The sequence below is a fragment of the Gossypium arboreum genome, chromosome 6, assembly GCF_025698485.1.
Source record: "Gossypium arboreum isolate Shixiya-1 chromosome 6, ASM2569848v2, whole genome shotgun sequence".
NCBI lineage: Eukaryota > Viridiplantae > Streptophyta > Magnoliopsida > Malvales > Malvaceae > Gossypium > Gossypium arboreum.
In genome coordinates, this window is record NC_069075.1 from 1,755,209 (window position 1) to 1,827,297 (window position 72,089).

General features: G+C 33.8%; 3 protein-coding genes, 1 non-coding gene and 1 pseudogene across 5 annotated transcripts; 3 read left to right on the top strand and 2 right to left on the bottom strand.

Moving 5' to 3' along the window:
- Positions 1 to 218: 218 nt before the first annotated feature.
- On the bottom strand, positions 219 to 6,224 carry LOC108458732 (probable disease resistance protein At1g52660; annotated as a pseudogene).
- A 16,292-nt stretch (positions 6,225 to 22,516) lies between these two features.
- LOC108458202 (disease resistance protein SUMM2-like) lies at positions 22,517 to 27,994 on the bottom strand. 2 transcript variants are annotated; one of them, XR_008284328.1, is made up of 3 exons: positions 27,579 to 27,980; positions 24,203 to 26,954; positions 22,517 to 22,856 (listed from the first exon to the last, which is right to left on the bottom strand). XR_008284328.1 is itself a non-coding variant. In XM_017757504.2 (2 exons), the coding sequence occupies exon 2, from the start codon at positions 26,948 to 26,950 to the stop codon at positions 24,797 to 24,799; it is 2,154 nt and encodes a 717-aa protein (XP_017612993.1). In that variant the 5' UTR covers positions 26,951 to 26,954; positions 27,579 to 27,994; the 3' UTR covers positions 22,517 to 24,796. The 2 variants fall into 2 exon arrangements, 1 of the variants encoding a protein (XP_017612993.1); XM_017757504.2 differs by having other exon boundaries at positions 22,517 to 26,954; positions 27,579 to 27,994.
- Positions 27,995 to 29,913: 1,919 nt separating this feature from the next.
- Positions 29,914 to 32,077, top strand: LOC108459935 (uncharacterized). The gene is made up of 3 exons (XM_017759331.2): positions 29,914 to 30,675; positions 30,991 to 31,063; positions 31,504 to 32,077. Exons 1-3 carry the CDS (start codon positions 30,070 to 30,072, stop codon positions 31,539 to 31,541), a joined length of 717 nt encoding a protein of 238 aa, XP_017614820.1. The 5' UTR covers positions 29,914 to 30,069; the 3' UTR covers positions 31,542 to 32,077.
- Positions 31,921 to 32,071, top strand: LOC128294503 (U4 spliceosomal RNA). The gene has a single exon (XR_008284812.1). It is a non-coding gene; the product is annotated as a U4 spliceosomal RNA (small nuclear RNA).
- A 27,666-nt stretch (positions 32,078 to 59,743) lies between the features above and the next one.
- Positions 59,744 to 61,678, top strand: LOC108458730 (receptor-like protein 1). Its single transcript, XM_017758130.1, has one exon. It carries the CDS (start codon positions 59,744 to 59,746, stop codon positions 61,676 to 61,678), a length of 1,935 nt encoding a protein of 644 aa, XP_017613619.1.
- Positions 61,679 to 72,089: the final 10,411 nt, after the last annotated feature.

The following is a 72,089-nucleotide window of genomic DNA, read 5'->3' on the forward strand; positions in this document are numbered from 1 at the left end:
CTAATTCTATCAAATTCATTCAATAGCCCTTCATAAAGCCAATACTCCATTAATCTCTTTATGGGAATACAATAATCTTTGGGATATAGACAACAATATAGGAAGCAACATTTCATTGTGGCATTAGGCAAATTATCCTAATTGAATTTTAAAAGCAGAAATACCTCATTTTCCATTTTTGACAATGCACATCACTTTAACATCTCAATTGTATATTTTCATTCCTCAACTATTGTCTTGCAAGCCATGGCACGACTGATTGTAATTAGTGCAAGAGGCAGTCTACCGCACCTTTCCGCTACTTGTTTAGCTAGGTTTTGAATATTTGGATGGCTGTTGAGAGTTTCATTCCCAACATTATCTTAGAACAATTCCCAAGCCTTCTCCATATTTAGACACTCCATTTTAATTTTCTTTCGAGCTCCGATTTCGCTGCATAACTCTAAAGATCGAGCAGTAAAAATAACTTTAGAACCATTATCTTGACTTGGTTTTGGTATCCCAACTTGTTGAAAATGGCCAACCATGTTGCTGTTATGTTTTTGTTGAGTGCATACAGCTTGTATGGATGTTGCAGCAATTGTGCATGTTACAGCAACATATTTTCTGTTTTAGTTGCAATGTAGCTTAGTTTGGTTGAAAATGAACTTAGTTGTTGATGTTTTGATGGGTTTAGGTGATGATTGAGCTGATAATTCAGCTTATTCATGTGTACAAGCAATGTTTATCAAGTTAGTAGGCTACTTAGTGGTAGTAGGCAGTATTTAGTGATGTATTTGTTGAAGTTTGGTCAGCACGGAGCATCAGGAGTAGTTAAGAAGCAGGCCATGCAGCCCGAGCCATGCAGAAGCTGCTGAAGCAAGTGCAACTGTTCATTTTTAGTTCATTTTGTTACCTTACATTGATGTAATGTAATTTAGTTCATTTTGAACCATGTTAGTTTGATGTAATTTGATAGTGAGAATTGTTAACTCAGCTTTGTTCATGTGTACAAGCTTGGTTTACCAAGTTTCAATGTATTAGTGGTAGTAGGTATTAATTAGTTGACCTTATTCTGATTTTGACAAGCTGAATGCTTGGTTATGTATTGGCATTATGAAATTGTTCAATGTTAATTAAATTTATCAGATTTTCATCCATATTCTCTCTATTTTCTTTGCTTTGCTATTTCATTTTCTATTATTGGATTATTTTTGTTTCTTCAGCAAGTCTCAAGCCTTGTAGCTCAAATTTCAACTGATCTTGCTTGTTTGTGTTCCAAAACTCTAACAATTGGTATCTAGAGCTATAATCTCAGTGGACCTGTTATATTTCAACATTTAAATGATGGCTTCATCAGGCTTCTCACTAGCTGCACCACCAATCTTCAATGGAGAAGGCTACCACATTTGGATGGTCAAAATGAAAACCTACCTACAGGCATTTGATTTGTGGGAAGTGGTCAATTCAAATGTTGAACCAGCACCCTTTAAAGTCAATCCAACAGTGGCTCAGATCAGGTAACATGCTGATGAAAGAACAAAGAGGCATAAGGCAATGTCTTACATCCAAAATTGTGTATCTGATGTGATCTTCACAAGAATCATGGCCTGTGAGACACCAAAACAGGCCTGAGACATATTGAATGAAGAGTTCCAAGGGATAGAGAGAACAAGGCAACAACAGCTACTGGATTTGAGAAGGGATTTCGAGAATTTGAAGATGAAAGAAGAAGAAACTGTAAAGCAGTATTCATACAGAATTATGGCTGTGGTAAACAGCATAAGGCTGCTTGGAGAACAGTTTAATAAAATAAGAATAGTGGAGAATGTGATATCAACCTTACCTGAGAAGTATGAGGCTAAAATATCTTCCCTCGAAGATTCAAGGGACTTGACCAACATCTCATTGATAGAGTTGATTAATGCTCTTTATACTCACGAGCAAAGGAGAGCCAGTAGACAAGAAGAGCACTAAGAAGGTGCCTTCCAAGCCAAAACCAAGCCAACCTAGAGTTCTTCTACTTACAAAGGTCAAAAGACTTGGAGAGACAAGTCTAAGACAGATCCTGCAAGAAGAAGGGACCAACTCTGCAGGCATTGCAAAAGGCCTAGTCATCTAGAGACTAATTGTTGGTTCATACCAGATGTGCAGTACCAATATTGCAAAAAGATGGGCCATGTTGAAAAGGTTTGCAAAAGCAAGGGTAGACCAAGGCAGAATCAACCGCAATAGCCAAAGGCTGAAGCTCGAGTAGTAGAAGAGACTAGTAACCATGAGGAGTAAGTCTTTGTAGTTTCATGCTCAGCTGCTAAAAAAAAGGTTACAAAGGGATGGCTCATAAATAGTGGTTGCACCAACCATATGACACCTAATGCTGTCATCTTTAAGTCAATAGACAGAACCTTCAAAACAATGGTGAAGATAGGAAATGGCCACTTCATTAAGGCAGAAGGCAAGGGAGATGTGCTGATAGTCCTACAAGTAACAAGCTGGTTTCAAATGTTCTATTGGTGCTTGACATTAATAGAAACTTGCTCAGCATAGCTCAGTTGCTTGAAAAGGGCTATTTAGTTGTGTTTAAAGGCAATGAGGGTCAAATTAGTGATCTAAGTGGATCCAAGCTCATGACAGTAGCTATCACAGACAAAAGCTTTGTTATGGACTGGAACAAAGGCCTAGACCGTGCCTATACTATATCATCAGATGGATCCAAACTATGGTACCAAAGGCTTGGCCATGCCAACTACAGATCGATGACTCAATTAGCTAAGGAGGATTTGGTTGAAAGCTTCATTAACTCAGTTGAGAAAGAAGAAGTTTATGAAGTGTGTCAGCTAAGAAAGTAATCCATGCTACCATTTCCTTCAAACAAGGTCTGGAGAGCTTTAGAAAGGCTACAACTAATCTACACTGATGTGTGTGGCCCCATGAAGACTCAATCTTTGAACGGCAACAGGTGCTTCATTCTTTTTATTGATGATTATTCAAGATATTGTTGGATTTACTTCTTGATGCACAAGTCAGAGGTAGCTTCAGTGTTTTAGAAGTTTAAGGCTACTGTAGAGATAGAAACAGGCTACAAGCTTAAGACCCTAAGGTTAAATAATGGAACTGAGTACACCTCAGCTCAGCTTCAAGCCTTTTATGATGAAACAAGTATTAAACACCAGCTCACTAACACCTACACGCCTCAACAAAATGGTGTTAGTGAATGAAAGAACAGAAGCTTGATGGATATGGCTAGATGCCTACTGTTTGAGAAAAATTTACATAAAAACTTGTGATCTGAGGAAGTTAACACAACAGTGTACATCTAAAATAGGCTTCCAACCAAGGCTCTAGCTCAGAAGACTCCATTCGAGGCCTGGTTCGAGTTCAAGTCATCACTAGCTCACCTAAGGGTCTTTGGTTACATATGCTATGCTCATGTTCTAGTGGTGAAGAGAGACAAGTTGGCCAAAAATGCTCAACTTGGTATTCTGGTAAGCTACAGCACAGTCAAAAAAGGTTATAGGATCTTGGATCTTTCAGAAAAAAAGGTGCTTGTGAGTAGAGATATGTTGTTCAATGAAAGATCATGTTGGAATTAGGACAAGAATAAGCCAAAGGCTGTTTCTGAAGACCTTATGGCAGATTAGACTAATCCTTAGCAAAATAGCCCTAAAATGGACATTGATGATGAACCAGTCAAGGGCACTAGACCTTTGGCTGAGATTTATGAAAGAGCTCAAGTAGCAACAGTTGAACCAAGCTACTTTGAAGAGGCTAAAGCTCAGCAGGCTAGAAACAGGCCATGGCTAATGAAACCAACATGATTAAGAAGAACCAGACATGGGAATTAGTTTAAAAGCCAGCTAATAGGAAGATCATCAAGGTAAAATGGGTGTTTAAGGTCAAACAAAATGCTGATGGAAGTTTGAACAAGTTGAAAGCAAGGTTGGTTGTGAAGGGGTTCAGCCAAAAGTATGGCATAAACTATCTAGAGACCTTTGCACCAGTGGCCAGGCTTGACACCATTAGGCTGCTAGGTGCCTTAGCAGCACAGATGCAGTGAAAAATCCACCAACTCTATGTGAAGTCAACCTTTCTCAATGGTTTGCTTGAAGAAGAGATCTATGTTGAGAAACCTTAAAGTTTCAAAGTGGCTGGTAAGGAAGATATGGTTTACAGGCTGAAGAAAGCCTTGTATGGCTTGAAACAAGCACCAAGGATCTGGTATAGCAGGATTGATAGCTACTTAATCAGTTTGGGATTTGAAAGGAGCATTAGTGAGCCAACATTGTATGCTAATAAGGAAGGAGTGCAAACACAGCTCATTGTGTCCTTATATGTTGATGACCTACTAGTGATAGGAGGAGACCAAGCAATGCTGGTTGATTTTAAAGCTAAAATGCAACAGATGTTTGAGATTCTAATCTAGGAAGGATGACTTATTTCCTTGGCATGGAGGTGTCACAAACTCAGCATGGAGTCTTCCTAAGTCAGAAGGCTTTTGCCTCCAAAATTCTGACCAAATTCTGCATGCAAAATTGTAAGGCAACAAGCACTCCAATTGTCATTAGAGAGAAACTATTGAGCAAAGGAGACTTTAAGCAAGTTAGTGAGTTTGCCTATAGGAACTTGGTAGGTTGTTTGCTATATTTAACTGCCATTAGGCCAGACATTATGTTTCCTGTGAGTTTGCTTTCAAGATTCATGCATTATTGCAATGAGAAGCACTTTCAAGCTGCCAAAAGAGTGCTCAGGTACATCAAAGGTACCCTAAGTTATGGAATGTTGTTTAGCAAGGCTGAAAGCTTGAAATTGGTTGGTTATGCTGATAGTGACTAGGCTGGCTCAATGGATGACATGAAGAGCACCTCAGGATATGTTTTCACCCTTGGTTCAGCTATCTTTTGCTAGAGTTTGAAGAAGCAAAATGTTGTTGCTCAGTCAACTGCTGAGGATGAATATGTGGCAGCTGCTAAAGCTGTCAACCAAGCTATTTGGCTAAAAAAGATCTTGGCTGATCTGAATCTTCACCAGAGAGAAGCAACAGAGATAATATGTGATAATCAATCTGCTGTTGCAATTGCAAAGAGTCCAGCTTTCCATGGGAGGACAAATCACTTCAACAATAAGCTTCATGTTGTTAGGGAAAAGGAGCAAGCACATGAAGTAAAACTAGTTCATTGCAGTTCTGAAGAGGAGCTAGCTGATATTTTAACAAAAGCCCTTAGTGTGTCAAGATTCTTACACTTGACAGCTGAAATGGGAGTTTGCAACATGCTAACCAAGGAGGACGATTGAAGTTTGGTCAGCATGTAGTATCAGGAGCAGTCAAGAAGCAGGCCATGCAGCCCGAGTCAAGCAAAAGTTGTTGAAGCAAGTGCAACTATTCATTTTTAGTTCATTTTGTTACCTTACATTGATGTAATGTAATTTAGTTCATTTTGAACTATGTTAGTTTGATGTAATTTGATAGTGAGAACTGTTAACTCAGCTTTGTTCATGTGTACAAGCTTGGTTTACCAAGTTTCAATGTATTAGTGGTAGTAGGTATTAATTAGGTGACCTTATTCTGATTTTGACAAGCTGAATGCTTGGTTATGTATTGGCTTTATGCCATTGTTCAATGTTAATGAAATTCATCAGTTTTTCATCCATATTCTCTCTATTTTCTTTGCTTTGCTCTTTCATTTTCTGTTTTCGAATTCTTCTTCAGCAAGTCTTGAGCCTTGTAGGTCAAGTTTCAGCTGATCTTGCTTATTTGTATTCCAAAACTCCAACAGCATTTGACTATAAATGTATTGTTTTCTTATTGAATGAGTGAGCAAAATGAGCTATCAGCCATAAGCTCCCTTGCTGCACATTTGTGAGTAAGGAAAAATATTTCTTGCATCTTGCTTTATTGTTTTGTGTTCTCTGATTTCTTCTTTTGCTGCTGTCAAAATTCCAACACAACCTGATACAAATCCACCCTCTCCCATAAATCATCCAACAGTACAACAAATTTCTTGTTGCACAACACTCTATAGATATTTGTAGCTTTTTGGTCAACACTTTTATTCTTTGCAGGAGTTATTAGAAAATCCAATGTTTTCACCAATGCTATCTTGAATCTTTCCAACATCGTAATCCTTAGACACCAACGCCCAAATTACAACATCAAAACTATTCGGTGTGGTACTGAATTTGTTGATTTAGGTCAAGAGTGTTGTCTTGCCAACACCCCCAAAGCCATAGATGCCAATGATCCCCATAACATCTTTGTCCACGATGCAGCTCCATACTTGTTCAATTGAGGATTCTAAAACAATTGGCAGGTCTTAACACAACCGAAGCTGTGGGTTGATTCTCCGCTACTTTCTCAAAAGCTCCTTTACTCATGTGGTCATTTATTTCTTGAAGCATTTTGGCCACCTTTTTACAAATTTGTAGCTAGACAAGCATTTCTTGGAAGCACAGCCGCATAGACATAAGTTCTGTAATTCTTGAGGGCCATCTTCAATAAGCTTTTCTGTCTCGGTTACCATAGTTTCAGCTTTTGAAGGCCATAGCTGAACTTGCTCAAATGACTTAAATAGTTGTTGTTCAGCCACATCAACCTGTCTTCTCACGTCGTTCCTTTGTGCCCTCAAATCTTGAAGAGCAGCAGATAAAGTTGGAAGAGTTTGGTTAAGCTTGCACACGTAATTGGCATGGCCAACAATGGAATCCCATCTACGAATGAGGAAATTCACTAAACCAATTTATTGAGCAGCAATTGCTCATGATTCTTCTTCTGTTAATAAAACGGAGGGCAAATATTGTGAATAGACGAAAAGTGAAAATTTTTAACATGTTTAGGAACAACTACAAATTATTAAAAACATATGGTATTTATCATTGTTGCCAATAGACAACAAACAAAGTTACATAATACGGAAAAACCCAAAGATGATGAACAAAGCGGAGTGTGAGACCAGCACACCATTTTGTTGTTTATTTAATATTTTAAATGAATATATTACATTTTACTTCTCAAAATATACGTTGTTTATAGGCTAGTCTCGAACAGAATAAAAGACAGTACCGGGCTACATATCATGGAGAATTTACTAAACACATTCATCAGCTATTAAAATTTAGTGTGTGGCATTTGTTCACTTCGGAAAATATCTTTTTACGATCCTAATCAACGATTATTAAGTTAAACCTATTTGGTTAGGGATATGTAGCAAGCATCTAATTTTACTCCTGCAGTTTTAAATGTAAAGATAATAAGATAGCATAATTCCCGTATTGCTACTACTGCCTATGAACACGATGTGTGGCGGCTCCATCATTCTGGTGTTCCTGGTGTAGTGAGCCCGTTGTGGCAATGAAATGGCCACCAGCATTGTTGAGCATATATAAAACTCGTAGTCAGTAACTTAGGTTGATAAGAGTATTGTACACTTTGAATATTAACAAAAATGGCAGCTGTGGGGGTTACAATATAGTTTCAGAAAACAAACGCCTTTTGTTTTTAAGCATCAATTTGAACCCCCACTTGATTGGGGGAAATTAATCATTCTTTTGTCAAACTGTCACATTTATATTGGGGTTGTTTTATTTTTAGCTTAGCAATACATACATATATACACACACATTTGAATACAAATATATTTACTTTTTAAAAAAGTTTTAAGTTTGCTACAACACAGAGTTAGAGTAGTTGGATGTTTGGTTCACACCAAATGGAAATTGGGGCAGAATAAGGTCCAAGTATTTCTGTCTGCCTTTCCCTTTCTTTCAAGGTATTTATGGGGGAAGATGAGCCTCTACCCCCCGAGTCTAGCCTCACCATAAGGTGATAAATGTTAGTTTAAGTTGTTGTTGGGTTTGATTTGGAAGGACCAACTATAAGTTTATTGGATGGGATGCTCGATGTGATAGATTGACAAGTGCTTTTGAGGGATTTTCTCAATATATTTCGCTTGAATTGTGTGTGGGTTTTGAGAGGATGGTATCTAGGCGAGAGTGTAAAAGAATTTTCTTTTGGTATAAAGGTATAGCAGAAGTTTGTTTATTCTGTATTTGAACACTGCAAAGAATTTCTTAATTTGTATGCCTAGAAAAATAACTCCATTAACAGTTTTCTTTTGAGATTTGACGGCTTCATGATTTAGAAGAAAGTTCCTTATGGTCCGGCTGTTGATTCATTAAATTGAGCCAATTGTAGTAGTTCATTTTAACCATGTTGGAGTCAACATGTGACACCCAACCCGAATATTGAATTCGAATACTTCATTTCACATTACGTTGCTAGAGTAACTCAAATTAATTTCATACATTCATCAAGTTTTAACTAGTATACGTTACATGAACATAAAAATTTCATGTTGTGAATCTATATTACTAAGTATAATAAGTCAGGTGGACTCACTTATATTGTCCCGAGGTTATATGAGGTAAAACATGGAGTTAGGATACGAATCTTAACTCAAAACATCAAAATGAACTGTTAAGTCTTGGAAGCATGTCTTCTTATTTTTGCTTCGATGTGTAGATATCTTGAGATAATGAGATTAATGTCTCGAGACATGGACAGAAGCTTCGGAGCATTGCTGCAGGGGGCTTTATTTACTCAAAATTTAGAAGCACAAAAGCACCAAAAACTTATGCTTCCGAAATGTAAGAGAATTATATGGGTATGTTATGATATTCTTTCCCCCTTCTGAGTAATATAAGTAAATCGTAGCTTAGCAAAGATTGTAATTATGCTGTGTTCCATAGGATAGCCATGGCTATACTTAGCTCGAGGTACAAATCTATTACTTCGAAGCCTAATAGATTTGATATAATTTAGGACAAATGCAATGATAGATAAACATAAATAGATGCAACTAATTGAAAAAAAATGATACACAAGGATAGCAACTCATAATGTCAAAGGACGCAAGCATCAAACACTTTGCAGCCTTTAGGATTTTGTGCATTTCAGTAAGGAGGAAATCTTAAAGAGGGTAAAAAAATGTCTCGAGTAGCTTCATTCTCTCATTCTACCTCTTCCCACCAATCTTTTCTTCCTTCGATGGTGATATGATTCCCTTTTGCACTGACAGAATTGAGAGGAAGTTTCTTTAGTTTTGAGCAATCACCCCATACGCAAAAATGTTTCAGAAATGGGAAGGGTAGGTGTTGAGGGAGAAAGTATAAAACTCTGTTTTAAGCTAGAGCAACAAGGCAATAATTTCGAATAAAGAATGAAAAAAATTGATATTCAAAGAAATGAGAGTTGCAAGAGAAGCAATCAGAAACAGAAAAAATAGAGAAAATTGAGAGAACAACTTCTATATTCTTATTACTTAATTCACCAATATATGATGTACATATATAGAACTGTTACATTTGTGAAACAATAAAAATAATTTGTAAAAGTGAACAAACATTAAATACAATCTAATAATAACCTAGGACCTATCTAAACGGGTAAGTAGTTGACCACCAGTCAAAAAGTTTATGTCAAATCATATACTGGTCGCATGTTATACAAAACGTATTTTATCCGGACAACATACAGTACATTTGTATGCTACTGTATTTTATTCGGGTAACATACAGCAGGTTGACTTTTTATGACTTGCATGCACTTCATCCGCATGACTTGCGCTGTATGGTCTGCTCATTAGGTGCTTCATGTGCTGCATGCAAACCAACTTCAATAGTACGGCATCTCAGTATATGCTCTTCAATTCTGGTAGAACACATAACTTAAGCATTTCAAGCTTCAGAAACGGTTTAGGATATGGAATTCCAACCTTATCTGCAACTTCACCAAGTTTTCCCTCACTCAATATTTCTTCCATTTTAAAACACCAACTTATAGAAAGAAACCTTAGATTTGGAACGAAAATCAGCCAAGTGGTGTCTGTCAATTTGCCACAACCATCAATTATAACATGGCTCAATTTGTGAAACTGTGAAGTATAATTAATACTCGAAGAAACTGAGCTCAGTAGCTTTTCAATTTTTATCTCCTCCATACTTGCACAATCCTTGAAACATGATTTCTCTAGACGCTCCATATTTTCTAAGCATAAACTATTAAACACATTTGAGTCTCTAAACCCCTCCAACTCTAGTGTTTCGATGCAGCATCGAAACAAGTTGAAGTTTAGAAATCTTTCTAGAGCAAACACGTTTTTAATTGGTGGTATACTTAGTATGTTTAAATGTTGCAAACACTTCAATTCCTTTATAAGATTTTCATTAACCCCATTTAGAACATTGTCTTCCTCTTCATCTGGATAATCTCTATTTATCAGCGGCCGCAATTTGAATATTTGCAACTTGGAAAAACTAGATATCAGTTGTCGTGGGATTTTTATCTTCCTGACAAATAGCATGTTACTCAAGTCCAACATTTTCAGTTTTGTCAAGGATTTCAACTCTATTAGCAACTCTCTTATGCCAGTTGAGGATAGATCAAGACATTCTAGTGAAATCAATTGTGAAATTCCCTTAGGCAATTCTTCTAAACCATAGTTTCTTGACAAGTTTAGAACAGTTAGACGAGGTATAAAGTGGAAGAAGCCACCGCTGATCACTTGTAGATTATTTTCTCCAAGAAACAAAGTTCGAAGGTTAGGGCATTTAGGTGTTTCTCTGAGAACTTTAATATGATTGCTCATTATTGACATTCTTTTTGCACCTTCCCATGTCTTAGTATTTGGTTCTTCAAGTAATTGAGCCCCTGCTTTTACAGAAAAAATATTCTCTTTTACTTCAAGCTCACATACTATCCATAAAGCCATGTCATGGATCACATCATGCATCTTCACATAATCTTCTCCAACTCTTTCCAATAGGCATGCATTAAGAAGAGAGTTGATAATGTGGTCACATTGTATTTGAGCTTCACTAAATCTATCAAAGTCATTCAACAACCCTTCACAAAACCAATGCTCCACTAATCCTTTTGTTGGAAATTGGCCTGCATACAGCATGTGAAGAAGCCAAAGTTTCAAGAAGCAGCCCGAGCCATGCATGTAGCTGTAAAGAAAAGAAAAGAGATCAAATTGTTATATTATTACTGGGTGAAGTATGCATCTTGAACCAGAAAAGATGGCCATGCAGCTCATGCAAATTCATGCACGCAAGAATTCATGCACATAAGTTGTCTGGGTAAAGTACGTGCAACTAAAGATGTTAATGCTACTGTTTCATCTCAGTTTCGTTTTGTTACTTTTTAACAATGTTTTTTGTAACTTAGTTCATTTTGAATTATGTTTGGATGACAACTTGATGTAACTTGATGGTCAAAGAGCTAGTTACTAGCTTTGTTCAAGTGTACAAGTTATTTTATCAAGTTTCCATGTAATTAGTGGTATTAGGTAAGCATTAGGTGATGTTGTTTTTTTACTTTTTGATCAGTCAATGACTGATATATGTAATGGCTTTGAGCCAAAGTTTATTTTGAATGAAATCATCAGATTTTCTTTCCATATGCTCCATCTTTGCCTTCAAAATTCTGTTCTCTATTCCTGGCAGTAGCTCAAAGCTTGAATTCCAAGCATTTTTTTTCTTCATTCTTTATCCGGGTACAATACACTGCTGTTAAAGTTCAGATTGAAGTTCTTACTTTATTTGGTTAAAGTGTGCCAAATCCCCAACACCCTTTCTGGGAATACGATAATCATCACGATAGAGACAACAATATAGGAGGCAATATTTCATTGTGGCATTAGGCAAATCATCATAGCTGAATTTCAAAAGTGGAAATACCTCATTTTTCATTTTTGGTAATGTTGATCGTTTCAACATCTCAATTGCATATTTCCATTCCATAGGTGTTGTCTTACATGCCATGGCACGACCAATTGTAATTAATGCAAGAGGCAGCCCACCACACCTTTCTGCTACTTGTTCAGTGAGTTTCCAAATATTTGGATGGCTGTTAAGTGTTTCATCTCCGACCTTGACTTGGAATAATTCCTAAGCCTGTTCAGGTTCTAGGCACTCTACTTTGATTCTTTTTCTAGCTTCTATTTCACCACATACCTCCAAAGATCGAGCAATGAAAATAAGTTTGGAACCATTTTCTTGGCTTGGCTTTGGTATCCCAACTTTCTTCAAATCCACCATCTCCTATAAATTATCCAATAATACAACTTTGTTCAATGGTAGATTTCAAGTTGTTTTCTTGAGTATTCTATGACGGCTCCCTCCTATCTTCTTATTTTTGTCATATATATATATATATATATATATCTTAGAATGCTCAAAAAACCTAAAAATTGTGATTTTTCGCAATTCATAGTGCAAATTCGCGAAATCGAAACGGTTTACCACATGGATGTGTGGTAAGCCGTGTGGCTCCTACAGATTGCTCCGATTTTTCAGTTTTTGCTCGTTTTTATTTTACTCTTTTTGCTCACAAATGCTCTCTTAAGCATGAGAACATGAATTTAAAGAATTATGAGGATAAAATTCACAATTAACACTGAATAATCATCCAAAATGATAACATGTTAAATTTGCATGATTTTTTGTATTTAAATCAATTAATTCTTAAATTGATCCCTACTAAATTAATAATTTTATATTTTAATCCTATCAGGAATGCAATTAGGATGCTATGAGTAAAAAACAAGCAGAAAATGACTAATTTGCAACAGTCAATAAAGTGGGGCCGAATCAGAAACTTAGAAATAGTCAAGAACTTATTAGATTTCTTTTGACTTTGTAAAAGCTAAAATTAGAAGAAAATTTGATTTTATTTTTATTTAATTCTAATTTTATGTAGTGGATAGTTATACCAAATTTAGTAAATCATTAGTATATAAATAGGGCATTTGTAGTAGCTTAAAGACACATTTGAATTTGGTTAAACAATTAAATTAAACCATTTTTCATTTCCAAGTTCATGCGTGTAGATAGCATTCCATTTCCAATTGCTTGTTCTTTTTGCTTTCTTTTTTTTTTTTTTTTGCAAATTAGTTTATTTGCTTTCCAAATCCTTTCCATTTCCAACTTTCACCATTTTTCATTCAAATCCATTCCATAACCAACCAAAGCATGATTAATTTCATACTTCACTAAATTCTAACTTAGTTTTAGGCCGGAATTCTTTCCGGTCAAGAATCGTGAGATATGTATCCGTATTAAAAATCCTTCCAATTGGTATTCACTATTTTCCCTAAATCTCAAGATTGAAAAATTCATCACTTAAAGTTAACTCGATTTCAAATAAAAAAGCACATTGGGTTGGAGTCGTGTTTGTGGATAGTTGGGGAAACGAGTCAGTCGTGCTGTATTCAGATCTCCGAGAACAAATTAAAGGAGATAGTGATAGGGTTAAACGTCTCGCGCGGTTGAGACCGTTAATTCTAGTTGGGTTCTTTAGAGCTCAAGGCTACCGGAATCTTGAATCAAGAACGCGTGTATCTCAGTTAGATAATCGGTGATAGTTGATTTGCAGGTTGTATCGGGACCAATTACGAGAGAAAGAATTGACAGTTAGGATATTTTTAGCCGCTATAATCAGTTTATTGTTTGGGAGAGAAGACTAATTTTCGAGGAGAGATTTAGAAATCGAAATTCACTAAGTCTAGGGCTAAGGCTTACTTTTTCTTTTATCAAAACTCAAATTCATTTTCTAATTTAATTTTACTTGTGGTCTCTTTAATTGCTTATTTCTGCTACCTTAATTATTTAATTTCTAGACATTGCCAATTCTCCTAATTTATTTAATTTATTTTTCAGTAGGTCTGTTTGGAGTCATGAGCATGGCTTTTTCCATGATTATTGGCTCAACTGAAATTCTGTTCATAAGAAAAATACGAAAGTTGATCATAATATTTGATCCTTGTAGACTCGACCCTACTACTGTTTACTACTGTTTAGAGTTATTCTATTGTATGAATTATTTTTGGTAGTTTCAACGCCCATCACAAAAATACTTATCAAATAATCTTAGTGGTTTTTGAAAATTGAATCAAATTGCACATCTTTAAAGCCCATATATCATTACACATTAGAACAAATTGAGTTCAATTTTTTATTAATCGAATTCAAATAACTTAAGAACAAGCAATTTACTATAAGCAACATCCATATACATGTCAAGATTGCGGGTTCCCACACTTATCTTAGAGCTATTAGCAAAGGGCATTGTCTATTGATTAACTCCAAGTGATGGGGCCTCTTGCAATCGTCTAAAATTGTTGCAGATTTCAAATTTTTTATAAGTCTAAGATGGAATTTGCTAATTTTCAAAAAAAAAGGAATGAAAAATACTTGGTTCTTAAATTTAAAGTTTAGGTTCAAAGCTTTAAAACTATGTGAATTGATTCAATGAGCCTTTCATCTTAAGTTGAAGATTTAATGGGTGTGTGTGGAGCCATTTGAAACCTTGTTAGACTCAAATGAAATATTTGATCATGATCAACTCAAGTGCTAATAAATTTCATTATCCTTTAAGACAAATGGAATATTGATAGCAAAACACAAACAGAAGCATCTAATTAAAATAAATGATTACAAGACTTGAAAGAAGGGAGAAAAGCATCTCGAGTGGCTTCATTTTCCCATTCTAATCTTGCCCACCAATATTCCCTTCCTTCAATGGTGAGCAGATTCCCTTTTGCACTATCTGAATTGAGAGGAAGCTTCTTCAGTTCTCCGCAGTAACTTATAGAAAAATGTTTCAGACATGGGAAGGGTAGGGCATCTCAATATATGCTCTTCAATTTCGGTAGACAAATTATGCGAAGTGATTCAAGCTTCAGAAATGGTTTAGGGTATGGAATTCCAAGCACACCTACAACTTCACCAAGTTTTCCCTCACTCAATATTTCTTCCATTTTTGCACACTCAAATATAGAAAGAGTTCTTAAATTTGGAGCAAGAATCAGCCAGGTCACGTCTCTCAGTTTGTTACCTCCTGTAATTGTAACTTTGATCAATGTGTGAAAGCATGAAGTATAATTAATACTTGAAGAAACCCAGGTATGCAACTTTTCCATTTTTATCTCCTCCATACTTCCACCAAAGTCGAAGCGTAGAGTCTCTAGACGCTCCAACTTTTCTAAGCATAAAACATTAAACACTTTAGATTCTTTAAAATTACGAAGTAGTAGTTCTCGTGTCCCACATTGAAACAAGTTAAAGCTCAGGAATCTTTCTAGAGAAAACATGTTGTGTATCGTTATCGTTAGTATATTCAAACGCTGCAAACCTTTCAACTCTTCTATAAGCTTTTCATTACCTCTATTCAAAACATTGTCTTCATTAGGATAAAGTTGAATTTCTGGCAACCACATTTTGAATATTTGCAACTTGGAAAAACTAGATATCAAATGTTGTGGGATTTTTCTCAGATTGCGCATATAACTCAAGTCCAACATTTTTAGTTTTGTCAATGCTTTCAACTCTATTGGCAACTCTTCTATACCAGTCCAAGATAGATCAAAACATTCTAGTGAAACCAATTGTGAAATTCCCTCAGGCAGCGCTCGTAATCCAATGTTTCTTGATAAATCCAATACAGTTAGCTGAGGTGTAAATTGGAAGAAACCATCGCTGATCATTTGCAACTCATTTTGGCTAAGGAATAAGGTTCGAAGGTTAGGGCATTTGGGTGTTTCTTTGAGAACTGCAATCTTATTTTTTATCACTGACATTCTTTTCCCACTTTCCCATGCCTTAACATCTGGTTCTTCAAATAATTGAGCCCCTGCTTTTACGAAAAAATTATTCTCTGTTGCTTCGAACTCGCGTGTAATCCATAAAGCCATGTCACGGATCACATCATGCATCTTCACACAATCTTCTCCAACTATTACACCACCATTTTCCAATAAACAAGCAATCAGAAGAGAGCTAATAATGTTGTTACCTTGCATTTGAGCTTCACTAATTCTATCAAATTCATTCAATAGCCCTTCACAAAACCAATACTCCATTAATCTCTTTATGGGAATACAAAAATCTTCGGGATATAGACAACAATATAGGAAGCAACATTTCATTGTGGCATTAGGCAAATTATCATAACTGAATTTTAAGAGCTGAAATACCTCATTTTCCATTTTTGGCAATGAACATCGCTTCAACATCTCGATTGCATATTTCCATTCCCCAACTGTTGTCTTGCAAGCCATGGCACGACCGATTGTAATTAGTGCAAGAGGCAGCCCACTGCACCTTTCCGCTACTTGTTTAGCTAGGTTATGAATATTTGGATGGCTGTTGAGAGTTTCATTTCCAACATTGTCTTGGAACAATTCCCAAGCCTTCTCCGTATCTAGACACTCCATTTTGATTTTCTTTCGAGCTCCCATTTCGCCGCATAACTCCAAAGATCGAGTAGTAAAAATAAGTTTAGAACCATTATCTTGACTTGGATTTGGTATCCCAACTTGATTCAAATCCACCCTCTCCCATAAATCATCCAATAATACAACAAATTTCTTGTTGCACAACACCCTATAGATATCTGTAGCTTTTTGGTCAACACTTTTATTCTTCCAGGAGTTATTAGAAAATCCAATGTTTTCACCAAAGCTATCTTGAATCTTTCCAACATCGTAATCCTTAGACACGAACGCCCAAATTATGACATCAAAACTATTGGGTGCGGTGCTGAACTTGTTGTTGATTTGGGTTAAGAGTGTTGTCTTGCCAACGCCTCCCAAGCCATAGATGCCAATGATCCCCATCACATCTTTGTCCACGATGCAGCTCCATCACATCTTTGTCCACGATGCAGCTCCATACTTGTTCAATTGAGGATTCTAAAGCAATTGGCCGCTCTTCAGGTCTTACTACAACTAAAGCTGTGGGTTGATTCCCCGCTACTTTCTCAAAAGCTCCTTTACTGATGTGTTCATTTATTTCTTGAAGCATTTTGGCCACCTTTTTACCAAATTTGTAGCTAGACAAGCATTTCTTGGAAGCACAGCCGCATAGACACAAGTTCTGTAATTCTTGAGGGCCATCTTCAATAAACTTTTCTGCCTCTGTTATCATAGTTTCAGCTTTTGAAAGCCATAGCTGAATTTGCTCAAATGGCTTCAATAGTTGCTGTTCAGCCACATCAACCTGTCTTCGCACGTCGTTCCTTTGTGCCCTCAGTTCTTGAAGAGCAGTAGATAAAGTTGGAAGAGTTTGTTTAAGCTTGCACACGTAATTAGCATGGCCGACAATGAAATCCCAGCCACGAAGGAGGAAATTATCGCAACTAAATTGTATTGAGCAGCAATTGCCCATGATTCTTCTTCCGGTAACAACAGAGGGAACAATATTGTGAATAGATGAAAAGTGAATAATTTGAAGATGTTTAGGAACAGCTACAAATTATTAAAAACATACGTATATGTCATTGCTGCCAATAGACTACAAATAAAGCTACATACTACGGAAAACCCAAAGACGATGAACAAAGAGGAGTGCGAGGCCTGCACACCATTTGTCTTTTATTTAATATTTTTAATGAGTATATTACATTGTACTTCTCGAAATGTACGTTGTATGTAGGCTAGTCTCGAACAGAATAAAAGACTGCCGGAGGCACATATCATGGAGAATTTACTAAACATATTCATCAGCTATTAAAATTTAGTGTGTGGCATTTGTTCATCACTTAGGAAAATATCTTTTATTATCCTAATAAACTATTATTAAGTTAAACCTATTTGGTTAGGGATATGTAGCAAGCATCTAATTTTACTCCTGCACTTCTAAATGTAAAGATAATAAGATAGCATAATTCCGGTATTGCTACTACTGCCTACGAGCATGATGTGTGGCGGCCCCATCATTCCGGTGTTCCTGGTGTAGTGAGCCCGTCGTGGCAATGAAACGGCCAGCAGCATCGTTGAGCATATATAAAACTCATAGTCAGTAACTTAGTTGGATAAGAACATTGTACACTTTGAATATCAACAAAAATGGCAGCTGCGGGGGGTTACAATATAGTTTGAGAAAACAAAGCCTTTTGTTTTTAAGCATCAATTTGAACCCCCACTTGATTGGGGGAAATTGTTGGAACATTGGCAGCAGCAACACACAAACAACTATGAATTTGCTTAAGAACTAAATGAAACTGGGAGCAAAAATGAAAAAGAACTTGAGCAAAACTTGGATAAAATCAGCAACACACTTCATTCATTGATAATGAGGACTAAATACAAAGTTTACAAGTCAAAATGACTATTACCTAATGAGCTAACTACTCCCACTAATCTACTAATACAAATTTGAATTACAAACACAAGTAAGTGACATATCGCCTACTACATCAACTTCAAATCAAAACAAATCCTACTAACTTTGACAACAAGTTATAAACAAACCTGAAGTTGGTTACATTGAAACAAAAAGAACAAAATGGTCCTAAGCTAGTTCTTTGTCTTCGGTTCTGCTGCATTTGCTTTGATGCCGCTTGGCGACTTGCTAGCCATATGTTGCATTGCGTGCCAATGCTTAACACTCCTCCTTGGATCTGTATGCAACACATACCAATCTTACTTCTTAAGTTCTCAAACCTTGTTGTACCAAGTGGCTTAGTCAAGATATCGCCAATTGATTTTATGAGTCGCAATGAACAAGACTAACTTCTCCGTCTGCTTCAAATCTCTAACAAAATGAAATTTGATTTTAAAATGCTTAGTCTTACCATGGAAGACCGGATTTTTAGTAATAGCCATCTTGATTGATTGTCAACTTTAATTTCATGAGGTTCAAGTTGCTCTTCATTAAGATCATATAGCAACTTCCTAAGCCAAATGGCTTGATTTATCTTCTTCTTCTGCTATATACTCGCTACAGTAGTTGATTGAGCAACGATCATTGCTTCTTTGAGCACCAAAGAAAACACACTCGAGCTAAGAATGAAAAAATACCTCAAGTGCTCTTCATATCATCAATACAACCAGCCCAATCACTGCATCGAGTAACCAACCACTTGACTTCTCATCATTCTTAAATAACATGCCAAGCCTCGAGTTCCTTTAATGTATCTCAAGACCCTCTTGGCGACCTTTGAAATGCATTACATTACAAAGAATGCATAAACCTTGCCAACAAACTTACAAGATGCATCAAATCGGTATGGTTGTTTAATTAAGTAGAGCAAGCGACCTACTAAACTCCTGCTCCTTCTCATCGACCTTGCATGATCACCAATGCTTGATGCTTCTCTCCTTGAGCCATTGGTGTGCTTACAGAGCTTGCAATTTTGCATGCTAAACTTATTCAAGATCTTCAAGGAAAATGCATGTTGGCTAATGAATATCCCTCCATCACCGGTTCACTTCCATGCCAAGGAAGTAGGTCATGACCCCAAATCACCATATCAAATACTTCTTGCATCGTGCTTTAAACTCATTGACCGAACATCCTTGCTTCCAAATCACTAGCAAGTCATCGACATAGATTGAAACAATCAGCAATGTTTCATCCTTGGATTTCTTCACATAGAGGTTGGTTCACTCGGGCTTTTCTCAAACCCGAGCTTAGACAGTAAGCATCTACCCTGTCATACCATGCTCTAGGCGCTTGTTTCACCCATCAGAGCCTTCTTGACCTATAGACCTTGTCTTCTTGACCTTTGACTTGGAAGCCATCAGGTTGCTCTATGTAAATCTCCTCCTTGAGAAAGCCATTTAAGAAGGCTGACTTAACATCAAGTTGATGTATCTGCCATTTCTTCTGTGCAGCCAAAGCAAGCAATGACTTGATGGTGTCCAATCTTGCAACTGGGCAAAAGTCTCCTCAAAATCAACTCCATATCTTGATTATACCCTTAACCACCGGTCTTGCCTTGTGTTTATTCAATGAGCCATCTGCATTGAATTTTGCTCTAAAGACCCATCTAACTCTAATAACCTTCTTCTCTAGTCTCTCAACCAAGTCCCAAGTTTGATTCTTTTGAATCATGTCCATTTCTGTTTCCATAGCTTTCTTCCAATTCACATCCTTAGCTGCTTCTTCATAGCTCGAAGGCTCCACAATAGCAACATTGCATCTCTGATAAACATCAGCAATGGATCTGGTACCTCTCACAGGAAGGTCATCAACATTGCTATTACTAGGCTCACTTTCAACTAGCTCCAAGTTGTCCTCAACTGAGTCCTCTTCAAATTGACTAGCATTTGAACCATTCCAATTCCAAATATTCTTTTCATCAAATTTGATGTCTCTACTCAGTAAAATCTTCCTTGTTGAAGGATCATAGACTCTGTAGCCTTTCTTATCATTGCTGTAGCCTACAAAAATACATGGAATAGACCTCTCCTCGAGCTTGGTCCTTCTTTCTGCAGTACAAGGACATAGCATACACATCCAAAGACTTTCAAATGAGAGATCGATGGTTTGAGTCCATACCATGCTTCAAAAGGTGTCTTATCCTTGACAAAGATGTGTTGGAAGCTTTGTTGAGCAGTACACTGAGCTATTGATGACCTCCCTAAAATGAGTTTGGAAGCTTGCTTTGGAACAACAAGCATCCGCCATATCCATTACAGATCCTATTCTTCCTTTCACATACTCCATTTTGTTGAGGAGTGTACATCGTAGTTAGTGATGATGGATCCCAGCCTGCTCACATAGTCTCTTGAATCTATCAGATAGATACTCAGCCTCATTATCTGTTCTCAATGTCTTGATCCTACAACCGATTTGATTTTCAACCATGGCTTTGAACTTTCCAAAAACTTCAAACACATCAGACTTCTGTTTTAAGAAGAAAATCCAACAAAATCTAGTCAGATCATCAATAAAAAGTACAAAGTACTTACTCCCATTTAGTGAAGGGGTCTTCATTGGGCCACAAATGTCGAATGCACCAGTTCAAGCTTCTCGAGCTCTCCATGCTTGACCAAGCGGGAAAGGAAGCTCGGCTTGCTTGCCAAGTTGACAAACATCACAAACACCTTCAAGTGGCTCAACCTTGGTCATATTCTCCGCCAAACCAAGCTTATACAAAGAAATCAAGTGACTGAAATTTGCATGACCTAGCCTCTTGTGCCATAGGCTAGCGCTATCACTTTGGCTCAAATATGCCCTCCTTTCAAGTCGACTAATATCCAACATGAAACACTTGTCCGCCATAGGTACTGTGACAATTTCCTGACCAAGAGAATCTTCAATAACACAGGAACCACTTCTAAAGGACAAAGAATAGCCTTTTTCAACCAAATGACCAACACTTAGCGAGGTTTTGGTCTATATCGCACATACAACACATCAAGAATCGACTTGTTACGAACTTGAGCCGATCAACACATCACCCCGCCTTTGGCTTCAATGCGCTCCATTGCCAATTCGATCCTTGAGCTAAAACTTCATCAAGCTCCTTAAACAAGTTTGCATCGCAGACCATGTGATGTGAGCATCCATCGCCTACAAGCCAACTACATTCGGTTACTTTGTAGTTGCAAGGGAAGATGACCGAAAACATGCTCCTCCCGAGCTTGTTGATCCTCGGCAGGATGTGCCCGATCTTGTTGTTTGTAGTGGAGCTTTGCCTTTGCTTCTCTGATTTTCTCAACATGACCATATTGCTTACATTTCCAAAGATTGAACATCCGGTCTTCTCCAACAGCTTTCTTTACGAGTGTGTGGTTCTTTTGCAATGAGTGCATGGTGGGTAGGTCTTCTTGCTTGAATCCTTTCTGCTTTTATCCTTCTTGTCAAGCTAAGGCTTCTTGCCTCTTTGGTTTGCACTGGAGCTCTCTTTGGCCCTTGCTTGAAAGGCTCCTTCGAATTTTCTTCCCGCTTATTAGCCCTTCTCTCGCTTCTAAAGCATAGAGTGAGTTCACCAATTCGATAAAGAGATGGTTGTGAGATCTCTCGAGTCCTCCAATGAAGATATCTTAGACTCGAATCTCTCGGAAGTGTGGTGATCACCTTCTCAACCACCCTACTTTCAAAGAAAGTCTACACCAAGCACCTTATATTGTTCATCGTGGCCATTATTCATCGCATCTTGCTTAATGGTCTCAACTTCTTTCATCTTGAGATTTTCAAATCTCTCCTTAGATTAATCAATCTTGTCGCTAGTCTTCTCGGACCCATAAATTCCTCCTTCAACCTATCCCAAGCTTGCTTAGGTGAGTCACATGCCATAATGCGAGTGAAAATAACATCGATACTCCATTCGCAAGGTGCCATGGCTTTAGGCTTCTTGGCGCTCTCTCTACATGTCTTGTCTCATCCGAGCAATGGGGGATTGGCTCTCAATGGAGGTGGCTCGGCATTATTCTCCACTGCACTCCATAGATCGTGTGCCTGAAGGTACGTTTTCATTTTTACCACCCAAATGTGGTAGTTCTCACCAGTGAACACAGGAGGTGGAGGTGGTGTGAAGCTCATCCTGCTATAACAAGTTCAGCAGCTTCGGTTTCCTACTTTCTTAAGCTCGATTTCACAAACAAACAGCAACCACCAAGAGAAGGTCCTCAAAGACTCAGGCTCTTGATACCATTTGTTGGAACATTGGCAGCAGCAACACACAAACAACTATGAATTTGCTTAAGAACTAAATGAAACCGAGAGCAAAAATGAAAAAGAACTTGAGCAAAACTTGGATAAAATCAGCAACACACTTCATTCATTGATAATGAGGACTAAATACAAAGTTTACAAGTCAAAATGACTATTACCTAATGAGCTAAATACTCCCACTAATCTACTAATACAAATTTGAATTTCAAACACAAGTAAGCTGACATATCAGCTACTACATCAACTTCAAATCAAAAACAAATCCTACTAACTTTGACAACAAGTTATAAACAAACTGAAGTTGGTTACATTGAAACAAAAAGAACAAAATGGTCCTAAGCTAGTTGCTGCATTCGGTTCTGCTGCACTGCTGGTCTGCTTGCTGACTTGCTAGCCATATGTTGCATTGCAGGCCAATGCTTAACAGAAATTAATCATTCTTTTGTCAAATTGTCACATTTATAATGGGGTTGTTTAACTTTTAGCTTAGCAATACATATATATATATATTACACACACATTTGAATACAAATATATTTACTTTTTAAAAAGGTTTTAAGTTTGCTACAACACAGAGTGAGAGTAGTTGGTTGGTTTGGTTCACACCAAATGGAAATTGGGGCAGAATAAGGTCCAAGTATTTTTGTCTGCCTTTCCCTTTCTTTCAAGGTATTTATGGGGGAAGAAAAGCTTCTATCCCCCGAGTCTAGCATCACTATAAGGTGATAAATGTTAGTTTAAGGTGTTGTTGGGCTTGATTTGGAAGGACCAACTATAAGTTTATTGGATGGGATGCTCGATGTGATAGATTGACAAGTGCTTTTGAGGGATTTTCTCAATATATTTTGTTTGAATTGTGTGTGGGTTTTGAGAGGATGGTATCTAGGCGAGAGTGTAGAAGAATTTTTTTTTTTGTATAAAGGTATAGAAGAAGTTTGTTTATTCTGTATTTGAACACTGCAAAGAATTTCTTAATTTGTATGCCTAGAAAAGTAACTCCATTAACAGTTTTCTTTTGAGATTTGACGGTTTCATTTAGAAGAAAGTTCCTTATGGCCCGGCTGTTGATTCATTTTGAGCCAATTGTAGTAGTTCATTTTAACCATGTTGGAGTCAGCATGTGACATCCAACTCGAATATTGAATTCAAATACTTCATTTCACATTACGTTGCTAGAGTAACTCAAATTAATTTCATACATTCATCAAGTTTCAACTAGTATACGTTACATGAACATAAAAATTTCATGTTGTGAATCTATATTACTAAGTATAATAAGTCAGGTTGACTCACTTATATTGTCCCGAGGTTATATGAGGTAAAACATGGAGTTAGGATACGAATCTTAACTCAAAACATCAAAATGAACTGTTAAGTCTCGGAAGCATGTCTTCTTATTTTTGTTTCGATGTATAGATATCTTGAGATAATGAAATTCCTGTTTCGAAACTTCTACTTCCGAAATGTAGGAGAATTATACGGGTATGTTATAATATTCTTTCCCCCTTCTGAGTAATATATGTAAATAGTAGCTTAGCAAAGATTGTAATTATACTGTGTTCCATAGGATAGCCATGGCTATACTTAACTCGAGGAACATCGACTTCAATTGGTGTTGACTCGAAAGAGAGGTTTAAATAAATTACAAACCTATTACTTCGAAGCCTAGTAGATTTGATATAATTTAGGACAAATGCAATGACAGATCAACATAAATAGAAGCAACCAATTGAAAAAAAAATGATAGAAAAGGATAGCAACTCACAATGTCTAAGGACGCAAGCATCAAACACTCTGCAGTCTTTAGGATTTTGTGCATTTCAGTAAGAAGGAAATCTTAAAGAGGGTAAAAAAATGTCTCGAGTGGCTTCGTTCACCCATTCTACATCTTCCCACCAATCTTTTCTTCATTCGATAGTGATATGATTCCCTTTTGCACTGTCAGAATTGAGAGGAAGTTTTTTCAGTTTTGAGCAATCACCCCATACGCAAAAATGTTTCAGAAATGGGAAGGGTAGGGCATCCCAGTATATGCTCTTCAATTCTGGTAGAACACATAACTTAAGCATTTCAAGCTTCAGAAACGGTTTAGGATATGGAATTCCAACCTTATCTGAAACTTCACCAAGTTTTCCCTCACTCAATATTTCTTCCATTTTAAAACACCAACTTATAGAAAGAAACCTTAGATTTGGAACGAAAATCAGCCAAGTGGTGTCTGTCAATTTGCCACAACCATCAATTATAACACGGCTCAATGTGTGAAACTGTGAAGTATAATTAATACTCGAAGAAACTGAGCTCTCCTCCATACTTGCACAATCCTTAAAACATAATTTCTCTAGACGCTCCATGTTTTCTAAGCATAAAACATTAAACACCTTTGATCTCTAAACTCATCCAACTCTAGTGTTTCGATGCAGCATCGAAACAAGTTGAAGCTTAGAAATCTTTCTAAAGCAAACACGCTTTTAATTGGTGGTATACTTAGTATGTTCAAATGTTGCAAACACTTCAATTCCTTTATAAGATTTTCATTAACCCCATTTAGAACATTGTCTTCCTCTTCATCCGGATAATCTCTATTTATCAGCGGCCGCAATTTGAATATTTGCAACTTGGAAAAACTAGATATCAGTTGTCGTGGGATTTTCATCTTCCTGACAAATAGCATGTTACTCAAGTCCAACATTTTCAGTTTTGTCAAGGATTTCAACTCTATTGGCAACTCTCTTATGCCAGTTGAGGATAGATCAAGACATTCTAGTGAAATCAATTGTGAAATTCCCTTAGGCAATTCTTCTAAACCATAGTTTCTTGATAAGTTTAGAACAGTTAGACGAGGTATAAAGTGGAAGAAGCCATCGCTGATCACTTGTAGATTATTTTCTCCAAGAAACAAAGTTCGAAGGTTATGGCATTTAAGTGTTTCTCTGAGAACTTTAATATGATTGCTCATTATTGACATTCTTTTTGCACATTCCCATGTCATAGCATCTGGTTCTTCAAGTAATTGAGCCCCTGCTTTTACAAAAAAATTATTCTCTTTTACTTCAAGCTCGCATGCTATCCATAAAGCCATGTCACGGATCACATCATGCATCTTCACATAATCTTCTCCAACTCTTTCCAATAGGCATGCATTAAGAAGAGAGTTGATAATGTGGTCACCTTGTATTTGAGCTTCACTAAATCTATCAAATTCATTCAACAACCCTTCACAAAACCAATGCTCCACTAATCCCTTTCTGGGAATACGATAATCATCACGATAGAGACAACAATATAGGAGGCAACATTTCATTGTGGCATTAGGCAAATCATCATAGCTGAATTTCAAAAGTGGAAATACCTCATTTTTCATTTTTGGTAATGTTGATCGTTTCAACATCTCAAATGCATATTTCCATTCCATAGGTGTTGTCTTACACGCCATGGCACGACCAATTGTAATTAATGCAAGAGGCAGCCCACCACACCTTTCTGCTACTTGTTCAGCTAGTTTCCAAATATTTGGATGGCTGTTAAGTGTTTCATCTCCGACCTTGACTTGGAATAATTCCCAAGCCATTTCAGGTTCTAGGCACTCCACTTTGATTCTTTTTCTAGCTTCCATTTCACCACATACCTCCAAAGATCGAGCAGTGAAAATAAGTTTGGAACCATTTTCTTGGCTTGGCTTTGGTATCCCAACTTTGTTCAAATCCACCCTCTCCCATAAATTATCCAATAATACAACAAATCTCTTGTTTCGCAGGACCCCATAGATATCTACAGCTTTCTCGTCAACACTTTTACTTTTCCAGAATGCATCAGAAAAACCAATATTTCCACCAATCTTATCTTGAATCTTTGCGACATTGTAATCTTTAGACACAGGGGCCCAAATTACAACATCAAACTTGTCTGGCGTGGTGCTGAACTTGTTGTTGATTTGGGTCAAGAGTGTTGTCTTGCCAACACCCCCTAAGCCATAGAGGCCAATAATCCCCACATCTTTGTCCACAATGCAGCTCCATACCTTTTCGATTGTGGATTCTAGACCAATTGGCCGTTCTTCGGGTCTTACCACCACTGAAGCTGAGGGCCGACTCTCTGCTACCTTCTTGAAAGCTCCTTTACTCACGTGATCATTTATTTCTTGAAGCATTTTGGTTACATTTTTCCCAAACTTGTAGCTAGATAGGAAATTCTTGGAAGCACAGGTGCCAAGACACAAGTTGTTCATTTGTTGAGGGCCATCTTCAATCAGCTTTTCCGCCTTTGTTATCATAGTTTCCGCTTTTGAAAGCCATAGTTGAACTTGCTCAAATGGCTTCAATAGTCGTTGTTCAGCCACATCAACCTCCCGTTGCACGTCGTTCCTTTGTGCCCGCAGTTCTTGAAGAGCAGCAGATAAAGTTGGAAGAGTTTGTTTAAGCTTGCACACGTAATTGGCATGACCAACAATGAAAACCCAGCCACGAAGGAGGAAATTCTCGACACCAATTTGTATTGAGCAGCAATTGCCCATGATTCTGCTAAATAAAATATAAAAACAGAGGAAACAAATGAGGTTGTGGACGAATGAAGAGTGAATTGAATTGTTTAAGATCTTTGTTAAAGAATTAGTCTAGCCTATCAGTTGCAAGTTGTTATTCAGGTAGTTCAACTGCAGTTAAGTAGTTGGCAGGCTGTTAGCAAGTTACAGCTGCTCATATATTCTATAAATAATGTAGTCATGATGTACAGAGCAGATTAGAACTTCAAATACAGAATTATTTTTTGAAATCTTCAGATTAGTTTCTTTCTATTCAATTTCAGTATAGCTTTCTTTTCATTTCATATCAGTTTCTGAAACTTACCATAGATTTCATCAATCTTAAAGAACAACTAGAAATATATAATGCATAATATATATTTGCCAATAGAATACATATAAAGGTCTACAATATGGAAAACCCAAAGAATAACAAAGAGGAGCCAGAGTGAGACCTGCACACCATTTCTATAGTTCTATTATTACGGGAGAAAAGCAAATGAAGAACAACCTTGTTTTCTAAAAAATTAACATACTAGCAGTGATAAAATAGATCAAACATACAAATAAGAGCAAAAAAATTACTAAATTAGAGCAAAAAATAAAAGAGAACTGAGTTTACCTCAGGAGGATTTGAAGGCGTGGACCAAGTTCAACGATCCTTTCTTCTTTTTCACCAACTGAACTCGCGCCTTCCTTTCTTTTCTTATACTGCCGATCATCTCCAAAATCTCCTTTTTATTTTCCGGCGTCGTTGACTGACCTCCGTTTTAGCGGAAAATGTTCCAAAATGCTAAGAGTTAAGATTTTGGCAGTAACCTTCAAACTCTCGATCCTCGAACTTCAGCGGGTTCTTCCCCCACCTTCCTTATTTTGGTATCGCCTGAAAACTTCTCGGAAAAGCTTCTCTTATCCCTTCCCCTTATTCCTTTTTAATATATATTGACTCCAGAGTCGACGGCTGTGATGATTCCATGGGGTGCCTAAGCCTCACAAATTACATACGAGTAAAACTGATTAAATTATTAGTAAATTTAAGTTTTGATCATCTAATTTTAAAAGATTATTAAATAATTGTGTGAGTTTTTTATTTGTATACTTTTACATATTATTAATGTATTTTTATAATTTTATTATGTTTACATATTTTATTGTGTTATATTATTTTTGTGATCTCTCAATTTATTTATATTTAAGATATCAAATTATTTAGGTCACTTAAATAAATTATTATGGTCATCCGCTTTAGAGAAAATTTATTTTACCATTTAATTTTATTTATTTGTAAATGATACATTTAAATTAATTAATCCATAAGTTGAGTCATGAATAAATATAAGACTAAATTTTACCAATTAAGAAAATAATTAAAAAATAAAATCATTTAAATAATTACTTTTGTTTTAGTTTAAAATTATGTGTTAAAAAGTTTTTGGTACGTTAATCTGCAAGTTGATTTAAAATTGATCTCTGATTTAAAATTTAGAATTAATTTAAAATGATATTTAATATTAAATAATTATAAAAATTAATCTTCATTAAAAATTCAAATTAATATCTATCATTTGATAAAATTTAACTTAAAATTAATTTTTAAAATTTACTATTAATTAAATAAAAATTTTAAAAAATCCCCGGTGTAGGGGGAGGTATTACTAGTATTATTAGAAGTTTTATTCGGACGCAAGGGCCGAATAATAGGAACATTTCTTTTAGCAAAATTGGCATTCAAGCTAATAATACGTAGAGTTAAATTTAATTTTGTGAAACCAGCCAATATCATTGACATGAAGAATGGTGCCAAACCAATGCTTGATCCGTCAAAATGATCTAGCTGGACTACGTTCCCTATCGCGAGTTAGTATAGTGTCGTGGTTGTGGATATCTTGTGTATTACGTAATTGTAATTGTCGTGAACATGAATTTGATAATGTTTTAAAAGAATTTGAAAGTCTCGTGAAAGTTATATATAAAGAATAAATTATCATGTGAAAATTATGTTGTTGGGGTGAAAGTATTACGTGTTAAATTGTATTTTGTTTATTTTATTAAAAAATAAATAAATTAATTATTGTATATTAGATGAAAGAGTAAACTAATCTTTTTTATGTTAAAAATTGGTATGTGGTTGATAAAATAATTGAATAATAATGGCATGTGACTAGGCTTGATCATGAATTGAGTCACTTGACTCGACAAATGGGCAAAAAAAATGGGTTTGGATAAAAAATAAATCCCATTTTCTAAACAGATTGGGTCTCTGATAAGTTTTTTTGGGTTGAGCTCAACCCAAAATTGCAAAAAAAAAAAAAATAAATTGCTGCTATGTTTTGTTGCTGTTTCCATTGTTCTGTTGTTGTTTCTACTATTTTGCTGATATATTTTGTTGTTGTTTTGTTATCATTTCGTTATTATAGTGTTATTATTTTGTCGTCGTTATTTAGATATTGTATAATAATTATTTTATTGTTAATTTTACTATTATTTTAGAGGCAATTGCTTGTTAAATTACATCATTGCGATATTATTTAAGTATAAATATTTTTAAAATTTATTTTCAATTTGTTGGGAAACATTTAATTTTTATATTTTTAGTGTATTTGATGTATTATATATTTTTAAAAATTATATAAAAATATTATAATTTTTAATATAGGTGAGTCGGGTTTTGGTTTTAGCATTTTTATTTAGGTCGGTATTAGACAAAATTTTAGACCTATTTTTTGGGCTGAGCCGAGTCCAAGCCTAAAAAATAAGCCAAAAATTATTTTGAGTCCTACTCAGCCCATAATCATCTATATGTGACGTGTTATATATACATTATATTAACATACATAGACCAATTTTTAACAATAAAAATAAATAAAATTTTTAATAAAAAAATGGATTCACGATAATGTATAGGAACTTGTTTTTTAATAGAATAGTCGAGGGTAAAATTTTTAACGTACTTATATGAACACTACACGAAAATAGGAATCTGAATAGCAGAATTAGTGGTACCAATCAACGACAAAAACATCATAAAGGGGAAGCAAACAAGGAACCCACCTTCCTTACACTTTACAAACACAGCCTTCTAAGTTCCAAGTAACTTTTTTTCTTCACTCACAATGTTAATGGCTCTCTTGAAATTCCAAATCGGACGATCATCGGCACAAAACGAATCCCCATCGCCATCCCACTACCATGCAGCCGTTTTGCCACCCGAACTGCCGATTCAAAACTGCGTCGTTTTGCCATACTACCACCACCTGAGTAGACTCCGCTGGCGTGACCGTCGGGTACTATACACGGCCTCCTTCTTGTTATTAGCCGCCTTGTTGTTCATCTTCTGGCCGTCCGATCCCGAAGTTAAGATCGCACGGTTGCACGTAAACCACATGCAAGTTCACACAGCGCCCATCGTAGCAGTGGATATATCTTTGGCGATGACTTTGAAAGTGAGGAATTGGGATGTGTATTCAATGGATATCACCAGGTTCGAGGTGGCTGTAGGGTACAGAGGGAAGACACTGGGGCACGTGACATCGGAGCACGGCCACGTGAGGGCGAGGGGTTCGTCGTACGTGGAGGCAGTGCTTGAGCTTAACGGGGTTGAGGTGTTTTCCGACGTCGTTTATATGCTGGAAGATTTGGCTAGAGGGACTGTTCCCTTTGATACTGTTACGCAAGTTGTGGGCTGGCTTGGCTTTTCATTCGTTAAATTCCCTTTGAAGGTAAATAAAGATAAAAAAGCTTAATCTTTTCAATTTGGTATATTTTCTTTCTTAGGACCTTTAATTTGATTTTATTCGAATTAATAGATGGAAATTTATTTTTGTTTGATTAATCGATTAACTAAAGAAAAAATATTAAGTTAATGGAAGAATTTTTAGAAGAATTCTTATTATTGGCCTATTTTGGCTCGATTAAGCGAAGCCAACTATATTATTTTGAGCTTCTGATTATGATGCTAATTACATATTCTAGTTGCTTTTGCACTGTACGTACCTAATTTTTTAAAGTGAATTCTATTTGTGAATGTTTAACAGGCAAAAATATCATGTGAAATTGTGATAAATAGAGCCAATCAAGCTATCATCCGTCAAAATTGTTACCATTCAGGTAAGGATGTATTTCGACATAAAGTATATTTTATTTTTTTTCATTGGATCGTTGTATTTTCATATTCATCGTATCTGAATATGTATCAAATATGAACGTTATAAATACAAATTTTTCAAAAGAAAAAGCGATGAGTTGGAGCAACGTAATGAAAATGTAACATCTATTAAAACACAATACGTGTGGTTGTTTATAGGAACTCAGAGCTTCATGCTCAAAAAGCTATGTTACTCCTACTGTTTGATCTTTTTGAAGTATTCGTATCTGATACAAACATAGATAAGGATATTAAATGTAATTCTTAAAGGACTCTTTAAATTGAAAATATTTATGATTCGGCATAAAACCATGCTCGAAACTCATGACCAAATCCGAGTAACATACCCGGAAATAGTGTTCTACCACCTGATTTTGCTAACTTGAGGGTTTTATCTATTCAGAAATGGACTTGGAAACAGTAGGTGGATATCCGAAATGAACTCGAATGCGGACCGGATTGGATTTGCATGAGAACAGTGCTGTGAAAGCTGAAAGATTCATCAGTGTTGCAGAGCTGTAAATATTGAAAGCGTGTTTGAATACATACATATACATATATATATGATTTTGATGCATTGATTAATGTTTATAAATTTGATTTTTCCTATAATTTTATGGGTATTTAATAGTAAAATGAATCCCATTTATACCAAAAGTTACATAGTACAATCAAAGGATTATTACCTTTTCAATCACAAATGCCAAATGGATTGAATTCTTCTAAGTAATTATGTTGAGTCAGTCCCACATAGGTTAGCGAATAAGATGAGAACCCTTGCACCTGTTATAAAAGGAGAGAGAATGCGCAAGGTGAAGGTATCTTTGCGCTTGGGGCAATGACGCAGCTAGTGAGGTTCTAACCGAGGCGCGTCTATTGCTGGTTGAAAACTATTTCCAAACCCCCTCTTAGGCCTGGGTTCAGCCTTGGCCTTCGAGAATTTCTGGAAGGGCTCCCTTCGGGGTAAAGCCCTACAATTTCTAGTTTCAGAGTTTTTTTTATTTTCTTCAAGTATATGAATCATGAATAAATTTTTCTCGCCGCACGAGATTATATGGCGATTTTCTTAGATGCTAGTCCTTGTAGGTTCTTAGGCGATATGGGAATCATTTAGCAATCGAAAGCTTTCATTTTTGGACTTCCACCAAGCACAATTCCTAGCTGTTGCTTAGATTTCGATTTCTACTAAATGTCAGCTGTCATCGAGTCTAATACTTCGTAATTCAATCAATCAATACTGTTTTTTCGATTTGGTTGTTCAGTTCTTTTTTTTTTGGTACATTATCAAAGAAAGAAGTCAAGGCTAGGAGAAACTAATAAAAGTTGTAGAAGCATAACACCTTTTTGAGTTGGGGATTGTCAGCGAGCTCTTGATAGCTGGAAAAAGCTTTCATCCTACAGTGGTGCGTTCAAGGATGATGTTGTCTCATTTTGAATCCATCTTGAGAAAACTGTAAGAGGTGACATTGTGAGTCTTAAGAATCAAAAGAATAGACCGTATTAGTAAGATCTTGGCTTGTAGTTTGCTTGCCTATTTGTAACTTTTAACAGAAAGCAATTGTGAGCTGTTGTGCCTTTGTACAATCGCAGCTCCACTTATCAGGCTATTATTAGCTCCTGAGATGATGCGAAGGCAAAGAGTCCAGTAGGGGGTCTGGATTCCCAAAATTGGTGCTCTAATGAGTCTTGGTTGAGAGGCTGTAGGAGTGTTTGAATAGAAGAATGCAAATCCTTGATCCTATTGATCACGCACAAAGGATTGGGGTCAATTTTCCTGAAAATGAGTTAATTTCTAGCCTTCCAGATGATTCAGAGGGTGCATCCTATAACAGAATAGAAAGTCTTGATGTCATTTGATTGAAGCCAATGAAGGAGCCAAGCTGAAACAAAAACAATTCGACTTATGTTTTAGTAATCTGCTTTCCAGCAATAAAAAAATATTCGATTTAAACCACAAACACTTCTACTTCAACATTAGTTACATATTTTAAATGAAGTTAAAATATGGTATATAAGTTTCTATATACTTCGTAAATTTAGAATTTAGTCATTATATTTTTATTTTTACGATTTTAATCTATCTCCTTTTCAAATTTCAAATTTCAAGTTTAATTGTTAACACCATTATAATTATTTTGTTAAATTCAGATTTATTATGTTATTTTTAGTTATATTGCTATCAAATAGTTTTTTTAAATGTCACACTAATAAATTTAACCAAATTTTTAACAATGCTAACAATTAGATCTAAATTTTAAAATATAAAAGTGATGAACTAAATCTTTAAAAATAAAATATAATGATTAAATTTTGAAGTTGTGAAGAGTATAACAACTTACGTCATATTTTAACGCTTAAATCATTTTGTTTCTTTTGCCTTGTACCTAAAATTTAAAAGTGAATTTGATTATTTAACAGAAAAATATAATGCGAACTTGTGATAAATAGAACCGATTGGCCTATTATCTGTCAAAATTTTTACTCAGGTAAGGATATATTTCTGCAACTTTTTCTGGAACCAGTTATAAGTGTTTGATACGAGTCTGTATTTAGCATAAAGTGTATTTAATTTTTTAAAATATTTTTACATGTATTTGAAATATTATATCTCTCTATTTATGTTTAAATATGTGTCGAACACGAATATCATAAACACATACTTTACAAAAGAAATGAAGAGTTAGAAAAGCATCTATTCCTCAAACTGAAAAATCTGCCATTTTTAGATTGCAAATTACACAATATGTGTAGTTGTTTTTGGGATTCAAAGCTTCATGCCCTTGTTTCTAGAAATTTATGTTCCTTTGATCTTTGATTTTTTTAAAAATACACATATTTGACACATATACGAATATAAATATGAGAATAGGAATTTCAAAAGACTCTCCAAATTAAATATACCAGTGACAAACACGTAATCATACCTGAAACTCATAACTCAATTCGAATAACATATTCAGAAATAGTATTATTATAGTCTCTTATTTTCTAATTTGGATATTTTATATATTCAAAAATGAACTTGAATGCATGGATTGGATTGGACTGGATTGCATTGATTAAAATGTATCTAACGGATTTTTCATATAATTTTATAGCTATTGAATTGTCAAATAAAATCCTTTTATACCAAAAGTTACATATCTTTGCGCTTGGGGCAATGACTAACAAGGCCACGCCCCAAATAGGCAATAGATCAAGACCTTGCCTTACTATGTGCTTTAGCCGATGTTGAATCATAACATTTTTTGGTTTTTGGTTCATAATCTATATGGGACTCATTCAGCATTTACTAGCGGATTTCACATTAAAAGACTTGAGGAGTATTTACACTGGACTTACAATTCATCTAGCAAAAAAAAAAAAAAAATCCAAAGCAGTTATGTTTAATGAAGTGCTCAATAATGGTGTGGAAGACAAAACGAAGAAATTGTGCACTTAAACGTTTAATCCAAAGCAAAAACATCGTTTAATTGCCCAACCAAGAGCCAAAATCCCATCTAAGGTTCCAATATAAACAATCCAATCCCCCCTCCCCTAATCAAGAAGAAGAAGAAGAAAATCCAAGGATTAGAAAAGGTCTCAAATTAGCTGTGCTTGGTTACTTTCCATAATGTTGATGTGATCCTTCTCTTTTCTGATAATCCAACATGATTGATCTACAAAGTATCACGCACCCAAACTTTCACATCCACCCTAACCCATTAACAAAATGCACAATCAGAGTATCAAAACATAATTTATATAAGTTGAGAACCGAACTTATAATTTCAAAGATCTTGAGACCTCAATCTTCCTATTAAATCATTTCGTAATTAACAAGACATCACTTAAATAATAGTCTTCTCAATAATAACTCAATCTATCAAAACAAAAACCTACATTTCCCACTTTCATACCAAATTTCATAGGAAAGCTGCAATAATTAGTATCCAACATTAAAATTATATGAAAGTTGAATGTTGAATATTAATATATTTCGTTCTTTTTAAAGTCTTTTTCTATTTACCTATTTTAAGAATAGTGTTTCATGTTTACACATTTTCAAATCAAACCTTTTTTCTTTTTGGAAAGTATTACTTTGATCTATTCTACGTGCGTATGGATATATGTACAAGGTTATATTGCATCACACGTCCCATGCTATGATACATCTATCCTTTAAATTTTAAAGGATTCAAATTAAATCTTCAAAATATCAGTATTATATCAGTGGAATCCTTTTATAAGCATAATAGAATTAAATATTAGTTCGAATTTGACGTGAAGAATATTTAAAATGGTTAGATCAAATTTAACACATGTATACATATTGTATGGACTACTTTGATATGAAGTGTATTATTAAAACAATGTCATTAAAATTTAAAAGAACTATTGTAATGCCCCAATTTTCGGGAATTCTGTGAATGTTGACAAAATTTCATGCTTTGATTTTGTCATTTGTGAGTGAAATTATGAAATAGGACCTATGTGAAAATGTTTGAAAATGCTATAGGCTAAATTGAAGTGGCCAAATAAATAGGAGTGCAAAATAGGAGGATTTGCATGATAAACCTCCCATTTTACATGAAGTGGCCAACCATCATGTTGTTGTAGACAAAATGTACACTTGATATCCATAATTTATGGTACAAATTGATACAAATTGATAATAGGTTAGGTAAATGTTCCATGATAATGGGTTAGGTAAATGTTTCATGATAATAGATTAGGTAAATGTTCCATGATAATGGGTTAGGTAAATGTTTCATGATAATGGGTTAGGTAAATGTTTCATGATAAGAATATCATGTCTTTTGTATTAAAGAATTAAATGGATGAAATATGAAGTTTTATTAAAAGAAAATGGGTGAAAAAACAAAGTTTTGTCCATCTTTGTTCATCATAGCTGAAAGTTAGAGAAGAGAAAGGAGAGGAGAAAGCTCTTGAGTATTCGGTCATTAGGAGGAGGAAAATTGAAGGTAAGTTCTTGGTACCTTGCTTCTATTTTGAGGTTCATGAGTTCTTCTTGATTCTACCTTAACTCTTGAAGTATATTTTGATTTTTAGTTGTGTTGTGAGCATTTAGTCATGAATTAAAATGAAGGAAATGGTTGTTGTTTCATGTTCTTTTGATGAAAAATGGAAGATAGGTGAAGTTGAGCCAAACAAATGAACATGCATGTGCCTTAGATGCTAAAGGAAAAATCGGCTAACATGTTGTGCTTTAAAATGATGAAATGGAGATTATACTTAAGTAAAATCATAGATATGTGATGATTGATTGGTGATATACATGTTTAAATAACATGCATGCAAGTTAGGTGTGAAAGAGTGATTTGGTAATAAATCTGCTTGGGACAGCAGCAATAACGTGACTTTGGAAAATTACCATAAATTGTGGGAGATGAATTAGAAGCTGAATAAATTATGTAATTAAAGCTTATTGAGTCTAGTTTCTAATGAAATAAACAAGAACATATTTTGAATTCTGTACAATGAGAAATTTGATTCGTAATGAAGAGTGGTCAGATTAGTCAAACAGTGAAACATGGGAAACTTTGAGAAAAATCTGGTATTGATTGGCTAAACCATAAATTCTGAAAATTTTATGGATAGAAGATATATGAGTCTATTTTGAGGGAAAATTAACGGCACTTGATTTGGAGTTTCGTAGCTCCAGTTATAAATGATTTAGTGACTGTTGCTCAGGAAGACAGCTTGCAGTGAAATTATGATTATGTGGTAAACATTGACAAAAATTTGTTAATGAGTTGCTTATTGATTTCTTATAAGCTTACTATGATCTGTAGGTGTGGTTGGCGAATATTGTAAGGGATTAATCGTAGTTCGTATTTGAATAGTTAGATTAACGTGTTAGTAATCCAATTGTAGGCGGTTCGTGTGTGGATCTCGTCGAGATATAAATCATAAAATGTGTGTAACTAACACCCTCTTTCTTAGTCTAGATCGGCAAAAGCGAAAAGCGAAATCTTAAAAGCGGTATTTTGTAGATTTACGAGTGTGCGAATGCTCGTGAGGTAAATTGATTAATGTTTTTGGTAAGCTGCAATGTTTGGACCGCAAAGTGCATGATTTCTATGCCCTCGATATTTTTGGGCTTAATGGGCCAAAATTGGAATGATGAATAGCAGGCCCAATTCGTAAGAACCCTCGATGCGTGATTACGTTAGTACGTGAAAAGTAGGAATATGCATGAAAACCCTAAAATAGATAAATTACTGAAATACCTTTAAAAGTGGAAAATTTACGTTTTACCCTAGTAGATAAATTACCGAAATACCCCTAGGGTTAAATTGACCTAAATGCATGTTTGATTTGTTGTTATTTCTTGCATGCCATGTTGTTATTATCGATGCATGGGACTGGGATATTGACGGAGAAAGTCTTGAAAGTGGCTTGTCCACGTCTTGGAGGCTTTGCCTCAATTCTTTGATAATGAGCAGCAAGGCAAGCAATGTGGAGTGTTAAATGGGTGGGTTGAGCTATTCCCCACATGGAGTGTATGGTGGTAGGGTGGAGTGTAGTGGTCGGTGGGTTGAGTAGTCTCCCAAATGGGCTTGCATATGTTATTGATGTTGCATGTATTTTGAAATGGGCCTATGGGCCATCTTGTTATCTAAATAAGGGCGAAGGCCCGGTTTATTATAATCGAAAAGGGCTCGGCCCAATACCACTATTACCCAAATGGGCTTGCATATGTTATTGATGTTGCATGTATTTTGAAATAGGTCTATGGGCCATCTTGTTATCTGAATAAGGGCTAAGGCCCGTTTATTAATCTGAAAAGGGCTCGGCCCGATACCCTTATTACTGAATGGGCTTAGGCCCAATGGGCTTGGTGACTTGGACTTTGAATGGGTTTTCCTTACATTGAGTTTCCCAAACTCACCCTTTTATTTTCATCCACGCAGAAATCCCCAACCATAGTGGGCTTGGAGTGTGAGGGAATTGGAGTGGCCACCGTTCGAAAGTTTGATTTTCTTCCGTGAACTGGACATCCTTTTAATTACGTTTGAGGTTTTGGGCTTTTAAATGTAATAAGGCCGCTTATTTATTTTGATGGTTTTAATATGTATTACTAAGATAGGTAATACTTATTTTAACTGTTGAAATTAGATAGCTTTAGGGCGCGTTTTCAAAAACAACAGTTGATTTCAAAATAACACGACAACAAGCAAAGCTTCCGCAATGAAAGTATTTTTCAAAATTAATCACTTTTCCTAAAAATAACTTAATCGAATCGGTTTCTTAGAAATATCCATGACGTTAAGGTGTGGCAATGGCGGTATGCATGTCTAGGATTGGATCCAGAAGGAGGTTGGTACTTAGCGATCAGATGGACTCACCACCTCTTTTCCGGTTTCCTACAGTGCACAGACTTCCATTCACTTTAACCCTTAATGAATTAATCTTTTGAACATCAAGTACGATTTTCTAGACTTAGAATGGAAATTTTTTTTACGTTTTTGATGTGGCATGCCGGATCCGGCCATAACTTCTGGGCCGGGTTTGGGGTGCTACAACTATTTTCTTCTTTTTTTTCAATGTGTTAGATTCAAGTTGTCCATATGCGATAAAGTACATGCTTGTTTAAAATTTGATCACCATTTTTTAAATATGCTCAACATCATATTCAAGCTAACTTTTAATGCTCAAGATAAAAGTTAAACAAATGCAAGACTTAATTGTTATGACATTTAATTTATATACTTAATATATGGACAACTTGAATCTAAACTACATAATTTAAGTTATAAATACATCTACTTGTAAGTACATCATTTAAAAATGCGGCATAAAAGCGTTAATTTTATATACATCATTTAATGTTAGAATATAAAAATTTTATTAAATTTAAAAAATCACGAAAACTTATAAATAGTAAAGAAAAAGAAGAAAAATCTCTTTCCTTTCTTTTTTGACTTTTTCCTTAATTCTGTTTTCTCCCATCATCATAGCACAAAAAGAAATGGTTATGGTCAGCTACTGTTCCTACCATGTGTATCCTGTTTTTATAATTTTTTGGGTTAAATCATAAATATTTTCATAATTTTTGTACAGGCCAATTTTGGGCCAAACCCCTAAACCCTTACAAACCCAAAACCCATTAAACCTAACTAAACCCACTAACCTACCCTAACTTAAACAACCCAATACCCACCAAGCCCAATTAATACATCAGCCAACCCAAAACAGTAAAGCCCGATAGGCCCAAACTCTAAAAAATTTGGAAAGCGAAACCTAGGGTTTACGGGCGCCTGTCCCATGTCTTGCGCCACCACGCCCACTCTCCTCGACACTAGCCCCATACCAGTACACCACTCCCCACGCGCCCATGCCTCCATGCACGCGCCTTGGTCCTCCATGCCTGCAAAAACAACAGAAGCAAAGCGAGCGAGATAGCAAAAAGAATAATAAAAGTGTGACAAAAGCAGGCTATAAAAGGCGAACAATAATGTAAAGGGGCGGTCTTTTTCTCCTTTCTTTTCTTTTTCGCTTTCTTATCAAAAAACAATTGATACTACGTTTTAACATCAAAAGCGAGATTGAATACCCAAAACCAAGAAATCAACAAGGCAAAAATTAGAAATCAAAACCCTAAGGTGATTGTTTTTCTATTTCTATCTTCGGTTTAATTTTTTTACACCCATAAATACATATAAATAAATAGATAATAATATTTTAAAACATAAAATAAAATACAAAAAGAAAAAAAATTTACCTCTCCGCCACAGCGTCTTTGTGGCCGGGCCACAACCGATGATTGGCCGATGACCGTCCGGTGACCGGACCCCTGGCCGGAGTCCCACCGGAGCTCCCTCCCTCTCCCCTTTCTTTTCTCTCCCTTTCTCTCTTTCTTTTTTTTTCTTTCCCACCTCACAAATGATTTTTTTTCAGATTTTTAGGCTATTTATAGCCCAGCGAAACGGTACCGTTTTGGTACCCGGATTTAAACACAAAAAGCGCGCCGTTTTGAGGCGGGTGGTCGACCCAACCTGCTCGGGGTTAGGATCCGCGTGTTTTGCGGAAGGGTCTAATTGCGCGAATGACCCTTCGCTTTTAGGCGTTTACAATTTAGTTTATATTTTTTAAAATTGGCCCGTTGATTGTTGCGTTCGCAATTTGGTCCCCTATGATACGCACCGTTTAAATCTGCTGAAAATTGCGCTGTAAGCCCCTGTCGTTCCAAGCGCATTCAAATAGGTCCTTCCTTTTATTTTTTAAAAATTAAGCCCCAAAGCTTTGTTTTAGTTCATTTTTGTCCTTTTTCTTATTTATTATTATTATTATTAGTATTATTATTATTATTGTTATTATTATTACTATATATTAGTATCGTTTTTACATGTGAATATTGTATATATTCATATATAATATTATTTTAATTATTGTATTTTAATATTATTATTATATTATATATACTTCTTATATTTTATTATTATTATTAGTATTATTATCATTATTCATATTAGCATATCGTGTTATTATATATATATACACATTTCATATAGTATTATCTTTTTACTATTATATTTATTATTATCCTATTTTCACTATTATTATTATTATTTTCATCATTATTATACATATATGCATATATCTATGTAATATTATTAATAGGTGTTCTAACATTATTATTATGTATGTATATACATTCTAATATTGTGCATGTGTATGATTCTATTTAATTGTTAGTCTTGTATACTAAATTCATACGTATATTTCTCATGTCATTTCATGTATCCATTTTATTATTATATATGTATATAGGTAATAATTTTATTCAAAACTTCGTTTTAACCTTATGCATTATTTGTTTCGTTCCTTTCATAATATCGTTATATATATTGGTATATATGTTCTTTAGATGCATGTGTTCCTCGATATTTATTTTGTGTACATACGTAAATATTATGAATATATATTTAACATCACTAGTTATATATTTTTATTATCTTATACATCTTGCTAATACCATTAATATTTACATATACATATTTTACATATATACTCTTAATTATTTTCATGTGTATATTCATCGTATTCTTTTGTGTTCTTGTATTCAATACTATATCATATTTAATCTTGCATGCACGGTTATTGTTTTAATATTTTTGTTATGTTTGTCATTTGCTTAAATATGTATACCTAGTCCTTTCATTTGTTTATTTATTTACGTATTCGTTTTGTCTTACGTTTTAAAAATCACGTTTTGTTTCTAAATTAATTTCGATAATCAAAGGCAACATATCGGTTTAATACCAAGTCGACGGTTCCATTGCTATGTTGAGTGGAATTTGTCGGTTCGTGTTTAATCGGTATACCCTTCTCAAAAAAAGGGAAATCAAAAATTGAAAGTTTTCGTGTTTTGAATCGGATCACGATTGAATATTACTTTGAACTCATATTTTGAAAATCAAGACAACACTTATTTATGAGATACCAATTTTTGGGTGTCGCGAGGGTGCTAATACCTTCCTCACGCGTAACCGACTCCCGAACCCTAATTTTTCTCTGGCTTTTTAACGTAGACCTTAACTCGACCTTTTTCTCGTTTTTAAAAAGGAAATCTAATAGGTGTCCGATCACACCTAGAAAAAGGATCGTGGCGACTCGGTTTATTTTAAATCAAACTTTAATTTCCAAGTTTTAATACATACAATTAGCGACCGAAGCTAAAGCTAATTTTTACGTCGCTACAATTTTCGTACTTTTTAATAAAAATATTTTCATAAATTTAAATTTATAATTAAAAAAGTATAACATATTTGATACAATAAAAAACAAAAGAATTTTAAATAATTAATTAATATTTAATCAATTTTAATTTTAATTTAATTAATTGATTGATAAAAAATTAATTGTTATTTAATAAATTTATTTTATATACATCATTTTAAATAGATCATTTTAAAATGTGACATAAAACGTTTTTTATATACATCATTTAAAGTTAGAATACAAAAATTTTATTAATTTTTGGGTAAACTATAAAAGTAGTCATTTTTTGTTTGCGTTAGATTATATTTAAGTTACTTATGTTATCGTTTTATTACGAAGTGATCACTCTACTATTAAGCTCTGTTACTTTCCTAACGGCAATCCTACGTGGCAGTCCAAATGGATTTTAAATGCCAACTTGAATGTCCTACGTGGCAACCCAAATTAAATTTATTTAATTAAAAACTTATTTTCATCCCAACAGTTAGACATCCAAGTTAACATTTAAAACCTATTTGGACTACTACATAGGACTATCGTTAGGGAGGTAACGAAGTTTAACGATAGAGTGAACACTTTGTAATAAAATAATAACATAAATAATTAAAAATAAAATTTTAAATATAAATAACTAAAATATAATTTAATATAAATAAAAGTAACTATTTTTATAATTTATTTCTAATTTTTAAAACAAAATAGTAAACGCACAAAAAGAAAGAAGAAAAGCGTCTTTCCATTGTTTTTCTTTTCCTTTTTGGCTTATTCCTTCAAAGCATTAAAAGGAAATTGTTTGACGTATACGTTACGCTCAGCTACAGTGCTTTAACATGTGTATCTTGTTGTTATGATTTTTTGGGTTAAACCATAAAAGTGGTACATAAATTATATTTTTTTCTTAAGTTGGTATCTATTTTTTGTTATAAATAACACCTAAATTATATCATGTTACTCCAAACAACAGTGTTACTAGAACATGATCAAATTAGACGGACCAAAAACTAATCGATATAACAGTCTAAACAAAAGGGTTGACTTGAAAATAGCTTGAAATTAGTAAAAATAAAAATGAAGACGAAAATAGATAGTTGAACATATTTAGCAATTTTATAAACCTTTTTAGATTTTTATGAAATTTTAATTATTTATTTAATTATTATTGGTTCGATAATTGAACCGGTTGAATTGGTTGAATTGAGAATTGGCAGTCTGACCTATTCAACCATTGATTTGATTGTTAAAATACTAAATGTGATACTCTAAGATTGTACTACATTATCACTTGAAAATTTATGTATTTTTTTTAAATTTTCAAGTAATGATGTGGCATAATCTCAAAATGTGATAACATCAAACTTTTATTTTTTAAGTTAAGGGATCAAAATGAATTTAATTGTTAAGTTTAAATGTCAAAATGGACAAAAAGAAAATATAAGTGATAAAGTAAACATAATTACTAAGTTAAAAGGACCAAAAATTAATAAATTATAAAGTTTAAAATTGACTTTCTTAATTATACCTTTAAATTATTTATGGTTGGAAATTGGGACATTCCCACATCGGATAACATTTAGAAATCTAATTATTCTTTGCATAATAAAAAAAAAATAGATTGTGTTATTTGAAGGAAGTTAAGTTGGGAGCTCGGGCTATTACTAAATTTAATTGAGGATTTTTACGAATTAAAGAATTATTTGATAACATAAATAATTGTTTTAACAAAATTTGAGTTATTGGATTTTTTATGAATTAAAGAATAATTAAATTTAAAATAGATAATATTCATTGTTAATATAAAACTATTTGTAAAATACAAATTTGAAAACGAAATTTGAGCTATTAAAATCCTTTGGAAATTTGAGCTACTAAAATCGTTTCTTGAAATTAGTTACAAATTTTAAATTTTTATCCAAATTTTAAACAAAACTTCATAGAAAACCATCGTTGATAGCATCTAACATTTCATATATATGCAATTTGAATGTTGAATATTAGTATATTTTATTGTGTATATATTTAAGAATTATGTTGAATATTGTATGAATAAGGTTTTTCATATAACATAGTGTCATTAAAATTTAAAAGACTTCTTCTTTTTCTTTTTAACATGTTACATCAAAGTTGTCATTAAAATTTGATTCATATATTTTAAATATGATCCATATCATATCTAAGTTAGTATTTAATGCCCATTATGATTTCCAGATTGATGGAAATTTTGATAATCTATTGACTTGATTAAAGTATCTTGAAATTTGAAGTCTAATTTTAAACATGTATCATAGTTTTAGGACATCTAGTATAATCAAACCATATATATAGAAAAGGGTGAACGTTTTAGCAGGTCCCCTTGTTATAGTGATCAGATCAAATTAGTCCATCTACTATTAAATGGATCAATTTAGTCCCTATACTATTAAAAAAATTATATAAAGCCAAATTTAAACAAAGTTAACATTTACTATTTAAAAATATCATTCATTTTTTAACAAAGGTGTATTATTTTGCTTGGTGCTGAATTCTAAATGAAAAATAAAATTATGATTGCATTAAATAATGAATGTTAACTATATTCCTATTTGGTCTTATTTAAATTTTTTAATAATACATTAATTTTTTAATGGTTTTCTCCTGATAATAAAACTTCTTTTATCACAATAAATAAGCAAAGCAGCAACAATTGGAAACTGAAGAAACGACTATGGATGCATTCAGGATGATGAAAGACAAGATACAATAGCGCATAAATTTGGAGGAGCCATGTTGTGTATGAAAAGAAAGCAAAGAAAAGATAGTGGTCCACACGGGATTGACTGACTATACACCTTATTAGCCATATGCATTAACATGTGTATCTTTAACGTGGAAAAAAGAGAGAAATAAGGGGTTCCATAAAAATATCAATGATAAAGTCGAAAAACAGAGTAAACAATTAAAGCGATTGTGAATGAATTTCTTGGAAGCATGAAGCGTTCTTCCTTTTTCTTTTAGCATATAAAGGGGTTGCTGCATTGGCTACAAATGCATAAAGTGGTGAAATGGAGTTGAAATGGTTGGCCATGGTTCTTGTAGTGTTATCCTTAGGAGCTGGGCTGTGTGATGGGTGCTTAGAGGAGGAAAGATTTGCTCTCTTCCAACTCAAACCTTTCTTTGAGTTCATTAATTATAAGCTTCAAGCCAATAATTTTGAGTTAAATCCAAAAAAAGAGAGGTCATCAAATTGTTGGTGAGTGGGAAAGGGTTGAATGCGACCCAATAACTGGACGAGTCACCCATCTTTTCCTTAATTATTCTAGCTCCAATAAGATGCAATGGTATCTCAATGCTTCTTTGTTTCTTCCTTTTGAGGAATTACAAAATCTTTCTTTAAATAGGAATTTCATAGCCGGTTATATTGTCAATCAAGGTTTATTACCTTTCAACTTTATTATGAGCATTTATTTATTTATTTTATTTTGTATGTTAAAAAAAATCATTTCAGCTACTTGTTTATCGTTGAAATGACATTTTAATTATTGCATCAATTTATAGTTTTGGAATGGACTAAACTAAAAATTTACCATATTTTTTGGAGCCAAGACCTTATCCCCGACATTGCTAATTTACTATATTTCCTTATTCCTTGTAGGTTTTGAAAGGTTGTCATCAAAGTTGGACAAGTTGGAGAATCTTGACTTAAGTGAAAATCATTTCAACGATAGCATTTTAGCATCCTTAAGTGAACTTGCATCACTCAAGTCTTTAAATCTAAAGTATAATTTATTCACAGGATTAAATCCTACCAACGGTAAAGTTAATATTTAATTATATATGATGCAGAGCTGATCCAAGTTTAAAGTTGTTTTGTCCAATTTTTTTTTTAATATTATTGTTGATAGGTATTGAGATGTTATTAAAGCTGAACAATTTAGAAACTTTGGATTTATCTAGCAACCGTTTAGGAAATAACATCCTATCACAACTAAATGATTTTGCCTCTTTAAAATCATTGCATTTAGTGTATTGCGGACTAAAAAGAACCCTTGATATACAAGTCATGTTTCCTTTTTGAATATCATGTTTAATTTGATTAAAAAAAATAGAAAGCTTATTAGTTAGTTGTTTTTATAAGGGTAAAGCAACATTTAGTCCTTGAATTTAATAATTTTCAAGAATTTAGGTGATGACATGACATAATTTCATAGTGCGACATTATCTCATGGACCAAAGCTATAGAAAGATGTTAAATTCCAAGACTAATGTGGACAAAAAATAGTTCAAGGACCAAGTTGGAGAAAATTACAAAACTCAGGGAGTAAATGTTATCTTATCCCTTTTTAAATAACTTGATTAACTAACATATATTTTCATTGAATATGAACAGAAAGCAATAATAATTGGATGAACTTGAAGGAGTTGTATTTAGGGGGAAATGAAATGAAGAGCCTTGGGTCTTTATTCCATGGTAAATCACTTGACTTAATTAATTGTTCTTCAAACATATCATCTTTTTTTAAGATGAAATTACATTAACTTTTTTTTCTTTTCAGAAAAAGAAGGAATGAAGTTGAACAAACTTGAGGTACTTAGTGTACCTGGTAATCTCTTTAACAACATCATATTCTCATCCCTTGCTGAGGTCTCTAATTTGAAGTCATTGGATTTATCATACAACCAATTGGAGGGGGCAATAAATACAAAAGGTAAGAAAATGGTATGTTTTGATTTTATATGATTTGTTATTAGTTTTATTTGTAATTTTCCTTTCACAATTAAATGCTTTTCATCCATTTTCCAATTAATTAGGCAAATTTAACATAATAAAACAGATTAAGTGGGAATTGAAAATAACTTTGTTCAAATTCTAACTCAATTAATGTAGTAGGCTAAATGAATAGTTCCAATTATGAATGCTTTAAATATTTAAATTAATATATTATTAGTTTTCACGTGCTAAAGAAAGAAAAAACTTATTTTTAGTTGCCTTTGTAACGTTATCTTCAGATTTAAATGCTCTCAGCAATTTGGAGGAGTTGATCTTATTCGGTAATAAAGTGAATGGATTTATTCCATCTCAAGGTATTTATGTTTTTTAATTTTTTTATTGTTAAATTTATTATAAACTTAGGAAAATATTTGGTATATTATTAGTGAAGATTTTAGACTCCATATGTAACGTCATTAGGTTGACAAGTGTCTTATAAATATATAATAAAATATTAAAAAAATAAATATTTTAAAAAAAAGACACATGTCGATTTTAAATAAATATTTTATGGAATAAAATGACTAAAAATGTTGTTACTTGATAATGGTGCAGGCCTAAGGCTGATGAATTTGAAACATCTTGATTTGGGTGTTAATGGTTTCAACTATAGTACAATGCCATCTCTTGCTACACTTTCAAATCTAAAGACTTTGTCGATTGATATCAATGGATTAACAAATATGAAAGGTAAAAATCACCCTTCTCCCCATCCTCTGTTTTTCTTTTCTTAAGAAGAAAAAAGAAATATTGAATGAGTAATATACATTCATAAGCTTTATTTGAACTAAACTATTTTTCAATTTTTGATTCTCCTCAGATTTATATGGTTTCAGCAATTTGGAAGAGCTGACTATGTCCTGCGATACAGGTAATGTTAAACCATACTTTGGGATAAACTATAAAATTTATAGATATCGACAAGAGGGAAAAAAAAAAAAACTCATTTTACTATTGAAGTAAAAAAAATTGGATTTATAAATTAATTTTCATGATTTGTTAGTAATTTAATATTGAAGCGTTTAATTATTTGCCCTGACTTCTTAATTACACATATTCTAAACAAATAAAACATTATTCTACATGCAGATGCAATGCAGATTGTAGCTTCTCATTACAATCATTGGGCTTATTCCCCACTTTGAAGAGTCTTTCTTTAGATGGATTTCATATTTATGAAACCACAATGGCTTCTTATTCCCACAATAGTAAGTTTTGATGTTTTCTTACAAATTAACTATTATGAATTAATTTATACATCTAGGTCTAATTATGCATACAGTCCTTATACTCATCGCTTTTTTTTAAATTTAATTAATCCATTTTTAACTCTATTAATTTGGATTGTGTGATTTTTTTAAAGCAGAAAATTTTGCTCATATATTGCCAATTTAAGGGCACATTATGTCAAAAAAATAAAAAAAAAATATATATACGCATTCACTCTCCTTTCTTTGAAACAAAGCTAAGAACCTTACAATTCTAGATTTAAAATCGAAAATTTTAGAATACTAGATTCAACATTTTTATTTCCTTATTTGGCCTTCCACTTATGTACTTTTTTTTTCTCAATCAAATTATTACGCATTTTAAGTATTCGCAAACAATATTATAATCTGCAAAATACAGTTAGCCACGTGAGTAAATATTTCATCTTTAAAAAGTCATGTAATCCAATTTAACGAAAGTCCTTTAACGATGTTATCAGTTGGATTTTAATTATTAAATCAAATGAGTGGAGAGATTAAATTTCCAAGATTAAGAGTAGAGAGACTAAATTTTAAATGTGGAAAGAGTAGAAGACATAATATGATGGTACATATTTTGTTGGGATATTTCTCTAATATCTTTGCCTTTATCTCTCTCACACATATTTGATATTGAAAGCCTCTGTTACAGCAGATTTTACTTCATTGAAGCGTTTAGAGTTGTGGAATTGTAAGATCAACAAAAACCTCACTCGACAAAGTAATTTTATTCTTTCAATTTCTCTCTTATCATAGTATTTATTTGATTTTAAGTATTTTTATTTAAATTTTCTTTGATAATATATATGTCAAAATTTTGTTTTAAATTCATTTTCTAGATTTTAAAAAATAAATAAATCCTGATTAATTAATTTAGTAGTTTTAATTCTTGAAAGTATGCTACTGTGCCGTTTAAGTTTTTTTAGGGTTTTTTTTAAGAAATTGTTTTTTCAACGTTGTAATTTTCAGTCAAACTAATGCATTATGCTGGATCTATTTTTAAAAAAAATTATGAAAGGATGTAAAGATGAGAATGCAATAAATTATTAAACTTTTTTGAATAATATATAAGAAAACTCAAAATGTTGTAATCATAAATTTCATTCCTTTACTTTATGAAAATTGAGAATGTAATCTCTCTATTTCAATTTGTTAAGATTTGATCCTCATATTTTACGAAAATAAAAAAATTATATGTACTTTAAAAGTAATGAATTAGTAAAATCAATGGTTTAATAATTTATATGCAACAAATTAGCAAAAACTCAACAGTTCGAATAGATATTATTACCTATAACTAGACTAGTTTCTTAATTTACACAAAGTACAAGAACCAAATTTTGATAAATTAAAACAGAAAAAGCTAACATATCAATTTATGTAAAATAAAAGAATGAAACTCATAATTTCAAATCCTTATTTTCTTCCTAGTTTTATAAATATACTTTGTTTCCCATATTTTTTTTTCAAAATATAACTTGTAGTTAATGCTATTGAACAGAGGGCCTAAATTTGAGAAGTTTGTGTAACGCCCCAATTTTCGGGAATTCTGTGAATGTTGACAAAATTTCATGCTTTGATTTTGTCATTTGTGAGTGAAATTATGAAATAGGACCTATGTGAAAATGTTTGAAAACGCTATAGGCTAAATTGAAGTGGCCAAATAAATAGGAGTGCAAAATAGGAGGATTTGCATGATAAACCTCCCATTTGACATGAAGTGGCCAACCATCATGTTGTTGTAGACAAAATGTACACTTGATATCCATAATTTATGGTACAAATTGATACAAATTGATAATAGGTTAGGTAAATATTCCATGATAATGGGTTAGGTAAATGTTTCATGATAATAGGTTAGGTAAATGTTCCATGATAATGGGTTAGGTAAATGTTTCATAATAATGGGTTAGGTAAATGTTTCATGATAAGAATTTCATGTCTTTTGTATTAAAGAATTAAATGGATGAAATATGAAGTTTTATTAAAAGAAAAAGGGGTGAAAAGAACAAAGTTTTGTCCATCTTTGTTCATCATAGCTGAAAGTTAGAGAAGAGAAAGGAGAGGAGAAAGCTCTTGAGTATTCGGTCATTAGGAGGAGGAAAATTGAAGGTAAGTTCTTGGTACCTTACTTCTATTTTGAGGTTCATGAGTTCTTCTTGATTCTACCTTAACTCTTGAAGTATATTTTGATTTTTAGTTGTGTTGTGAGCATTTAGTCATGAATTAAAATGAAGGAAATGGTTGTTGTTTCATGTTCTTTTGATGAAAAATGGAAGATAGGTGAAGTTGAGCCAAACAAATGAGCATGCATGTGCCTTAGATGTTAAAGGAAAAATCAGCTAACATGTTGTGCTTTAAAATGATGAAATGGAGATTATACTTAAGTAAAATCATAGATATGTGATGATTGATTGGTGATATACATGTTTAAATAACATGCATGCAAGGTATGTGTGAAAGAGTGATTTGGTAATAAATCTGCTTGGGACAGCAGCAGTAACGTGACTTTGGAAAATCACCATAAATTGTGGGAGATGAATTAGAAGCTAAATAAATTATGTAATTAAAGCTTATTGAGTCTAGTTTCTAATGAAATAAACAAGAACATATTTTGAATTCTGTACAATGAGAAATTTGATTCGTAATGAAGAGTGGTCAGATTAGTCAAACAGTGAAACATGGGAAATTTTGAGAAAAATCTGGTATTGATTGGATAAATCAAAAATTCTGAAAATTTTATGGATAGAAGATATATGAGTCTATTTTTAGGGAAAATTAACGGAACTTGATTTGGAGTTTCGTAGCTCCAGTTATAAATAATTTAGTGACTGTTGCTCAGGAAGACAGCTTGCAGTGAAATTATGATTATGTGGTAAACATTGACAAAAATTTGTTAATGAGTTGCTTATTGATTTCTTATAAGCTTACTATGATCTGTAGGTGTGGTTGGCGAATATTGTAAGGGGTTAATCGTAGTTTGTATTTGAATAGTTAGATTAACGTGTTAGTAATCCAATTGTAGGCGGTTCGTGTGTGGATCTCGTCAAGATATCGTCATAAATGTGTGTAACTAACACCCTCTTTCTTAGTCTAGATCAAGAAAATTGAAAAGCGAAATGCGAAAACCGGTATTTTGTAGATTTGAGAGTGTGCGAATGCTCGTGAGGTAAATCGATTAATGTTTTTGGTAAGCTGCAAAAATTTGGACTGCAAAGTGCATGATTTCTGTGCCCTCGATATTTTTGGGCTTAATGGGCCAAAATTGGCCCAATTCAGTAAGAACCCTCGGTACGTGATTCTGTTAGTACGCGAAAAGTAGGAATATGCATGAAAAACCCTAAAAGCAGCTAAATTACTATAATACCCCTATGTATGGAAAATTACTGTTATACCCCTAGGTGCAAAATTACGAAATACCCCTAGGGTTAAATTGACCTAAATGCATGTTTGATTGTTGTTATTTATTGCATGCCATGTTGTTATTATCGATGCATGGGATTGGGATATTGACGGAGGAAGTCTGAAAGTGGCTTGTCCACGTCTTGGAGGCTTTGCCTCAATTCTTCGATAATCGAGCAAACAAAGGTCAAGCTGTGGAGTGTTAAATTTGGGTGGGTTGAGCTATTCCCCACATGGAGTGTATGGCTGGTACGGGTGGAGTGTAGTGGTTGGTGGGTTGAGTAGTCTCCCAAATGGGCTTGCATATGTTTCTTGATGTTGCATGTATTTTGAAATGGGCCTATGGGCCATCTTGTTATCTGAATAAGAGGCTAAGGCCCGGTTTATTATGTCTCAAAAGGGCTTTGTCCCAAGATCACCGTTACCCAAATGGGCTTGCATATGTTATTGATGTTGCATGTATTTTGAAATGGGCCTATGGGCCATCTTTATTATCTGAATAAGGGCTAAGGCCCGGTTTATTATAATCTGAAAAGGGCTCGCCCAGTACCACTATTACTGAATGGGCTTAGGCCCAATAGGCTTGAGTGACTTGGGCTTTGAATGGGTTTTCCTTACACTGAGTTTCCCCAAACTCACCCTTTTATTTTCATCCACGTAGAAATCCCCAACCATAGTGGGCTTGGAGTCGTGAGGGAATTGAGTGGCCACCGCTCGAAAGATTGATTTCTTCCGTGAACTGGACATCCTTTTAATTACGTTTGAGGTTTTGGGCTTTTAAATGTAATAAGGCCGCTTAATTATTTTTGATGGTTTTAATATATATTACTAAGATAGGTATTACTTATTTTAACTGTTGAAACTAGATAGCTTTAGGGCACGTTTTCAAAAACAACAGTTGATTTCAAAATAACACGACAACAAGCAAAGCTTCTGCAATGAAAGTATTTTCCAAAATTAATCACTTTTCCTAAAAATGACTTAATCAAATCGGTTTCCTTGAAATATCCATGACGTTAAGGTGTGGCAATGGCAGTATGCATGTCTAGGATTGGATCCGAAGGGAGCTTGGTACTTAAGTAGTCCGATGGACTCACCACCTCTTTTCCGGTTTCCTACCTGGTGCACAGCTTCCATTCACTTTAACCCTTAATGAATTAATCTTTTGAACATTAAGTACGATTTTCTGGACTTAGAATGGATTTTTTTTAACGTTTTTGATGTGGCATGCAGGATCCGGCCATAACTTCTGAGCCGGGTTTGGTGTGCTAAATTTAGTGGTATCAGAGCCTAGGTTACAACAACTCGGCTGTGGAATGGGTTTACAAAAATAAAGATTTTTGAAAGTGAAAATTTTATAAAGAATGCGAAAAACTTGATTTTCAAAGTTTAGATCTTTAGAAGGTGGCATTCCGAATCTCCGGCTCAAGTCTGTAAGTATTCTGAATTTTTCTGAATGTTTTCCTAAATTATCTGTATGTACTAAAATCCTGCTAGGATACTCTAGATAGGGTGATACTAAAACCATAGGAAAATCTGATAAGAGACTGAAACTGTAGCTAGACTTCGATTCTGCGAAAACAAACTTTGAATTACTGTCTGATTCATAAAACATCGTAATAAACACTGGAATATTGAATTGATGCATAAAATTGTAATCAAGATAAATCGATATGAGTACGAGAGCTACTCGGGGAAGAGACCGTGGTCGAGGCCGAGGTAGTACTCAAGTGGATCTTCGTCTTCGAACACATACCCACCGGAGTAGTACGACCACCACCAAATGAATGAGAATGGGCCGTATGATCGGGTGCCGAGGATGATGCCTGTCATAGGCAATGCTTCGTGTTCTAGAAAGGGTTGCCGGGCAAGTACGGCAATGGAGTTCGGGATCTATTTCGAACGACTTGGCTAACGGAGAGGAGATCTTTAGGCGTATCTAGTATAGCCCGAATGTGGCGGAATATTGGTTGGAGGCCACGAGCGGATTATGGACAACTTGGACGCTCGAGGAGATTGTGAGTGGGGTATCTGTACTAAGTCATTTGAGTCACTTTCGGTTAGGGTAGACAAAGCGTATAGGAATGTACCCTTAGAAACTCAAGGTAAGATTTTCCTGGAGATCGATGGAGTTACCATTCGGAGAGTTTGATCTCATTTAGGAATGGACTGGCTTGTTAAGCATAAGCGACTCGGATTGTCTTGCTAAACGAATGGTGTTAAGGACCACAAAGGATGAGGAGGTTATGGTGATAGGTGAGCGAAGGATTATTTGTCCAATGTAGTGTCGGCATTAAGAGTGAAAAGTGGATTCGGAAGGTTGTGAGGTCTATTTGGCATTTGTAAGTCGGTCGAAGAGGAGGGACCGGCGGTGGATAAGGTTAGGACCGTAAAGAAGTTCCAAGATGTTTTTCCGGAGGAGCTTCCAGGATTGCCTCCGAATCGAGAAGTTGAGTTTGGAATAGACTTGTTGCCTGAAATGGCGCCTGTGTCAATCACACCGTATAGGATGGCACCAAGGAGTTAGTAGAGTTAAATGCTCAAATCCAAGAGTTGTTGGATAGGGGCTTTATTAGGCCAAACGTGTCTCCATGGGGAGCACCAGTGCTATTCGTGAAGAAGAAGGATGGTACAATGCGGATGTGCATTGATTATCACCAGTTGAACAAACTGATAATTAAGAATAAGTATCCACTGCCAAGGATTGACGAGCTATTCGACTAGCTTAGAGGAGCTTCTGTATTTTCCAAGATCGACCTTCGATCTGGATATCATCAGTTAAGGGTCAAGGAGGCAGATATCCAAAAGACGACATTCAGGACTCGGTATGGTCATTACGAGTTTCTGGTTATGCCATTTGGACTAACGAACGCTCCTGCAGCGTTTATGGATCTGATGAATCGTGTGTTCCAACCATTTTTGGATCAGTTCATAGTCATCTTTATTGACGATATCCTGGTATATTCTGAAACTAAAACGAAACATGATGAGCATCTCCGTATAGTGCTATAAGTATTAAGGGAGAAGGAACTCTTTGTGAAGTTCAGCAAGTGTGAATTTTGGTTGAGGGAGGTAACTTTCTTAGGACATGTGGTCTCTGCTGAGGGGATTAAAGTGGACCCTCAGAAAATTGAAGAGATTTTGGAATGGAAGCCGCCTAGGTCAGTGTCGGAAATACGGAGTTTCCACAGGACTGGCAAGATACTACAGAAGGTTTGTGGAAGATTTTTTTTGTGATGGCAGCACCCCTGATAAAACTCATAAGGAAAGGAGTACCGTTTGTATGGACTAAGAAGCAGCAAGAAGCTTTTGAGAAGTTGAAGAAAGTTCATCAAGCACTGTGTTAATTCAACCGAGTGCAGGAAGGATTTTAGTGTGTGCGATGGCGCATCACACGTGGGTTTGGGCTGCGTGTTAATGCAAGAGGGTAAGGTGGTTGCATATGCATCATGATAGCTTAAGCCTCATGAGGAAAACTATTTGACTCATGATTTAGAGTTAGCGGCGATGATATTTGCACTTAAGATTTGGAGACATTACTTGTACGGAGAAAGGTGTATTATATACACCGACCATAAGAGTCTTAAGTATTTATTGACTCGAAGGAGCTGAACCTTAGGCAAAGGAAATGGATTGAGTTGCTTAAGGATTATGGCTGTTCGATCGAGCATCACCCAAGCAAGGCTAATGTGGTAGTCGATGCTCTAAGTCGTAGAAAGATGTCGATCCGAGAGCAATGTTGCTCGTCTGAGTCTCATATGATGATGGAAGTCTGCTGGTGAGTTGCAAGTGAGGCCAACTGGTTGGATCGATTAAGGAAAAACAGTTGAACGATGAGTCTTTGGTCGCTCGTTTTCATCAAGTTAAGGAAGGAAACTTCGAGTTTGGGAGCCGAAGAGACGATGCAACAACAATACCCTCATCTGTTTGGATTAGGTAAATTTCGAGGACGAAATTTCTTTAAGGAGGGTAGAGTTATAACGCCCAATTTTCGAATTACGTGAATGTTGACAAAATTTCATGCTTTGATTTTGTCATTTGTGAGTGAAATTATGAAATAGGACCTATGTGAAAATGTTTGAAAATGCTATAGGCTAAATTGAAGTGGCCAAATAAATAGGAGTGCAAAATAGGAGGATTTGCATGATAAACCTCCCATTTGACATGAAGTGGCCAACCATCATGTTGTTGTAGACAAAATGTACACTTGATATCCATAATTTATGGTACAAATTGATACAAATTGATAATAGGTTAGGTAAATGTTCCATGATAATGGGTTAGGTAAATATTTCATGATAATGGGTTAGGTAAATGTTTCATAATAATGGGTTAGGTAAATGTTTCATGATAAGAATTTCATGTCTTTTGTATTAAAGAATTAAATGGATGAAATATGAAGTTTTATTAAAAGAAAAAGGGGTGAAAAGAACAAAGTTTTGTCCATCTTTGTTCATCATAGCTGAAAGTTAGAGAAGAGAAAGGAGAGGAGAAAGCTCTTGAGTATTCGGTCATTAGGAGGAGGAAAATTGAAGGTAAGTTCTTGGTACCTTGCTTCTATTTTGAGGTTCATGAGTTCTTCTTGATTCTACCTTAACTCTTGAAGTATATTTTGATTTTTAGTTGTGTTGTGAGCATTTAGTCATGAATTAAAATGAAGGAAATGGTTGTTGTTTCATGTTCTTTTGATGAAAAATGGAAGATAGGTGAAGTTGAGCCAAACAAATGAGCATGCATGTGCCTTAGATGTTAAAGGAAAAATCAGCTAACATGTTGTGCTTTAAAATGATGAAATGGAGATTATACTTAAGTAAAATCATAGATATGTGATGATTGATTGGTGATATACATGTTTAAATAACATGCATGCAAGGTATGTGTGAAAGAGTGATTTGGTAATAAATCTGCTTGGGATAGCAGCAGTAACGTGACTTTGGAAAATCACCATAAATTGTGGGAGATTAATTAGAAGCTAAATAAATTATGTAATTAAAGCTTATTGAGTCTAGTTTCTAATGAAATAAACAATAACATATTTTGAATTCTGTACAATGAGAAATTTGATTCGTAATGAAGAGTGGTCAGATTAGTCAAACAGTGAAACATGGGAAACTTTGAGAAAAATCTGGTATTGATTGGCTAAATCAAAAATTATGAAAATTTTATGGATAGAAGATATATGAGTCTATTTTCAGGAAAAATTAACGGAACTTGATTTGGAGTTTCGTAGCTCCAGTTATAAATAATTTAGTGACTGTTGCTCAGGAAGACAGCTTGCAGTGAAATTATGATTATGTGGTAAACATTGACAAAAATTTGTTAATGAGTTGCTTATTGATTTCTTATAAGCTTACTATGATCTGTAGGTGTGGTTGGCGAATATTGTAAGGGGTTAATCGTAGTTTGTATTTGAATAGTTAGATTAACGTGTTAGTAATCCAATTGTAGGCGGTTCGTGTGTGGATCTCGTCAATATAAATCATAAGCAGTGTGTAACTAACACCCTCTTTCTTAGTCTAGATCAGCAAAAGTCGAAAAGCGAAATGCAAAACCGGTATTTTGTAGATTTCTGAGTGTCTGCGAATGCTCGTGAGGTAAATCGATTAATGTTTTGGTAAGCTGCAAAAATTTGACCGCAAAGTGCATGATTTACGTGCCTCGATATTTTTAGCTTAATGGGCCAAAATTGGCCCAATTCGGTAAGAACCCTCGATGCGTGATTCGTTAGTACGCGAAAAGTAGGAATATGCATGAAAACCCTAAAAGCAGCTAAATTACTATAATACCCTATGTATGGAAAATTATTTGTTATACCCCTAGGTGCAAAATTACCAAATACCCTAGGGTTAAATTGACCTAAATGCATGTTTGATTGTTGTTATTTATTGCATGCCATGTTGTTATTATCGATGCATGGGATTGGGATATTGACGGAGGAAGTCTTGAAAGTGGCTTGTCCACGTCTTGGAGGCTTTGCCTCAATTCTTGATAACCGAGCCGCAAGGCCGCAATGTGGAGTGTTGGGTGGGTGGGTTGAGCTATTCCCACATGGAGTGTATGGCTGATGCAGGTGGAGTGTAGTGGTTGGTGGGTTGAGTAGTCTCCCAAATGGGCTTGCATATGTTTCTTGATGTTGCATGTATTTTGAAATGGGCCTATGGGCCATCTTGTTATCTGAATAAGGGCTAAGGCCCGGTTTATTGTAATCTGAAAAGGGCTTTGTCCCAAGATCACTTTATTACCCAAATGGGCTTGCATATGTTATTGATGTTGCATGTATTTTGAAATGGGCCTATGGGCCATCTTGTTATCTGAATAAGGGCTAAGGCCCAATTTATTGTATGTCTGAAAAGGGCTCGGCCCAAGACCATCATTACTGAATGGGCTTAGGCCCAATAGGCTTGAGTGACTTGGGCTTTGAATGGGTTTTCCTTACACACCGAGTTTCCCCAAACTCACCCTTTTATTTTCATCCACGCAGAAATCCCCAACCATAGTGGGCTTGGAGTCGTGAGGGAATTCGGAGTGGCCACCCGCTCGAAAGATTGATTTTCTTCGTGAATGGACATCCTTTTAATTACGTTTGAGGTTTTGGGCTTTTAAATGTAATAAGGCCGCTTAATTATTTTTGATGGTTTTAATATGTATTACTAAGATAGGTATTACTTATTTTAACTGTTGAAACTAGATAGCTTTAGGGCGCGTTTTCAAAAACAACAGTTGATTTCAAAATAACACGACAACAAGCAAAGCTTCCGCAATGAAAGTATTTTCCAAAATTAATCACTTTTCCTAAAAATGACTTAATCAAATCGGTTTCCTAGAAATATCCATGACGTTAAGGTGTGGCAATGGCAGTATGCATGTCTAGGATTGGATCCGAAGGGAGCTTGGTACTTAAGTAGTCCGATGGACTCACCACCTCTTTTCCGGTTTCCTACCTGGTGCACAGCTTCCATTCACTTTAACCCTTAATGAATTAATCTTTTGAACATTAAGTACGATTTTCTGGACTTAGAATGGATTTTTTTTATCGTTTTTGATGTGGCATGCCGGATCCGGCCATAACTTCTGAGCCGGGTTTGGTGTGCTACAGTTTGGAAGAGTTGCAGTTAGAATCATCATCTTTACCTTTAAACTTTATTCAAGTCTTTGGACCACTCATTTCTCTTAAAAAATTGACCGCCTATAGTATTGATGGTAACAAGACTCCACCTATGCATGGTAAATGTTTTATTTTCAATTACTCATCATTTTAGTTTTATATATCTCTAGATTTAATATATAAATGTCTTGCTTTTTGAATTTTGAAATATAATTTCTCTTAGATGTGGTAATTTAGATTATAGATTTAGATATCTATAATTTGATCTACTTTTATATTTGAATGCTATAAATTCAGATAATATTCGGATTCAAAATGGATATGATAGATATATGTGAATTTGCTTTGCTTATTCACATAAAGCCATAAAGGAAGGATATTCAAATCCACTTTATAAATTTGATTTTATATATAAATAAAAAATTAACTACTTCTATTTTTTGAATCGACCATTGAATATTAAAATGCATATATTCAAATTTAATAGAAATTCATTAACAATACACCAATTAGTCTTTAAATTTCAAATTGCACAAGTAAAAAGGCTAAAATTTAAAATTCTACAGACCATATGGACCAGAGAAAAAAGTTAAACTTAAGCAATACAACTGGCACTAAAGGTAAAGAATTAAGGTTTAGCGTCTTGAATGCTTAGATTCGAATCCCATCACGTGTAGATTCTCTTCTAAATAATTGTAAGTTTAAAGCCCATTATATACGAGTTTTATCTAAATTTATTTTGATTTAGATTTGAATATAGTCTAATTTTTACTCTTGAATATTTTATATTGAGTTGATTGGAATTCTAATTAATTGAACATTTATTATTTGTTATTTAGATTTGTACCTATTTGTAAACTCCTTAAATATATACATATAATAGTACTACTTTTGCAGATTTTTGTGAATTGACAAATCTCCAAGAGTTAGATATCAAGGGCAATAATCTAAGGGATAGCTTACGCATGTGTTTCTCCAACCTCACCTCCTTTAAAAAGTTCTCTCTCTCTCTCAATCAATTTTCAGGAAATATATCTGCCCTTAAGAGCCTAACATTGCTTGAATCTTTGGACCTCTCTTCTAATCAGTTCTCTGGAAATATATCTGCCCTTCAGAGCCTAACATTGCTTGAATCTTTGGACCTCTAACATTGCTTGAATCTTTGGACCTCTCTTCTAATCAGTTCTCTAGAAATATATCTGTCCTTCAGAGCCTAACATTGCTTGAATTTTTGGACCTCTCTTCTAACCAGTTCTTTGGAAATATATCAGCCCTTGAAAGTCTAACATCCCTCCAATTATTGGATATTTCAAACAATAAATTTCACATCCTAAGCTCATTAAGACCCTTGTTCAACCTTTCAAAACTCAAGTACCTCAATGCAGATAACAACACCATACATGCTGATGATCATGAAATGTCCCATTCTTCGGCTCCAAGGTTCCAATTGAGTTCCATCAGCTTATCTTGTTGTGGAACTGGTGGGTCATTTCCACAATTCTTTTACCATCAAAGTGAGTTGCAGAAGGTTACTCTCTCAGACATATATTTCAAGGTGGATCGATTTCCGTTTTGGTTGTTGGAAAACAACACGAAGCTAGGAACCCTGAGACTCATGAATTGCTCTCTGTCAGGGCCTTTTCAAGTGCCATTGCGTGCTCATTCTGCTTTAATATATTTGGATATCTCCTACAATGCCTTCGGTGGCAACATCCCAGTAAGAATTGGAGCACGCCTACCATTTTTGGATTATTTGAACATGTCAAAGAATTGTTTCAATGGCAGCATTCCTTCTTCATTTGGTGATATGAGTTCCCTACAAGTTTTGGACTTATCAAACAACCAATTATCTGGAGAGATACCTGAGCACATGGCTACGGGGTGCTCTTCATTACAATTCCTTGCATTATCAAATAACACATTACAAGGATCAATTTTCTTTGGAAATTTTAATCTAACGAGCTTGTCCGAGCTCGAATTAAATGGAAATAACTTCACTGGGATGATCCCAAATGTCTTAGCGAACTGCTCTGACTTGTACATACTAGATCTTAGCAATAACTATATCTTTGGTGAAGTCCCAAGTTGGATTTGGAATAAGTCAAGGTTGGCAGAATTGGATGTGAGCAGGAACCAGCTCTTTGGTAGGTTGCCACAATGGAGGGGAAATGTTTCGAATTTGGAACAAGTTTCCATGGCAGATAATCAACTTAATGGTTCAATACCAAGGGCAATTTGCAGTCTAAATCTCAAACTAAAATTTTTGGACCTTTCCATGAACAGTTTATACGGGACTCTACCGTCTTGCTTCAAGCCGGTATCGGCGAAGGAAGTTCATTTATCTAAAAATATGTTACAAGGAGCGTTATCGAATGCTTTTCGTGACAGTTCTTCGTTGGTGATATTGGATCTCAGCTATAACCACTTGAAGGGTAACATTCCAAATTGTATTAGCAACCTTTCTGACTTAAGTTATCTTCTCTTAAAGGGAAACCACTTTGAGGGTGAAATTCCAATTCAATTATGCAAGTTGGATCGTTTAAGCCTAATTGATCTTTCTCAAAACAATCTCTCTGGTGGTATTCCTTCTTGTTTAAAAGTTAGTGTGCTAAACTACGTAATCGAGCAATATATTTGGTATCATCTGCTTGATGTCGACACCAACAGCTCGATGTCCATTGAAGTTCCAATAGAATACACAGTAAAGAGCAACTCCTACAGTTACAAGAGAAGAATGCTTCAATACATGTCTGGAATTGATCTCTCCTGCAATAAGCTTACTGGTAAAATTAGTATTGAAACAAAAAACATTATGAAGCTCATCACATTGAACCTTTCTCACAACAGCTTGACCGGACCGGTCCCACGAGCATTTTCTAACCTCACGGACATGGAAAGTCTAGATCTTTCCTACAACAATTTGACAGGGAATATCCCTGCCGAATTTGCAGTGTTAAATTTCCTAGAATACTTCAATGTGTCATACAACAATTTATCTGGAAAAACACCTGAAGGGATTGGACAATTGGGAACATTTGATGAAAGCAGCTACGTCGGGAATCCTTTTCTTTGTGGCTCATTGGTGGGAAAGAATTGTTCACTGGTCGTAACACCGTTGACACCGAAAGCTACAGCTAGCAACAAAGAAGACCATGGTTTCATTGACATGGATGCCTTCTATGGAAGCTTCTTCGCATGTTACGTGATGGTGCTATTGTGTATCGCAGCTATGCTGTATATAAATCCTTATTGGAGGCAAGCATGGTTTTACTATATACAAATGGCCGTTGATTCCTGCTACTATTTTGTGGTAGATAATTTCCCCAGAAGCTTTTGTAGTAGAAACATGTAAAAAAAATTGTAGTGAAAACTGTGGATTGCAATGCCATGTTTATATGGAGCAACTGTGTTAAGACATGGATTGAAAGTGTTGTTTTTGGAATTGAATAAAAACTCCCACAAGTCATATTCTTAGTTTCACTGCTATTTCAGTTGGTTTGAGTTCAATAATGGGTTTTTTAAATTTGCGTATTCTTTCCCATATCACTTGAATTTGTGTTATCCTGAAAGAGAGAGAGAACTTAATTTTAATGGAAGAAACATGCAAAGAAAAGCAGCATCAATGCAATCTTCATATTTATTTCTAATAAAAAAAATCTGGGAATTGAAGTATAGTTTATAGCCTAATTTACTAATAAAGCCTAAGAGTAAACATTCTTTTCTTTTGAAAAAGAAGAATAAATATATTTATTAAATGAATAATTTTTCTGTATGCCAAAGTTTTTAGGGTAAGGTGTTTTGTAATAATTGTATACACCATTTATGGAATAATAAAAATTACACAACATGTTTACAATATTATTGTATGTTTTTTAATATTTATAAAGGATATAAATGTAATTAAAAATTTTAAAAATTCAAAGCGGATTTAAGATGTTGTGAGACCTCTTTTCAATTTTCTTCTTTTTAATTTTCAAGAAAAATATTTAGTATATTACTAGTAAAATCTAAAAATTTGGAGATAAGATAAATGAATATAGGATTTAAAATGTTAAAATAAATAAATATAAATAAATTAGTAAAGTTATCTAAAAATAAAGTTATTTGTCCAAATTGAAACTTCACTCAAATATGAGAGCTTAAAAAAATATATATAAAATCCAGAAATGAGATTTCCTAAAGTAGTAAGTTGCGAATGCCATAACTTTTGTTGCCGTCAAGCATTTGTATTCAGCCATTCAAGCAGCATGAGTTGATGGCCATGCCTCTGGAGTCCCCCATTTTCTTTATTCCCATTTTGTTCTTTGTTCAACTTTTGTTCCCATTTTATTTAAGCATGAATTTCTTGTAGCATCTAAATTAAGCACAAAGTTTGCATGTCTAATGGTGAAGCTTCTCCTAATTTCATAATCTGATGTTATCCTTCACATTGATTTTATATATTTTTATAATTAAATTAATTTTTTATTATTTATTTTGAATGGTCAATAAATCTTGCTTGACTTGAGCTAATCATCCAACTCATACACAACACCGCTATAAGGGTCGATTTGAATATACATTAACATCAATTTAAAATGAATTAACCATAAAATAACTTGTAAATGAAGGTTTTCATAAATTTTAATAGAAAATATTTTCATAAATTTAAAATTTATAATTAACAAAAAATATAACAAGTTCGATACAATAAAAATAAAAAAAAGTTTACATAATTAATTAATATTTAATGAGTTTTAATTTATTAATTGTTATTTAATAAATTTAAACAAAATTTAATATTAAATAAAAATAAAAATTGATTTATTAAATCCCGGCGTAAGCGGTGGCTGATTACTAGTAGCATAAATGTTAGTATTCTATCACATCCAAATGAATACAAGAGAGAAAAAAGAGGCTTTTCCATGGAAAAGAAAAGTAAACCATTGAAGGACGAAAGGACCCTTTGTGGAATGAGTTTCTTGGAAGCATGAGGGGTTAATAATTTTAAAATTTTAAATTTTAATCAAAATTTTCAAAATATAATCTATTTAATAATAGTAACTAATTAGTTTTATATAAAATAATTTAAAGAAAGATTAATATATAATTAAATTAAATATAATTTTAATTTTAATTTTATTGAAGCTAAACATAATTTTTGTTGAAAAATATAAATATATTTAATTTATAAAATGAAAATTACATTAGATAAATAATATTAAGGTATAATGCTTTATTTGTTTAAATTTATTTAGTAATTGACCCATTTCGTAGTTTAACAAGCCATTACTTAAGTTAAGATCTCTTCAATAATAATTTTATCCATCGAAAAAAGGTTGACATTCTCAACTTCATATGAAATTCCATAGGAAAACTACAATAAACTACCATCATATATATATAGAATCCAAACATTTCAAATATATGAAATTCAAATGTTGAATATTAGTATTAAAATTTAGGTTCGAGTTTCAATAGAATTTTAGGCTCGTTTTTTGGGCTTGGATTCGGCTTGAAAAATGGGTCTAAGATTTTATCTAAACCCAACTCGGATAAAAATATTAAAACCGAGCTCGGCCGGTTTGGCCATATTATTTTTATATAAAAACAAATTTAAAAATATAATACATCAAACACACTAAAAACAATAAATAAATTTTCTCAATAAATTGAAAATAAATTTAAAAATTATTTATACTTAAATAACACTAAGATAAATGTAACTTAGAAAGCAAATACCTCTCAAATAGTAGTAAAATTAACAACAAAACAAAAGTTATATGGTATCTAAACAATAACAAAAAAATATAGAAGTAATATAATAATAAAACAACACCAAAATAGTTTAAAAAAAAAAAGTAAAAACAATAGCAAAAAGTAACATGTTTTTCTTTTACAAATTCGGGTAGGGCTGAGCCTGAGTTAAGAAAAGATTACTTAAGGCCCAATTCATTTAGAAAATGGACTTTATTTTTTTATTCAAACTCATTTTTTTAATTTATATTTTTATGCAAACTCTTCAAATTTTCAAATGAACATTTAGGTCGCGACTACTTTGGAGCCCGCCAGATTTTATGGTAATTATTTCTTTTATCTATCAATAAAAAGTAAACTATTTAAGTGATGAGTGGACCCTTATGAATGAATTTCTTGGAAGCGTGAGGGGTTCTTCCTATTTCTTTCCCTAATTTCATAATCTGATTTTACCCTTGGCATATTGTAATATAATAAAAGTTAATTTTATATTAATATTTATATATTTTTATAATTAAATTAGTTTTTATTAATTGAGGTTAATAAATCTTACTTGACCTGAGTAAATGATCCAACTCATACTCAACACTATATACCAAAAGGGTTGATTTGAATAGTCTTTAAGGTCAATTCAAAATGAATTATTCAAATGAATCAATTTAAAGTTTTCATAATTTTTAATAAAAATAATTTCATAAATTTAAAGTTTATAATTAACAAAAAATAACATAATTGATACAATAGAAAATAAAAAGTTTAAATAGTTAATTAATATTTATAAAATATAATTAATTAATTGATAAAAATCAATTGTTATCTAACAATTTTATTATTTATTTATTTTATTATTTTTCACATGCAATTATCTTATTAGATTATCTAAGTAATAAATTACATCTCATTAAAAGTATTTCACGTATGAAATTCTACATTAACCCGTTAACTTTTAACAGTATTTTCATTAAAACTAACATATTGAAAAAAAACAATAGTTGATGGCCAGAAAAAGACTAAAAAGACTAAAAATACATAAAGTATGGTAATAACATGTACCAATGAGGTTTTCTATTATCTTAATGTAGGGAGTTAATTATCAATTCAAATTTAATGTAGGGCATATTTAAAACATTTAGATAAAAATCTTGCAACTAAAATATATATATATATATATATATATACATATATATATCAAAATCTAACACTTGTATACTTATTGTTTGGACAACTTAGATCTAAAATGTAAAAAAAGGACCAAAAAAAAAAAGTGTCATTAAATCCAAGTTGGTTTTTTGGTTTTTTTTTTTTCAACATGTTAAATCCAAGTTAAATCCAAGTTGTCAATGCAACAAGTACCTACATGTTTAAAATTTGATTCACATGTTTTGGATATGCTCCACATCCTATTCGAGCTAACGTTTAGTGTCTAATATGATAAGTATTAGACTAACAGAAGGATTTGATTGATATAATATTGATACTCTAATGACTCAATTAAAATATCTTAAAATTTGAAGACAAATTTAAAACATGGATCATAGTTTTGGAATGTCTAGTATATTCAACCCATATATATAATAGGGTGAATGCCAAAAAAATCACAAACTGTTATGATCAAACATGAGATAAAAGTAAAAAAAAAAAAAACAAATATATATATATATAATAAATTTGTTTAGTCTAGATGATAAATTTAATGTTTTTAAAATCAGATCGATAATCAAATCCATCAAGTTATCGGTTCGATTTTGTAATTACAAAATTATTAAAATTTAAAAAAATTAATTTTTTTTAAAAAAATCCAGTTCAATTGGTTTTTCAGCTTGTTTGTACTGATTCTCGATCTAACTGGTTCAAAATTACTCTTCGAACCAATCTCTTGACTTGTTCTTGGTCCAATCAAATTAATTCAGTTCAAACAACATTTGATAAAACATAATATTGAATATAATTTAAATAGACACTTTCATTGGGTCTTCCCCACCATTCAATCAATGAAAAACAATAAGGTGCCTATTGAATGACCAGGGTATACCATCCAAAACCTTATTTATATCAATCCCATAGAAGAAATGGAATAAATACCTTTTTTTCCCCCTATTTGTGATTGTAACTCCCTCTTTTAGAGAGGGAAAATGAACCACACACTTCGTTACAGCTTTTTCTACCAAGCAAAATCGATAGTCATCTTCTAAATCATTCAGATCTTTTTCACAAAGAATCAACTCCTCCTCTTCATCGTCAAGATTTAGATTGGCAAGCTCGTCCTCCATTACTAACAAAAATCCCAAACAATCACACTGCAAAGGAAACGTGCCTGTAGTGGGCCAAATTTGCCCGGGCCCACTAGAAACCAAAATATATACAAAATAAATAAATAAATAAATTTTAAACCAAACCAATACAACAGTCCAATTTTATAACATACACAAACCCAGCTACATAACCCAAGCCCAATAACTAAACCTAGACCCAAATTTAAAACCTGACCCAAACTTACAAGGCCCGATAGGCCCAGAACATTAAAACGTTAGAAACCCTAGCAGTTCCCACTCTCGCGCCGCAGCCAAGCCTCGGCCCTAGCCTCCGTACCCTCCAACAGCCACGCGCATGCACCTCCGTACGCCAGCCCAACCCCATACCCAAGCGCCAACACACCTGTACCTGCGAAGAAAGGGACAAACCACAACAGCAAATACATTCAAGAAAACAACAGATGCAAGAAAATGGAAAAAAAATGTATATTTTATTTTATTTTTTTCTCTTCTTCTCTCGGCTATAAAGCCTAAAGAGAATCACTTGTAATTTTTTACGCACATTTACGCATACAACGATAATAGAAAGCAATCAAAAAGAAACAGAGAAGGTGATTTCCACTTTCGATTTCTATAATCTTTTTCTTTTTCTCTGGTATTCTACTCGAATCTCTCATCATTGTATTTCGAAAATAAAAGGAAAGGGATGAGATGAACTTTACCTTGCTTTTGGGCCATCGGCTTTCCTTTGCTCCGTCGAAATCGGAGTTTTGAGGAGAGCTTCAAGGCTGCAAGGTGGCCTTTTAGAGTCCGAACCAGTCGGTTACCGCATGTGAAGGCAGATCGACACTAGCATTAAAGGGGTAGGGTTCGGCTGAGGAGAAGAATGGAGGCTAGGGTTTAGCTGAATAGGCTAAAAGGGGTCTTTATAAAGAACCCAAAACGGTGCCGTTTGAGCCCGCTTCAATGGCTCAAAACGGTGCCGCATGGATAAGCCCGACCCGACCCGACTCCTAACCCTCAGGATCCGCGCGTTTGCTGCGGTAAAGGGAAAATTGTGCATTTTGTCCCTTCCTTTTGCACTGGTACTTAATTAGATCGAGTCCAATTTTGTTTTTTTTTTAATCTGCCCTATAATTTGTACACATTTGCACTTTGGTCTGCGCTACAATGATGCGTTTTGTGGCATAGCTTATTTCTAGCTTGAGTCCCCACGCATCTTCGTGCATTGTATATTGGTCCCTACTGTTATTATTGTTTATTTCCGAATTACCCCTATTGCAGGCCAATTTTGACCTACCATTACAAAAGCCCATTTACATTAAACCAATACCCAATACAAAACAGCTCAAAATTACCCACATAACAACCTCTAAATCCAAAACCCAATACATTACCCAAACCCCTTAACCCATTTTCAAACCCATACCCGAAGGCCACCTAATATAACCCAACCTAACCCAGAAGCTCAAAACCCCAAATAACCCAACTAACTAAAGTTAAGGTTTCAGAAAAGCTAAAACCCTAATCACCCACTTGCGCCGACCTGCACCAGGGTCACCTCCACCGCCACTTGCACCTGCAAAATCAGAGAAAGAAAAGACAGCAAATATTGAAAAAAATTGATGTACAATGGCTATAAAAAGCCAAGCAAAATATTGTAATGGGATTCGGCAATTTTTGAGAAATACAAATATCAATTTTTGAAATAGAAGCAAAACAATGTGTTAGTATGCAACAAAAAAAACAAAACAGTCCAAAGAAAAAAGAGTCAAAAACACCAAAACAGTAGCCGAAACCTTAAGGTGATTTTCCTTTTTTAAATCGGTTTCTTTTTCTCCTTTCTCATTTACTCAATCACATATACATATATATATACATATATTATTAAGTAAAAAAAAAATTACCTTTTCCGGCCACTGTGGAGGCCGGCGACGGTGGCCGATGACGGTCCGGCGATCGGACTGATGACCGGCCCATGGACGTAAATCCCTCCCCTCCCCTCCTTCTCTCTTCCTTTTCTCCTTTTTTTCTTTCTCTCCTCACTAAATGAATTTTTTGTTAATTTTGGGGCTTTTATAGCCTCCCAAAACGACGTCGTTTTGGGGGCTGCCTTTTAACCCCAAAACGACGTCGTTTTGATGAAGCCCGGTCCGACCCGACCCGACTCGCCTCAGGATCTGCGTGTTTTTAGAAAAGGGGAAATTTGCGCGTGCGGTTCTTCCGCTTTTTCAAGCTTTTGCAATCAAGTTTTTTATTTTAAAATTTACCCCAGGAAGTTGTCGCGCTTTTCAATTTAGTCCCCACTGATATGTTGTGTTTTAATGGGAAGGAATATTTGCTATTTTAGTCCTCCTAGGTTATGCGCGTGTGACATTTTGATCCTTTTTCTTTATTTCTCTTTAAAATTGCCCCAAAACTTTGTTTTTGTTCAAAATTTAGTCCTTTTTTAGATTTTAGTTTATTTTCGTATTATTTTCGTTATTTTATTTCATTTTAAATATTATTTGATTATCATTATTATTATATTAGTGTATATTTTATTTACATACGTATATGTATTTATATCTACATAGTATTTTTTAAATTATTTTATTTTAATATTATTATATTATGTTTACTTTTTCCTAATTTCTATATTATTATTATTATTGTTACTTATTATTATTACTATTATGTACATATTATTTATACTATACTTAATATTTTATTATTATTATATTTACTATTATTATTTATAAATATTAGTGTATATTTTATTATATATGTATTTATATACTCCTTATGTATGGTATTTTTTTAACATTATTATATTTACTATTATACTTATTATATTTAATATATTATATTTTACTTTCCTTACCTTATTATTATGTCAAACTTTCTTTTGTATTTTTATTATTACTGCTATTATTGTTATTATTATTATTATTATTATTATTATTTATTATTATTATATTTATATAATATTATTAATAGGTACTTTTAACATTATTATTTCTAATATGTAAATGCTATGTAAATATTTTAATACTATATTATGTATGTATTTTTCAACGCCATATTATGTATATATTTTTAATGCTATGTGTACACTTTGTAATACTATTATTATGTATATATTTCAATACCATTAGTTATACATTTTGTACTATTTCATATATATATTTTCTATATTATCCTTATTATTAGTATTAATATTAGTGTGTTTTATTATATGTATATATACTCTCAATATTATATTTTATACTCTTAATACCATATTATTCTTATTATTTTCACTATTATTACTTACTTTTAATATTATTGTTATTATTTACATATATGTATAGATATTTTCATGTACTTATTATAAATGTTTCATTTTCTTATTTTATTATGCACATACATTTTTATATTATATATGTATATGTCTATACTCTATTAGTTAGTTTTATATACTAATTTATGTGTACATTTCTCATGCTATCTCATGTATGTATTTTTATATAATCCTTATTATTGTTATTAATACTATTATTATATACGTGTATATGTATATATAGTAGTTTTCATCATTTCATTCAATATTTTATATTATTTGTTTCTTTTTTATATTATTATATATTGGTGTATATATTTCTTATGTGCATACATTTTTCAATATTTATTTTATATATATGTAAATATTATGTATATATTTTAACATTACAAGTTATGTTTTACTATCATATATAGTATATTCTGACACTATTACTATTTATATATGTATATATATTTTGGCATACATGTTCTTAATATCATTATTATTACATGTATACATTCATTGTTTCCATTTTCTGTTTAATTCTAGTATTATGTTTAATATGGCATATATCTTTATTGTTTTTAATATTATTGTCACGCTTATATTTGCTTTAATATATTTCTAGCTCGCCTTTTATTTATTTTTATTTCATATCAATTTGCTTTGCATTATTTTTAAAATCCTATTCTCGTTTTCTAATTCATTTTAATAAATAAGGCAATGTACCGATTTAACATTAAGCCATCGATTTCATTGCTATGTTGGGTGAAGCTTGTCGGCTCGTGTTAAAAATGGGACACCCTTCTCAAAACTCAAAAAATTAAAAATTCTTGTGTTTAAATCGGATCACGGTTAAATCTTACATTGAACTCGTATTTTTTGAAAATTAAGACAACACTTGTTTAATAAGATACCAATTTTGGGCGTCACGAGGGTGCTAATACCTTCCTCGTGCGTAACCGACTCCTGGACCCCTATTTTCTCTGAATTTTGACGTAGACCTAAACTCGGCCTTCATTTTTGTTCAAGAATCAATTTTCTTTTTAAAAAAATAAATTTATTAGGTGTCTGATCACACCTATAAAAAAGATCGGTGGCGACTCCCTTTTTTTATTTCAAAATCAAATTTCAGTTTTCAAGTTTTCAATAAATCGTCACAATTAGCGACCAAGCTAAAATTTTTACGTCGCTACAGCTTGGTGACTCCACTGGGGACCCCTTTTTGAGAGTCGTGTCTGGAATTAAACTCGTGTTGTCAAAATTTTCAAAGTTCCTTGTTCAAATTAACATTTAGTCGTGATCCTCAATTTTTTGTTTTCAAAAAATTATGCATTTGCATCGTTTTGTATATATTCTAACTTATTTATCTGGTTGTTTTTTAGCTTTAAATTTTTATGGTTTTAGTTTTGGTTTAGTTTTTAAATAAAACGTAAAGGTTTGTGAGTTTCTCTCCACACACCGTGCACTTTCATTTTCGCATAACATGAGCTCTCTACCCGGGCTCCGTCCGTTTAAGTGAAAGTAAACGCTACACCTTCATGAGTTAACTCGTCCCTCCGCACAGGCTAGTGAATACTTTCGGGTTACATATGACTTATGCTTTCGTGAGTTAACTCGTCCCTCCGCATAGGCATAAGTAAATGTAATCCCTCGAATTGAACTCGTGAGCCTATGATGGGCTACGACCGAGGCTTCGTACTAGTCTTAGTAGACGATAGTACAAACAATTCGAGTACCTATCTAGAACCAAAACCGCATATAGTGAACCGTACGAGCCCCCTAACTAGAGCTATGTCGAACCTCCGCTCGTTTAGTAGTCACCAAAATAAGTGCACAGGAGAAATGCCTCTCACCTTTTATTTCTTTGACATTTACATTTTTATTTGGATTTTTCGTAATTCATATTTGTTTTACTAACCAAGGTATTTGTCTTTGTTTTTTTTTTTTTTTTGCATCATGCATTATAGGCATCATATTAGGAAGGTGTTGACTAGAGATCGGTTGCCAAAAAATGGGTTTCTAATGGAAGAGTCAATTATAAAAACAACCGAGAAAAATGCCGTGGTTTGGGACTGGTCTCTAAAAACTCAAAAGGAAAAAGGGGATAGTCTAGTGGAGGGATGTATTGCCAATCTGCCCGAGCACGTAACTGTGAATGTTCGCCAGAATAACCTTGAAGATTTGGTTCGGGTTTGGAATCAGTGGGACTCGGACACTAGGGGCATCTTCACTGAAAGATATGGGGACATAGCCAACTTGATTGCTATCAACATAGACGAGCGTTTGATTTAAGCCATGATCAGAATTTGGGATCCGGCCTATCAATGTTTTACTTTCAACCAGGAAGACATGACCCCGATTATAGAAGAGTACGCTGCTCTGCTTCGTATCGATAATGTACAACCCTATAAGATATATGTAAAAGAACCTAAGTCGATGACCTTCAAGAAAAAGTTAGTGAGATTGACAGACATGACTGACGTATGGGC

What these genes read in the sequence shown, in the direction of transcription:
- LOC108458202 (XM_017757504.2), bottom strand. Translation starts at nt 26,950, where the DNA reads ATGGGCAATTGCTGCTCAATACAAATTGGTGTCGAGAATTTCCTCCTT.
- LOC108458730 (XM_017758130.1), top strand. Translation starts at nt 59,744, where the DNA reads ATGTCCCATTCTTCGGCTCCAAGGTTCCAATTGAGTTCCATCAGCTTA.
- LOC108459935 (XM_017759331.2), top strand. Translation starts at nt 30,070, where the DNA reads ATGTTAATGGCTCTCTTGAAATTCCAAATCGGACGATCATCGGCACAA. An exon ending in TCGTTAAATTCCCTTTGAAG is followed by an intron (nt 30,676 to 30,990) that starts GTAAATAAAGAT and finishes AATGTTTAACAG; the next exon opens with GCAAAAATATCATGTGAAAT. An exon ending in TCAAAATTGTTACCATTCAG is followed by an intron (nt 31,064 to 31,503) that starts GTAAGGATGTAT and finishes TTATCTATTCAG; the next exon opens with AAATGGACTTGGAAACAGTA.